The sequence below is a fragment of the Cucurbita pepo genome, chromosome 16 (genome assembly GCF_057944985.1).
Source record: "Cucurbita pepo subsp. pepo isolate OVF chromosome 16, ASM5794498v1, whole genome shotgun sequence".
Classification (NCBI taxonomy): Eukaryota; Viridiplantae; Streptophyta; class Magnoliopsida; order Cucurbitales; family Cucurbitaceae; genus Cucurbita; species Cucurbita pepo.
Window position 1 is genome coordinate 5,675,322 of NC_141813.1, and position 72,089 is coordinate 5,747,410.

At 36.1% G+C, this 72,089-nt stretch overlaps 3 non-coding genes across 3 annotated transcripts; all 3 read left to right on the forward strand.

Annotated features, from left to right (window-relative positions):
• The first annotated feature begins 25,122 nt into the window (after positions 1 to 25,122).
• Positions 25,123 to 25,194, forward strand: TRNAP-AGG (transfer RNA proline (anticodon AGG)). The gene has a single exon. It is a non-coding gene; the product is annotated as a tRNA-Pro (tRNA).
• A 100-nt stretch (positions 25,195 to 25,294) lies between these two features.
• TRNAP-UGG (transfer RNA proline (anticodon UGG)) lies at positions 25,295 to 25,366 on the forward strand. Its single transcript has one exon. It is a non-coding gene; the product is annotated as a tRNA-Pro (tRNA).
• Positions 25,367 to 33,551: 8,185 nt separating this feature from the next.
• Positions 33,552 to 33,624, forward strand: TRNAA-AGC (transfer RNA alanine (anticodon AGC)). Its single transcript has one exon. It is a non-coding gene; the product is annotated as a tRNA-Ala (tRNA).
• The last annotated feature ends 38,465 nt before the right edge of the window (positions 33,625 to 72,089 follow it).

Below are 72,089 nucleotides of genomic sequence, written 5' to 3' on the forward strand. Positions count from 1 at the left end.
CAATCCTATTGAGATTAATGTGGCCTAGTCTTAAGTGCCAAAGATAGGTATTAGGAGAAATCTTTTGTCGTTTATTTTGAGTTTCAGCTGTTTTAAACATCTCGATATTTAAAATAGCTTTTGTTTCGCTCGGTTTTAACATATATAAGTTGTTTTCTAGTTTTGCAGAACAAATATGAATACCTCTTTTGCAAATGAACACTTCATTGATTTCAAAAGATACTTTATACAATTGTTCTAATAAACAAGAGATAGATATTAGATTTCTTTTCAGTTCAGGAACAAAAAGTACATTATCTAATATAATGAATCTATCTCCAAAAAACAACTTTAAATTTCCTACTGATCTTGCTGAGACAACCTCTCCTGTTCCAACCCGGAGTGTTATCTCGTCGTCCGCAAGCATTCTCCAGGAGCTAGTTTCCTGGTAAAAAGAACAAATATGATTACTCGCCCCTGAATCTAGTATCCAAGTTGAGTTGTCATACTCTACTAAACATATGTCTAGAACGAGTAAATCATATTTACCTTGTTGTGTCTTTTCGGCTTTCTTCTCTGTAAGGTATTTTGGGCAGTTTCTTTTCCAGTGCCCGTTTTCGTTGCAATATGATTACTCGCCCCTGAATCTAGTATCCAAGTTGAGTTGTCATACTCTACTAAACATATGTCTAGAACGAGTAAATCATATTTACCTTGTTGTGTCTTTTCGGCTTTCTTCTCTGTAAGGTATTTTGGGCAGTTTCTTTTCCAGTGCCCATTTTCGTTGCAATGGAAACATTTTCCTTTATCTGCTTTTTGAACCTTGTGTTTGCGGTCAGTAGGAATCTTATTTTTCCCTTTACCCTTCTTCTTCATCAAAACACTTTTAGAAGTTGAAGGTCCAGACTTATTTTTGGAGGACGATCCTCGTAGTAATTTCTTGGAGATAGCAACATTTGCTTCTCCTGTTTGTCCCTTGTTCGTGAAGAGGGACTGATAAGTCTGTACCTCATTGAGAAGAGCAGTCAAGTTATATTCTATTTTATTCATTACCACATTGGTGTGGAACTGGAAGAAGCTCTTCGGAAGAGACATCATGATAAAACTGACTTGACTCTTCTCATCAATGACAGCTTCATTTTCTTCTGCCACATTGAAATGGACCATCATGTCCAGGACATGTTCTCTAATTGAGGTCCCTTCTTTCGTACGGCAGTTGTAAATGTATTTTATGGCTTCATGTCTAAGGGAGAAGGACGGTTGTCCAAACATCCCTTTTAGAGATTCCATAATCTCTTTAGCAGTACCCATAACATCGTGTTTCTTAGCCAAAACATCAGATATGCTGGCTAGAATGTACACTCGGGCTTTTGTCATTTGCCTATATCCATCTGCCATATGCATCCCGAACTGTTCGGTTTGCATTTGAGCTGGGGTTTGGAGGACACTCCTCAGTTAAAACAAACTTTAAATCATCAATGACCACTATTGTGTTTAGGTTTGATTTCCAAGTTGTGTAATTGTCGCCGTTTAATTTCTCAGAAGCGAGTAATCATACTATTGAGTTTGTCATGCTGTGATATAAAGAAAATTCTATTAGTGATTTGACTTAATCCTATTTAATCCAATTAGTTTTAGCAAATGTAATAATGTACCATTAATTTGCAACGATACTTTAGTGAGTTAGAGCAACTGCTACCGAGGGGCAGTCAATCACTCATTCATTAAACCAAGACATTCTTGACTTAAACACTAATCCCAGAATAACTCTTGTTCCTATAGTGTTCTTAGTTATCGCTGTTTTGGTCAAGAATATACCAACTCTTAGTATTTCTTCGTAAGTGTGACCCGCCATTTTCAGACCTCATAGATCGGTCCCAACAATGCTATCGAATGAAAAAGCCAAAGTTGGGAACGGACCTAAGAAATGCTATCCATTTCTGGAGTTTGCATTGTTTCGACTCCCATGTTACGACCCTCCGAATGGGTAGTTGCTCTAGGGCAACATGCAGGTGGAACATGGGAATCTCACGGTGCAACCTAGTGGTGGAGACCATAGGACGTATTTGATATACTTCCTTCTCCCACTTACTATAAATACTTTCTCTATTCACCTTGTTATTGACTCATGCAAATACCTTCCGAATGGAGGACGCTCCCGGGGGGACACGAGGCCGAGCATGAATCTCACTGTGTGAATTTTACAGAGAGCGTAAAAAGAAAACGATGTATCTTATACACCTTTTTCCTCCCACTAAGTATTTTAGATGGTTGGGTATACTCATTACTTAAGTATATTCTGGCTAATTAAATATAACTTAAGTCTAGGTGATTTTTCTAAATTTTACATCACTTAAGCATGCTCTTAAAACTGGGCTAACTAAGCTCAAGTACTGGTCCGATCTCCAGGTAGTAGGTGTTCCGTAAACCGTCAACTTAAGTACATCCAGCCTTAGACAAGATCGTGCCAAGTGAGCTTTCTCGTAACCGCAATTTTGTAAGAAATCGGCCTATTTTAACTATTAAAATTGATCGTGCTCGGTTATTGACCCTAAGTGAGCATGCACTTATCTTTATTATAGATTTTAATGTCTATCTCGTTTTATGACGTTGAAAATAACCTATAACATGCATCCAACATGCTTTATAAAACAATTATATAATCATCCATTCCATGCAATAATATAACAATTTATATCTATCACACATGGAACCCTAAACATGCATACTATACATTATAACACTTATAACATACTTGGAATGCATGAAACATGCTTAGCCTATGGTGGGATTTTAAATCTATATGACATACTTTATGCATATAAATTTTCTATTTAATTAAAACATACATTCATAATGCATAATTAATTAAACACACTCAAGTGGGTTGGTTTTGGCATTTTAAAGCAAGCAATTAACTAAATTATTTCATTAATAATTAAAAATAACTTGAGCCACTCCCGAGGATACCGAACTGGGCGAACCAACCCTTAAAAACGTTGAATCGGACCCCAACGGTAGAAAAAACACCCGAACCGCCTCTTCCATCTTCTTCGGTTCAGCTTGCTATCTCTTCCATTTTTGATCAATTACAACCTAAAATGGACTCTAATGACTCCATAGAAATTACAGACCTTTCTTCATTCATTAAAGCCCATACACATTAGGCTTATTACAATAATTGTATCAAATGGAAGCATAAAAAAAATGCCAAAACCAAAACCAAAACCATCCACTTTAGCAACCACAAATTTCATTCATGAAATGGTACCCACCATGATCAAATTAATGTAAATAAAGTGCCTAAAACTTGCTCTGATACCAATTGATGGTGTTAATATAACACATGCGGAAGCAATTTGGATCTTAGGCACTTTTAGAACATCAATTATAGTAAATAACTAGCATGTTCATAAGTATTAAAACTTAATGAGTTTAGATCCTAACCTTTTGTAGTTCAAACTCCTTTTTCCTCACGAACCGGTTTCGAACCACCACTAGTGTCTTCTCCACTATCCTCCGGCCTTAGAACGGGATTGTGGAATCCGGTGAGTGACTAAACTTGGAAGGGATTTTGTATATATGAAGAGAGTGTTTGTGAGAGGTTTTTTCTCAAGGTTTTTCACCAAGAAGAAGAAGATCTTCCATGTACCATGATCACTCTATTTAAAGAGTCATGTTTGCATGTTAATGCAAATTTGAGTTCACCAAATTTTGACACTCATAATTCCACTCAAATGTTTGGGATTATGTGGCAAGCATGCATGTCTAAGTGGTATGATTATCGTTTTGGGTGTGAGACGTCTCAAGTTCGATTCTCAAAATGCCCCCAACAATATTATATCAAAATGAATTATGCCAGATAATATGATTTAAAATGTGGTTTTTAAACATTGAACCAAGAATATGAGAATAGAGAATGAAACATATTCTAGGAAGAATAAAGATCGTCTCGAGCCGTTCTTCAAAAAGAGCATTACACAAATTGTTCTATTGTATTCTTTCTAGGAACTTTTCAGTCAAATAGGTCATTTGTTTTCACAATCCTTTTAAGGAAGATGCGTCGAAATAACCGATGAAGAAGTTTCAGAGAGCCATAGGTTCGAATCCTGTCACCTTGATGTATTATTCTCAGGGGCCCAAGTGCAAAGCCCCGTAGTCTATCCGTGGTTAGGAAGGCTGATGGTGTTAATATAACACATGCGGAAGCAATTTGGACCTTAGGCACTTTAAGAACATCAATTATAGTAAATAACTAGCATGTTCATAAGTATTAATACTTAATGAGTTTAGATACTAACTTTTTGTAGTTCAAACTTCTTTTTCCTCACGAACCGGTTTCAAACCACCACTAGTGTTTTCTCCACTAACCTCCGGCCTTAGAACGGGATTGTGGAATCCGGTGAGTGACTAAACTTGAGAAGGATTTTGTATATGTGAAGAGAGTGTTTGTGAAGAAAAAGCTCTTCCATGTACCATGATCACTCTATTTGAAGAGTTATGTTTGCATGTTCATGCAAATTTGAGATCACCAAATTTTGACATTTAAAATTCCACTCAAATGTTTGGGATTATGTGGCAAGCATCCATGTTTGAGTTAACAAAATTCTACGCAAACTTGTGGGGTTTATTTGGAAAGCATGCAAGTTTGGTTAAACCAAATTTTGACACCTCAAAATTCCACTAACATGGATTTTTCCATTAAATGAAGTCAACATTTTGACTTTCTTCATTTTAATTCAACAATTCATTTGAATAATTAATTTAAATTAAAGTAACATTAAATGATTAATTAAACTATTTAATTAATATTTAATATTAATTCAAATGTCAATCCCAATCAATTCCGACACATAATTGATTAAGATATTGAAATCTTATTTAAATATCTCAGATTCTCTTTTTTTGTTTAATTCGTAAATAAAACAAAAATGCGGTTAAATATATCATATATATGTAGCGCAATTCCCTAATTTGAATTCGAACACTTCGAACTCACTCGTCACACTGTTCTATGGTTTAGTCCGATATGAGCTAGCATAGGGACCTAATGGACCTATAGATCATGGGCTCCAATGATCTAAGATTAACCGGTTAAACTCATTAACCTTGTTAACCAATATTCGTTAACTACTAGAACACTCCACTATAGCCTAGTAGTTGCACTCCTCTCACTATAGATATATTTCTGTCCATTTGATATAACCATGATTAGTAAGTCGATCCTTCACAGGTTGTTCGTAACTAGAGCTGGGTCAATTTACCGTTCTACCCCTAAAGTTACTTCTTGTTCCTTATGTCTTACTGATTCTCTAATGAACAATTGGTTTGTGGTCCAACCAATAAATCGAATCCCTCTCAGGCCAATGAGAGGGTGGGGCCCCTTGTTCAAGACCTGGAGTCAGTGCTTAAGGGAACTACCTCTCTTCTATCCCTAAAAGTGGGTAGGAGTGAATTCCATCTTGCACCCCATGTCCCAAGCCATTCACCCAGTCTTACCCCTGAAATGGGAGGCCTATTGAGTCGGCGAACTAGAGCCACTCTCACCCATGCAAATCTAAGGATAATTCTGAATAAATAGGAGTTCATGGTTAGCTTAGGATTAAAACCGAGTTACCTAGGTTATCGAATGAAAAGAAAATCAGTCTCAACAGTAAATGACATTATAAAGTGAGAGTGGTTTTCTTCATGGTCTGATCTTATGCAATACTCATTGCATAGGACGCCCCCACTCACATGTCTCCACATGTACAATTTAGTGATCACATTGTTTATATCATATACAAAAGTGGGACGCATCCATAGTGTCCCCAGAATAAGGTATTCAGCCTTATTCTTATACTATAGATCATTTTGACTATATATGCTTGAACTTGATCCACTCTTATGTCTCTACATATAGTTTAAGTAATCATACTATAGCCAGAGTGTTCTTATTTTATTGGATTTAGATTAATGATCGTAAAGTTCACTTTATTCAATAACAATCTTTACTGAATAAACAACAATAATAACTTCATTGAAAATAGAACATGTTTTTATTTACAAACTATGAGTTTTAGGACATATAACCCAACAAAGGCAGGCATGTTGTCCACTGTCGTCAAATAGGTCATCTGTCGTCACAATTCTTTTAAGAAAGATGCGCCCAAATAACCGATGAAGAAGTTTCAGAGAGCCATAGGTTCGAATCCTGTCACTTTGACGTGGTATTCTCAGGGGCCGAAGTGCAAAGCCCCATAGCCTATCCTTGGTCAGGAAGGCAAGAAGTTTCAGAGAGCCATAGGTTCGAATCCTGTCACCTTGATGTGGTATTCTCAGTGGCCGAAGTGCAAAGCCCCATAGCCTATCCGTGGTCAGGAAGGAAGGCAAACTGCGCACACTGAAAAAAAAAAAAAGATCTCCTTTTCTATCACACGTAGAATTGTCATTCTTTTGTCTTTTGAAACCCCTTACCTTATCAGTCATCAGACAGGTTTTTGGTATCATATATCAAGATAATTATTATGAAAAAGCTATTCCACTAGTGTGACTTAGATACCCTTTCTTTGTGGTATCGGTCATGCTATTTGAATAGCCTGAAGTCATCATAGCCTCTCCACCGGTTCCAAAGACTTCTTCGGCATCAATGTGCTCCAATGAAAGAGATCAGACCCTTTCCTGAGCTAGAACCGGGCACAAAACGCCGAGGAGAAAGTCGAAAGCGAGCTCTTTTCACGTATACGCAATCTCGAAACCCAATTAGCTCAGGGACTGTCTCCTCAACCCTTGCGAGTATGAGTGCTTGGTAAGAGAGAATGTCGAATGAGAGAGACATTCGATTACGGCAACATTCGCAACTACCAAAGTGCACTAAACCTAGTAGAGATCTTCGACCTAACGATAATGGAACTTCAAGCCCATTTAATCAATCCGCTTTGTACCTTATTGTTGACCGAATCGGATGCACGCCAAGCCTAAATTCTCTCTCAGTCACCCGGAGACGAAAGGAAGATCAAATCCGAAGTTTACGAATCGAAGAGAAAGTGGATCTGAGTTCTACATGCTTTCATTTTAAAAAGCTTCGCTTGCCTACGGTACTTTATTCAGGATGTGCAACAATACGGTCATCTCTCAGCCGTGTGTAGAGAATTCCTTGATCATTTCCTTGGCGGATAGCACAAATGAAATCGCTTCCCTGACCGCCATTCTTATGAGTCCATTCTTGTCTTGTTGGTTTGTTGTACTATTCTATACCTCTCTCAATTGATAGAAATACGTTCGGGAGCTGGGAGGGCCTATCGTGAGGGAACTTTCCTTTTTACGGTAGGCAAAGGAAAAGCGACTCCTTCTTTAAAAGATGTTGGTTTTATCGAAATGTTAGATCAGCTTTCGTTAAAAAAAAAATAGGAGCTCTTGGTTTGACCGATGTCGATTCGTATGGCAATGTGGACTCGACTCAGGATGAGGATTCGCTTTTCATACTGCTACTATGAGCCGAAAGAGATGGTAATCTATCTCGCTAAACAAAAGGAAAAAGCACGTACGCGTTGACCTTGTTACAAGGGGCGGGGGCCAGCCAAAGAAGGTCAGTCGGACTAGGTTAGGACCCTTGATCCGGTTCAGCTAGGTTCTTCCATGCAAGAATGTATGCGTATCGGTATCCTCTTTAGGACTGGTTGCTTCCTCTTTTTTGTTTATACGTTTGGAGAAACTTGCTAAGCCCGCCTTTCTTATCAGGTGTGATTCAATCTTTCAGCTCAAACTTTCCTATCGTTCGACGGAAAAGGTAGGAGTACGACTACCTTTTCCTTTTCTTTCCCGAGCCAAGGGATCATTCAGTTTCTACCAAAAAGTTCACTATCTATTAGTTGCCGTAATCGAATGTATTTCTCATTTCACGTTAGCTCCTCCAAGAGTTTCCTGGTCCGTAGTAGACGAAACCTTGGACTTCTATCGGACTTATAGCATTGCCTGGTGAGCTCGCCGTTGAGGGTTGGCCTTACAGGAGATCGAGCAGCCTTTCTTTCCCTACCTGGTATACTTTCCCACTTATTGTGCAACTAGCCAACTAGCCAAAGAGAGAGGGAGAGAGATCATGTCAATCAATTTGTATGTGCATTTTGTCCGTACTGTACTTGCCTGCTTAGCTTTCTTAGCCAACATCTTTAGTTTCTCCCGAACCAAGAGGTCCTTCTTATCCATACCCAAAAGTCACACTTTCAGCAGAAAGACTGATTTTTTTCATAAAGTCGGTTCATAGATCAAGAAAGAATGAAGCTGCTTACAGGGACGGTTACGCGATACGTATTTTCATACTCGCCTTTTCTTTAACCCTACTACAACCTAGCCATTCTCGCTTGTTGCTTTAAGGGGTCTCCCCACTGTAGATTACTCGGATGGGCAAGTTTGGATTGAGTGTTCATTGATTGGGTGGATCCATATGCTCTGGGGGGGGGGGGGGGTCAGACGAGGTGTAGCGCAGTCTAGTCAGCGCATCTGTTTTGGGTATGTTGTCCGCTAAAGATTTTAGGAAAGGGGGTACAAATTTTCTACATAGGTCATCTGTGGTCACAATCCTTTTAAGGAAGATGCTCCCAAATAATCGGTGAATAATAGCCTTTAAAGAAGTTTCAGAGAGCAAGAAGAGGCAGAAAAGAGAATAGGAGTGAGTCGTGCAAGGAAGAAGGAACTAGTAGGTTAAATTTGGGTTTGTTTGAACTAAAAAACGAACAAAAGTTTTTCAAACGAACTCAAATTTAAGACTCACTAGCCCAAAGTCCATATGTGGTAAAAAAAAAAACCTTCTGTTGCCCAACCCTTATTCGCAGTCTGCATCCAACTATTTCTTTTTCAACCTACACGTATGCTCCAGGCCAAACTCACATAACTAGTCAGAAGATGCGGCCCACGACTAAACGGAAGACAAGTGTCACAATCGCACTCTTGCAGTAGTGAGACAATGATTATGTGACATTTGTTCTAATCCAATGAACAAGTCAACCATGCAAAATTTAGACTAAACGAACAATAGCAGTGTATGCTCGAATCACGTTTAGAAGAAATATTTTAGAAAACTTGAGCGAGGAAATACATTAAAAACAATTTCAAATAAAGCAATGTTATAAACTAAAAGTGAAGAAACAACAACTGGTCACGTTCTCCTATAGTACATTTTGGGACATTTAGTTCTGATGGGTGTAGATATGATTTTGAGGACTAATCATACACCCCGTATTGGCACAACAATAATAGTAAAGGCCTATCTAAGATGAAAGCAAGTAAAACGTGTTTGGAATGAGAATGCCACCATGAACCACAAATCGTTTACAGGAATAGCTGAGACATCTAACATGCAGCCACAGGCAACATGCCTTGGCCAATCATGGCTGCGACATCTGCCCTTACACAATTTGTCAATATCTCTATCAACCGGCTCTTCATAAACTCGACGTTGTAGGATGAGGCTGACTTTAGGTCTCGCGACGCGCTTCTAGTTGATCTCAGTATTGAGGAGTCTTTTCCAACCTACTAGGAGCTATTGAAAATCACTTCTCGGTTTGTTAACTCTTCAAGTCTTCTCTGTTGGTGTCTTTCCTACTTTTTTCGCTTGAAACAATTTCTTCTTTGCATGACGTCATACCACCTGCTTTTACTTGATGTTTTCTTGGTCGGAATAATAACATTTCAAGTTACTGACGTGGACAACAGGGTTAGTCTGTATCCATAGGAGCAATTGGATCCTATATGATGTCTTCCTAATCTTGTGGATAACTTCGACTAGTCCATAGAATTTTCGCACCAGTCTTTGGTTCTTGTTGCTTTGAACTCAAAGTTGATCTAACCTTAACTTATCATAATTCTCCATTTCTTTGAAATTATCGTGGTCGACCCTTCTCTTCATCCGTCTGGATGGTATTTTGCGTGAACATGTGTTGCTTTAGTGGTTTGTTTTTGTCTCCCTTCTTCAGTAGAGGTGTTGGCTTGGTGTCTTTCCCAAGCATTTGAGTGATCAGTGACAAGAGCCTTTGGAGGTCAAATAAACCCGACTGTGAACATGCCTTTCTATTTGTAGAATTCAACTAGCTCAGGCTGAGCCGCATGACATCTATTTGTGGTATGCTTCATAAAACTAATCTTGTGATTTATCTCTCTTGGTGGGGTTAAGCCCAATATCTGACCTTCTTGTTTTTGGTCGTGGTATTCATGTAGTGGCAAAAAAGTTTTTGTTGAGGTTGGCACACTTGAGCTCCCTACAACAATGGCAGCAAGTGTAGATTCATCATGCCTAAGATTCTTTCTCAATTGTACTATCGTCATCATTTTCACCCCTCTTGGTTGATGGATGTTTGTCTGAATGATCGTTGGGTTAGACTCCGTTACTACTATGCATTTTGCTAGGGGCATGTAAATGACTTTGTGTTCTAGCAGGATGTCAATCCCTGACTATTTGGGCTCTAGAATGTTGGATATGAAGGCTGACTATTTATAGTAAAAATCTGATAGAGATATATATACTAAATAATTATATATAGTAGGTGGTTACATATAGTGGAGTTATATATAATAAACTGAAATCATATGTATACCCATTGTCAGTGCTTCCTAAATGTACATTTCTCATTCTCCATATCCTCTCTTTGCATATCTGAAGTCATTAATACAAAACCATTAGTCAATATTTCTTCTTACATATTCTCTATCATGTTTTTTGTGTTCATTTAGATCAAGTGTGTGCGTTGTTGTGTTATTCTAATAACTGGTATCAGAGCGAGGAGAGATTCACCATGATCTGTGAAGATGGAAAGTTCAAAGACTGGAATTGAAAAGTTTGATGGATTCGATATCTTTTTCTAGAAGATGCAGATTGAAGATTATCTATACGAGAAAGATATTCAGGAACCCATTTTGGGGTGAAGCTGGATACCATGACCACGGAGGAGTGGAAGCTCAAGGATTGTCACGCCGTAGGGTTAATCTGGTTGACGCTGCCAGGGAACCAAAGAAAGTGCGATTGGAAATGGTCCATACAGACGTTTAGGGACCATCTCCAGTTTCTTCATTTCTGGTACCAAAATTTCATGGATTAGAGGTCTCACACTGTGCAACGACAACTCTCTATTTTCCTAAGGCTAGTCAGATATCTCATGACCACTCTTTTCCTCCTCACCATATCTAGACACTATAACGTTGATCCAGTATTGTCTTATATAGTTAACGTTCACTCTTTAACGTCCAAGGACATTTTATAACTACCACGAAAATCAAAACATACAATAAATTCATACAAGTTTTACAATATATCATATACTACAAAATAGGGTTAGACTGCTTACTTGGTCACGGAGAGACGTGTCATCGAGCTGAGTCATAGAGATATACGACTCTTTATCCTAAGAAAAAATCTATATAATTTAAAATCTAGCTGCTTTGATACGAATCTGTCACAACCCAAATTTCAAGGGTTCAAAACTCAAATAGAAACTAAAATTGAGAGTGAAAACAAATAAAAATAAAAGTAAATTTAATATAAAATAAGAAAATGTTGTAAAATTAAAATGAGATTAAAAAAAAAACACAACATTAAATATAAAATTAAATTAAATTATAAGACGGTGTTGTTCAAATTTATCCAAACAAAAAAAAAAAAGTGTTTCGAATACAATTACAAAAAAAAAAAAAAAAATACAAAAAAACTCAAACGCAAAGATAGACTAACGCTACATAACAACCCCATTTGTGAGTGCACAACCTTTGAAGGCTCCCTCATCTCAACGGTAAGTTCTATTACGAACCCATCCAAAATAATCACACCTGTGACCGCATCTCCCCATCCAAAATAATCACACCTGTGACCGCATCTCCTGACTTTAAACTGCTAGTCTAAACATGGTTTCGTCACGAATGCATTAGAGATAAATCTATCTTTACAAAAATATTTTTCTCTTAATTTATAATTAGTCATAAAAAGAAATAATTAGGTATAAATTTTGTCTAGAATTCAACACTTTCAAATCCTACGGTTCCTTAACCAGATTCAAATCCAGATTCTAGAACTCCTAGTACCATATATAAAGTTGGTATCCTCTAATAAAACAGGAATTTCTCTTAAGATCATTAAATTCTTATTGACTCCAGGCTCAATATCATTAATACAATTATGTTTTATCTTGAACACGACAAACATGAAACTAAAGTGCGTTCAATTTAACTCCATTTTATTGCCATCTTGAATGATGTGTAGGGTATATTCTTGATTTACCTTAAAGTTCTTGTTACATGACAGTTCATATTAGTTAAGCTTTTTGCAAAATCACAAGTTAAAAGACAACAACGATGAACCTAGGTCTATTAGTCAATTCAAAGACAATTTCTTTCTCCATCTTATCGATAATAATAGTTCAACTAAATTCATATTATGCAAAGAAACAAGTTTACGACTAATAAAAACAACTACCTAAATATGTCCTAAAAATTTGAAAACATAAGTTGTGGTTGATAATTACACAAAAATTTCCGTAAATCCATGAATTCGTGTCCAATTAGTCAATCCTAAAGATTGTAACTAGCATATAGTAAATGAAGCTCCACATGAAGTAATTTAAAGTTCCCCTTACCTAACTAAAGTTTATCTCATCTTTAATGAAGCATGAATTGCACTGAAGTTCATGAAATGCTTATAGACTCCAACTCTGAGTACTATTAATGCAATTATGTTTCATATGAGTTTGTCATAAATGAAACTAAGGTGCATTCAATACAACTTTATTTTCTTGTCATACGAGGCAAAATAGAAAAATTAAATCAAACAAACTGATGAACTGAACCGAATTCAATCCAACCAAAATTGATTAGTTTGTTTCTTTTGTTGGGTTGTTGGTTTATTTGATAACCCTTGTATATTATAACAATTCAACTTTTCGTTTTATAGCCCTCCAACTACTAAGAGGAAAATATATTTGAGTAGAAGCTAAAAATATTGGGTGTTCACGAAAAGTCATTTGGTTTAGTGGTATGATTCTCACTTGGGGTGCAAGAGGTTTTGAGTTCAATTCTTGAAATGCCCCTATGTCTAAGTCTTTTCTTATTTAAGGACTTCATATTCGAATTTTATACTTACCATCATGCTCTTAATACTCATAGTCTTTCTTAACATCCCATCCCAAGGCTTTATTCTCCAAGACAAATTCTACATCCGAGGACTTCACGTGTTTCCTGCAATACGACAAAATACGACCTGAATAAGGCTTCACGTGGTATGAAAGTTCGATCCTCAAAATGCCCCTTCAAGATTGTAGTGTGAAAGACATTTACCAAGTAAATAAATACATTAAAATAACACATATGTAAACTATGTTATTAATATTTTATTTCTATTACATCTTTCCTTATTTATGAAATAATGAGCGGAGATATTTTTCATTATTACTGATGACGGGAGGTTTAGGATTTTTTAATGTAAGAATCGTGGGGATGTAGCTCAGATGGTAGAGCGCTCGCTTCCGATGTGGAAAGTACGGAGATCGATACCTTGCATCTCCAAATGAATCGATCACTAAAGTTATGAAATAATGAGCGGAGATATTTTTTCATTATCACTAAATATATTATTCCATCTTTCCTTATTTACGAAATAATGAGCGTAGATATTTTTTCATTTTTACAATTATTGTGACGAGAGGTTTAGGGTTTTCTGATGTAAGAATCGTGGGGATGTAGTTCAGACAGTAGAGCGCTCACTTCTGATGTGGAAAGTACAGGGTTGATACCTTGCATCTCCAAATGAATCGATCACTAAATATATTATTTCTTTTCAATTTTTTCTTATTTATGACATAATGAGCATGGATAGTTTTTCATGTCACTATTATTGATGACGAGACGTTTATGATTTTGTGGCATAAGAATCGTGGGGATGTAGCTCAAATGGTAGACCGCTTGCTTTGCATGCGAGAGTTACGGGGATAGATACCATGCATCTCCAAAATAAAACTATCTATTGTTAAATATATTATTGAAAATTATTTCTTTTCAATTTTTCCTTATTCGTGACAGGTTGAGTAGTGATATTTCTTCATTTTCACTATTATTGATGATGGAAAATTTAGGGTTTTGTGATGCAACAATTGCGGGGATGTAGCTTCGCTTAGCATGCGAGAGGTACGACTTAGCATACGAGAGGTACAAGGATCGATACCTTGCATCTCCAAAAGAAACTATTTATTATTAATATTTTATTTCTATTCAATATTTCCTTATTTATGACATAATATGCAGAGATACTTTTTTATTTTCACAATTATTGATGAAGGGACGTTTAGGGTTTTCTGATGTAAGAATCGTAGGGATGTAGTTCAAATGGTAGAGCGTTCATTTCCCATGTGAAAAGTACGGGGATCAATACCTTGCATCTCCAATTGAATCGATTATAAAATACATTATTTCTTTTCAATTTTTTCTTATTTAGGACATAATGAGGCGGGATAGTTTTTCATTTTCACTATTACTAATGACGAGATGTTTAGGACTTTGTGACATAAGAATTGTGGGGATATAGCTTAGATGGTAGAGCACTCGCTTTGCATGTGAGAGGTATGGGGATCGATACCATGCATCTCTAGATTTTCTTCATTTTCACTATTATTGATGATGGGAATTTGAGGGTTTTATGATGCAACAATTGTGGGGATGTAGCTTAGATGGTAGAGCTCATTTAGCATGAGAGGCAAAGGGATATCCCCATCTCCAAAAGAAATTATTTGTTATTAATATTTTACTTTTATTCAACCTTTCCTTATTTATGACATAATGAGCGGAGATATGTTTTCATTTTCACTAGAATTGATGACGGGACATTTGGGGTTTCTCATATAAGTATTGTGGGAATGTAGCTTAGATGGTAGATTGCTTACATAGCATGCGAGAGGTACGGGGATCGGATCGATACCCCATATCTCCAAAAGAAACTATTCGTTATTACTATTTTATTTCTATTCAATTTTTCCTTATTTATGACATAATGAATAGCTTTATTTTTTTCTTTCACTATTATTGATGACGAGATGTTTAGGATTTTGTGACATAAGAATCTTGAGGATGTAGTTTATAATTTACATGTTTTCATTTTTCTACTTTGTCTGCCTGCATTTAGAAATGAAGCAAAATTAGTCCGAGGGTTTTAGGCAGATTGTTATAATTCAAATTTTTAACTAAAAAACAAAATTAGTCTCGTTGTCACGCTTAAAACTACCCTATAGGTATAATCGACCTATTATTCTTCCACCAATAGGAGCAAAAAGCAACGTTACTATGTAAAACTAGTTTCATGGACGATGCATCTCATGGATGATGCAAAACTATGGTGGCGCTTGAAGGTGAATTGTATAAAAAACTGGTCATGCACCAAAAGATTATGGGAAGACCATTGATGGAATTGAAGCACTCGACGCTCCCCTATATGGGTTTCCAATCAAAGACCTAATGTTTGATGTTGACTCTTTTGAAGAAAGAGCCACTTATCGAACAACAAGAAACGTGGAGGTATCTCTGAGAACTCTATCACACACATAAAAAAAAAACGTGTCCAAGAGTTAGACATTACACAGAAGATCTGGCTTTCATCGAGGAGACCCGAGTTTGATTCTCGACAATGAAATTTTATTTTCTTATTTCTTTTATTTTATAGTTTCATCTTTTGTCACCAATTATATTTAAACTTTACCTAGAGAAGCACTATAATGGATGAGTTCAATAATATCTTAAATTCAAAAGACTTTTATGAAGTTGGTTTGAGAGGCAGTATAATGGTCAAATTCAATAGTATCTTAGATTAAAACGACTTTTATGAACTTTGAACCTTTAATAGTATTATGCCATAGATATTTGGTTCGATTTCAACAAGTGAGGTTGAAGTCATTCAAATGGTTAATGTGACAAGGTCATTTTCAAGGTCTCTTTTGTTGAACGCCATCATGGCTGAGATGACTGAGATGAGCACCAGAGTGAGTTTGACAAGGAGAGTCGTAGAGAACCACACCCCAAGCCAAGCTCATGTTGGGCTTAACAAATTGAAAATCCAAAAACACAAACCCTTAAATGGGAACTAGGATGGTAAGGAATTAAAAAAACTTTATTTTTGACGTTGAACAATACTTGAAGGTTACAGGAACTTGCTCATAGGACCTAAGAGTTACGTTGGCCACAATGCATCTCATGGACGGTGGCGATCGAAGGTGGATGATATAAAAAATGGGTCATGCACCATAAACTCATGGGAAGACCGTTGATGGAATCGATGCAATCGACTCTCACCTTGATGGGTTGCCAATTAAAGACTTGACGTTTGATGTTGACTCTTTTGAAGAAAAAGCCACACGATCGAACACCTCGAAATGTCGTGGCAGCTCTAAGAACTCTATCATACGACCTAAGAGTTGAGTGCTACAGGAACTTTCTCATACGACCTGAGAGTTACGTTAGCCGCAATGCATCTCATGGACGATGCAAAACTATGGTAGTGCTCGAAGGTGAATGGTATAAAAAATGGGTCATGCACCATAAACTCATGGGAAGATCGTTGATGGAATTGATGCAATCAACGCTCCCCTGGATGGGTTGCCAATCAAAGACCTAACATTTGATATTGACTCTTTTGAAGAAAGAGCCACACAATCGAACAGCTCGAAACGTCGCGGTAGCCCTGAGAACTCTAACACACACAGGGAAGGACGTGTCGAAGAGTTACTCAATAAGCAAAAGATCGTGCTAGAACTCTTCAGCGATCTGACAAAAGACTTCAGGACATCTACACCAAAAATCCATTGTCGTCTAGCTGTCAGGATATCTGGCTTTCACCCAGGAGACTCAAGTTCGATTCTGGGCAATGGAATAGAGTTATATTATAGATATTTTGTTCAATTCAAATGGTTAATGCGATAATCTAGTCGTTTTCGAGGTCTCTCTTGTTGAACGACGTCATGGTTGAGATGAGCACTCGAGTGAGTTTGACAAGTTGGGCTGTAGAGAACCACACCTCAAGCCAAGTTCATGTGGGCTTAACAAACTTAAAATCCAAGAACACAACCGCTTAAATGGAATTCGGGATGCTAAGGAATTAAAAAGCTTTATCTTAAATGGAATTCGGGATGCTAAGGAATTAAAAAGCTTTATTTTTGATGTAGAACAATGCTTGAAGGTTACAGGAACTTGCTCAAAGGACCTAAGACTTACGTTGGTCGCAATGCATCTCATGGACGATGCAAAACTATGGTGGCGCTCGAAGGTGAATGGTATAAAAAATAGGTCATCCACCATAAACTCATGGCGCTTGAAGGTGAATGGAATCGATGCAATCGACGCTCCTCAGGATGGGTTGCCAATCAAAGACCTGATGTTTGATGTTGACCCTTTTGAAGAAAGAGCCACACGATCGAAGTTTGATGTTGACCCTTTTGAAGAAAGAGCCACACGATCGAACAACTCAAAACGTCGCGGTAATTCTGAGAACTCTATCACACACATGAAAGGACGTGTCGAAGAGTTAGACATTACCCAAAACATCATAGTAAAACTCTTGAGCGATTAGACAAAAGATTTAGGACAACTACACAAAAAATTCATTGTTGTCCAACAGTTTGGATATTTGGCTTTCACCTAGGAGATTCTGGTTTCATTCTTTGAAATTGAATATTATTTTCTTATTTCTTTTTATTTTATAGTTTCATCTTTTGTCACCAATTATATTTAAACTTTACCTCATTTTGAGAGGCACTTTAATGGTCAAGTTCAATAGTATCGTAGATTAAAAACTTTTATGAACATCGTACCTATGTTAGTGTTATGTTATAGATATTTGTTTCAATTTCAACAAGTGGGGTTGAGGTGATTCAAATGGTTAATGCGATAATCCGGCTATTTTCGAGGTCTCTCTTGTTGAACGCCATCATGGTTGAGATGAGCACCCGAGTGAGTTTGACAAGTCGACTCGAATTTAAACTTTACCTACATTTGAGAGGCACTATAATGGTCAAGTTCAATGGTATTTTAGATTAAAAAGACTTTTATGAACTTTGTACCTTTGTTAGTGTTACTTTGTACCTTTGTTTGTGTTACTTTGTACCTTTGTTAGTGTTATGTTATAGACATTTGGTCAAGTTCAACAAGTGGGGTTGAGGTGATTCAAATGGTTAATGTCACTTTATTTGATTCAAATTGTTAATGTGATAATCTAGTTGAATAGTTACAGGTTATTTCTAAGGTCTCTCTTATTTAACGCCAACAGGGTTGAAATGATTGAGATGAGCACCTGAATGAGTTTGACAAAATTGAAATAAAATCACTAAAAAAAATCGATAAAATTGAAAAAAATTGAAAAAAAACTAGCCTTATGACACTTCCTTCAACTAGAAGGGCGGTAAATCAAGGATTCCTTCGCCCAAGACCCATGATCCAACTCCCAACATGGAAATGATAAGCTATAGAATCATTCCAAGAACCTCAATGGATGGGTTACAAACTCACATTACCAATCTCGACAACTTGATGTGTCATCGGCGTTAGAAGAACGACCGCATCAGAGCAAGTCATGGGGATAGAAGATCCCGTTGAAGGATGATAGACCAATCGAAATCTTCAGCCCAACGAGCCAAGCTTTTGTAGAAGCAAGAATCCTTGTTCTAAATTGAGTCAAAGCTAAAATTAGATAATGAGATAGAAGATTGAGAAACAAGATTTGGAACCTTATTCTAAATTGAGTCATTTCACAATCGAACTTGATCAAGGCTTGATTGAATGACTAAGATGCAATCTACCACAAGAATTGCATGAAACTTAGAAATGACAAACATATGCTCAGATTTCTATGAGGGGGATCGTCTCAACTTGAGAGATTAATTTCATTGATCACAAATATGCTTTTACATAATAATTTTTGGGTATTTATAGTCTCCCAACAAAGAAGTTAGTGTTCGTGATTTAATCTCGATCCCTTTAAATCTCCACAGAAAACGAAGTCAATTTGAGCATTACAAACTTTATGAAATTAAAATAATAAATAAAGTTTTCTAACCACTCATGAAATGATGCTTGCAACTTCATCCACTACTTCAACCGTGCAAATATTTACTTTTGAATCTCCAAATGGTCTTGACTCAAACGAATCAGCTTGTAACACATGAAATGATGGTTGAACCTAGCCTATCCAATTTTGTAAATGAAGTATGAATGCTTGTTGAATCTTCTTGGCCTTGGGTTGTGTAATAGGTCCAGTTGGAACACCGTGATTCTTATCATCATCCCCTTCTTCAAAAGGATTCGTCCTCGAATCAGAAAAATCATCACCTACATCAAAAGGACTCAACTAAGCAACATTGAAAGTAGAATGTACACCGTGATTCTTATCATCATCCCTCTCTTCAGGATTCGTCCTCGAATAAGAAAAATCATCACCTACGGGAACATCAATTTTATTGTTCCATGCAATAAGATGAGACATTTTACTAAATATCTTGCAGAGCATTTATAGTCAAATAAAGAATTCTTATAGAGAATTTATAGTGAAATAAAGAATTAGGAATCCACGCTATCTTTAGATCTACAGACCCACTCCCACTTCACCTATCCAGGCTAACATTAAAATAAAAATTCATGAGTAAAATTATTTACGCTAATTCATTGAAATTTTAAACTACAGACCCACTCCCACTCCCAATTCAGCTATTCACGCTAACATTAAAATGAAAATTAGAAATAATCACTAAATTTAGTGAGATTTCACTATTTATTGTGATTTTAAAAAGAAATAGTCACTAATTTTAGATTGAATAGTCAGGAGTCAAGTTATGTGACGTGAATCAGGTGTGGTGAACGTGGATTCGAACACGTGACCTTCAGATTTTCAATCTGAAGCTCTCAAAACTGTGTTATCTTCGCTAATATTTGAAAAAAAAACAATCATAAGTAAAGGTATTTCTGCTAATTCATTATATTTTAAAAATAAATAATAACTAATTCTTTATTGAATAGTCAGCTTATGCAAATGGAAACAAGTGCAGTGAACGTGGAGATTAAACACGTGACCTTCAAATCTTTAGTTTGACACTACTCCCTTCTCTAAGAATCAACATAGCATAATCATTCCATGAAGGCCGAGGTAGTCTTATAAAAGAAGATGAGGCTACCACTTTCAAATCATTCCATGAGGACTTGAGAAAGTTTTGTAAAAGAAGATGAGGGTACCACTTTCTATTGCAGAATTTCGATGTGAATAGAGAATGAACCATATTCTTGGGAGACAAGATAGAGCCTCGAGCCTAACTTCAAAGGCATTACACAAATTGTTCTATAATATTTTTTCTAGGAACTCTTTGTTATGTTGTCCGCTGAAGGTTTCAGGAAAGGGACACAGATTCTCTATTGCACTGATCTCCCAATAGAAGTTTTACCTAGGTCATCTATCGTCACAACCCTTTTAAGGAAGATGCGCCCAAATAACCAGTGAACAATAACATTTAAAGAAGTTTCAGAGAGCGAGAAGAGGATTGTGATAAAAGTTGCCCTAGGTAAAACTTCTTTAAATGTCTTAGCCAACCATGACCTCATAATGAGGAGTCTCTTGGACAACAATAACATATGGACAACAAATGTCTTAGCCAATTGTGACGGTCATGATTGCTCAAGGCGTGTCGCCCAAATAATCGGTAAACAATAACATTGCACAAATAACCGCCTTGGACAACAAATCGTTTACTAGAATGGCTGAGACATGCACATGCAACCACAGGCAACACGCCTTGGGCAATCATGACTATGACATCTGACCCCACACAATTTATTGGATGAGGCTGACTTTAGGTCTCTCGATGCGCTTCCAGCTGATCTCATAATGAGGAGTCTCTTCCAACCTACTAGGTGCTGTTGAAATCACTTCTCGGTTTGTTGAGTCTTCATGTCTTCTCTGTTCGTGTCTTTCCTACTTTCTTCGCTTGAAACTTTTTTCTTATTTGTATGACGTCATACCACCTGCTTCTGCTTGATGTCTTTTGGGTCGAAATAATAACGTTTCAAGTTACTAACGTGGACAACAAGGTTAGTCCGCATCCATAAGAGCAATTGGATTCTATATGATGTCTTCATAATCTTATGGATAACTTTAACTAGTCCATAGTATTTTCACACCAGTTTTTGGTTCTTGTTGCTTTGAACTTGAAGTTTATCTGAACTTAACTTATATGAACTCTTTATTTTTCTTGAAATTATTGTGGTTGACGCTTCCGACTGACCCTTCTCTTCATCCGTCTAGATGATATTTCTGTGTGAACAGGTGTTGCTTCAGTGGTTTGTTTCTGTCTCCCTTCTTCAGTATCTAACCTTGTTTTTGTCTCTTCTGGTGGGGATAAATCCATTATCTGACCTTGTTTTGCGTCGTGGTGTTCATGTAGTGGCAACAAGGTTTCTATTGAGGTTGGCTCACTCGAGCTCCCCTTTTTAATTACAACAGTAGCAGCAAGCGTAGATTCATCATGGCTATGATTCTTTCTCAACTGTAGTATCGACATCATTTTCAACCCTCTTGGTTGATGGATGTTTTTCTAATGATCATCGGGTTAGACTCCATTACTACTAGACATTTTGCTAGGGGCATGTAAATGACTTTGTGTTTCAGCAGGACGTTCATTCCTGACACGACGTCGAAGTCATCCATTTCAACTATCACTAAACAATTTGCCTAGTCCAAGGCTCCAGCTTGATTAGAGTTCTCATTGTGACTCCTAAGACAGGTAAAGCTTCCAATTTGACGGCGTTCATCTTTCCTGTATCTTGATGCCAAAGGATGTTAAAATATTTTTCATCAGTCTCCATCATGAGTTGTGGGTGGCTCCAGAGTTGACAATGGTGTTCCTTACTGTTGGGTTTTATGTCCTAAAACTCATAGTTTGTAAACAAAGATATATTCTATTTTCAATAAAGTTATTATTGATGTTTATTCAGTAAAAATTGTTATTGAATAAAGTGAACTTTACGATCATTAATCTAAATCCAATAAACTAAGAACACTCTGGCTATAGTATGATTACTTGAACTATATGTAGAGACATAAGAGTGGATCAAGTTCAAGTATATAGTCAAAATGATCTATAGTATAAGGATAAGGCTGAGTACCTTATTATGGGGACACTATGGATGCGGCCCACTTTTGTATATGATATAAACAATGTGATCACTAAATTGTGCATGTGGAGACATGTGAGTGGGGGCGTCCTATGCAATGAGTATTGCATAAGATCGGACCATGAAGAAAACCACTCTCACTTTATAAAGTCGTTTACTGTTGAGACTGATTTTCTTTTCATTCGATAACCTAGGTAACTCGGTTTTAATCCTGAGCTAACCATGAACTCCTATTTATTCGGAATTATCCTTAGATTTGCATGGGTGAGAGTTGCTCTAGTTCGCCGACTCAACAGGCCTCCCATTTTAGGGGTAAGACTGGGTGAATGGCTGGGGACGTGGGGTGCAAGACGGAATTCACTCCTACCCACTTTTAGGGATAGAAGAAAGGTAGTTCCCTTAAGCACTGACTCCAGGTCTTGAACAAGGGGCCCCACCCTCTCATTGGCCTGAGAGGGATTCGGTTTACTGGTTGGACCACAAACCAATTGTTCATTAGAGGATCAGTGAGACATAAGGAACAAGAAGTAACTTCAGGGGTAAAACGGTAAATTGACCCAGCTCTAGTTACGAACAACCTGTGAAGGATCGACTTACTAATCATGGTTATATCAGATGGACAGAAATATATCTATAGTGAGGGGAGTGCAACTACTAGGCTATAGTGGAGTGTCCTAGTAGTTAACGAATGTTGGTTAACCAGGTTAATGAGTTTAATCGGTTAATCTTGGATCGTTGGAGCCCATGATCTATAGGTCCATTAGGTCCCTCTGCTAGCTCATATCGGACTAAACCATAGAACAGTGTGACGAGTGAGTTCGAAGTGTTCGAATTCAAATTTGGGAATATGCGTTACATATATACGATATATTTAACCGCAATTTTGTTTTATTTACGAATTAAACGAAAAGAGAGAATCTGAGATATTTAAATAAGATTTAAATATCTTAATCAATTATGTGTCGGAATTGATTGGGATTGGCATTTGAATTAATATTAAATATTAATTAAATAGTTTAATTAATCATTTAATGTTACTTTAATTTGAAATTCATTATTCAAATTAATTGTTGAATTAAAATGAAGAAAGTCAAAATGTTGACTTTCATCAAATGGAAAAATCCATGTTAGTGAATTTTGAGGTGTCAAAATTTGGTTTAACCAAACTTGCATGTTTGCCAAATAAACCCCACAAGTTTGAGTGGAATTTTGAGTGTCAAAATTTGGTTAACTCAAACATGCATGCTTGCCACATAATCACAAACATTTGAGTGGAATTTGAAGTGTCAAAATTTGGTGATCTCAAGTTTGCATGAACATGCAAACTTGACTCTTTAAATAGAGTGATCATGATACTTGGAAGGGATTCTTCATCTTGATGAAAAACCTTGAGAAAAACCTCTCACAAACACTCTCTTTCACATATACAAAATCCCTCCCAAGTTTAGTCACTCACCGGATTCCACAATCCCGTTCTAAGGCCGGAGGATAGTGGAGAAGACACTAGTGGTGGTTCGAAACCGGTTCGTGAGGCAAAAGGAGTTTGAACTACAAAAGGTTAGTATTTAAACTCATTAAGTTTTAATACTTATGAACATGCTAGTTGATAACAATAATTGATGTTCTAAAAGTGCCTAAGATCCAAATTGCTTCCGCATGTGTTATATTAACACCAACACTTACTACTCTGTGCTTTACCCAAACCTCGACATACATAATATATATATATATATATTCATTTAACTATAACACATATGGTCCATGAAAGAATTGTAACTCTTATGCTCATTAGTATTATAATGGCTACTACCTAAATTATAACCTAAAGTTGATAATTGATGTCCAATTAGCCAACCCTAAATTTGTAATCATTGTGGAGTGATTGAAATTACAATGGAAGTAGTTTAAACTCCTAGTACCTTAAAGGAAGTTGGTCTCTTCTAATAAAACACGAAGTTCTCTTTAATATCATTAATACAATTATGCTAGACATGAAAGCGTTCAATTTAACTCCATTTTATTGTCATCTTGAATGACGTGTAGGATATATTCTTGATTTACCTTGTATTTCATATTAGTTAAGCTTTTTGCAAAATCACAATTAGACAACAACAAAGATGAACTTTGGTCTGTTTATTATTTTAAAGAAAATTTCTTTCTCCATCTTATTCCTAATAACTCTGCAACTAAATTCATATTATGCTAAGAAACAAATTTTTTACTCGCAAGAAGTAAAATATGCAACTTTAACTAAAATTTCATCTAAACAAATTTTATTGCCATACAACATAGATGACAATTATAGCCTTCAAACAAAAACTAGAGTAGTTGTGGTGAACGGGATAGAAACTCTAGTGTTCATCCATAATATACAACTACTACCTAAATTATGACCTAAAAATTTGAAAACATAACTTGTAGTTGAAAATTACATAAAACAATCCCCTAAATCAAAGAACTCGTGTCTAATTAGTAAACCCTAAAGATAGTAGCTAACATAGAGTAATTGAAGCTCCACATGAAGTAATTTAAATTTAAAGTTCTAGTTACTTAACTAAAGTTTATCTCGTCTTTAATGAAGCATGAGTTGCACTTAAGTTCATGAAATATTTATAGACTCCAACTCTTAGTACTATTAATGCAATTATATTTCATATGAGTTTGTCATAAATCAAACAATGGTACATTCAATACAACTTCATTTTCTTGTCATAAGAAGCAAAATAGAAGAATTAAATCAAACAAACTGACGAACTGAGCCGAATAAATCCAACCCAACCCAAACTGATTAGTTTGATTCATTTGTTGGGTTGTAGTTTATTCGATAACACTTTCATATTAGAACAATTCAACATTACATGTCTTACTTACAAGTAAAATACTAGACCATCAACTTTTTGTTTTATAGTCCAACAACCGCTCAAGAAAATAGATTTCAAACTTGAGAGAAAAAAATATATTGAGTAGGAGTTAAAAATGTTGCATTTTTTTTAGAAAGGGCATTTGGTCTAGTGGTATGATTCTCGCTTAGGGTGCGAGAGGTCCCGAGTTCAATTCTCGGAATGCCCCTATGTTCATTTCTCAAAAGATGAGCCTTAGAGAAAGATAATGCTCTTATTAATATCATTTACTTGTGTACTCCACGATATATGTCTATTGTCCATAGTAAGGGCATTTGGTCTAGTGGTATGATTCTTGCTTTGGGTGCAAGAGGTCTCGAGTTCGATTCTCGGAATGCCCCTTCAAAAGATAAAAATGAAAATTTTGTAAGAAAAAAAAAAAACAAAATGAAATAAAAATAGTTTAGAATGAAATAAAAATAGTTTAGAATGAAATAAAAATAGTTTAGTCATCAATAGGGCCTAACCCAAAGGAATGCGTGGCAATGCACAACTTATATAAATTTTATATATTGAGGCACGAAAAATATATAGACTAGCAACTAAGAATTATAGATCTGCTATAAAGGCATGTGGTCTAAGTGGTATGATTATCCTTTTGGGTGTGAGAGGTCTCAAGTTCGATTCTCAAAATACCCCCAACATATTATATCAAAATGAATTATGATTTAAAATGTAGAACTTTAAGTTCGATTCTCAAAATAAGTCATCTGTTGTAGAACAACTTTTCAGTCAAATAAGTCATCTGTTGTAGAACAACTTTTCAGTCAAATAGGTCATAGGTCATCTGTTGTAGAACTTTTCAGTCAAATAGGTCATCTGTTGTATAACTTTTCAGTCAAATAGGTCATCAAATAAGTCATCTGTTGTAGAACTTTTCAGTCAAATAGGTCATCTGTTGTATAACTTTTCAGTCAAATAGGTCATCAAATAAGTCATCTGTTGTAGAACTTTTCAGTCAAATAGGTCATCTGTAGTAGAACTTAATAGGTCATCTGTTGTAGAACTTTTCAGTCAAATAGGTCATCTATTGTAGAACTTTTCAGTTAAATAGGTCATCTGTTGTAGAACTTTTCAGTCAAATAGGTCATCTGTTGTAGAACTTTTCAGTCAAATAGGTCATAGAACTTTTCAGTCAAATAGGTCATCTGTAGTAGAACTTAATAGGTCATCTGTTGTAGAACTTTTCAGTCAAATAGGTCATCTGTTGTAGAACTTTTCAGTCAAATAGGTCATAGAACTTTTCAGTCAAATAGGTCATCTGTTGTAGAACCAAATAGGTCATTTGTTGTAGAACTTTTCAGTCAAATAGGTCATAGAACTTTTCAGTCAAATAGGTCATCTGTTGTAGAACTTTTTAGTCAAATAGGTCATCTGTTGTAGAACTTTTCAGTCAAATAGGTCATAGAACTTTTCAGTCAAATAGGTCATCTGTTGTAGAACCAAATAGGTCATCTGTTGTAGAACTTTTCAGTCAAATAGGTCATAGAACTTTTCAGTCAAATAGGTCATCTGTTGTAGAACTTTTCAGTCAAATAGGTCATCTGTTGTAGAACTTTTCAGTCAAATAGGTCATCTGTTGTAGAACTTTTCAGTCAAATAAGTCATCTGTTGTAGAACTTTTCAGTCAAATAGGTCATCTGTTGTAAATAGGTCATCTGTTGTAGAACTTTTCAGTCAAATAGGTCATCTGTTGTAGAATGTTGTAGAACTTTTCAGTCAAATAGGTCATCTGTTGTAGAACTTTTCAGTCAAATAGGTAGTCAAATAGGTCATCCGTTGTAGAACTTTTCAGTCAAATAGGTCATCTGTTGTAGAACTTTTCAGTCAAATAGGTCATCTGTAGTAGAACTTAATAGGTCATCTGTTGTAGAACTTTTCAGTCAAATAGGTCATCTGTTGTAGAACTTTTCAGTCAAATAGGTTTCAGTCAAATAGGTCATCTGTTGTAGAACTTTTCAGTCAAATAGGTCATCTGTTGTAGAACTTTTGAGTCAAATAGGTTTCAGTCAAATAGGTCATCTGTTGTAGAACTTTTCAGTCAAATAGGTCATCTGTTGTAGAACTTTTCAGTCAAATAGGTCATAGAACTTTTCAGTCAAATAGGTCATCTGTAGTAGAACTTAATAGGTCATCTGTTGTAGAACTTTTCAGTCAAATAGGTCATAGAACTTTTCAGTCAAATAGGTCATCTGTTGTAGAACCAAATAGGTCATTTGTTGTAGAACTTTTCAGTCAAATAGGTCATAGAACTTTTCAGTCAAATAGGTCATCTGTTGTAGAACTTTTCAGTCAAATAGGTCATCTGTTGTAGAACTTTTCAGTCAAATAGGTCATAGAACTTTTCAGTCAAATAGGTCACCTGTTGTAGAACCAAATAGGTCATCTGTTGTAGAACTTTTCAGTCAAATAGGTCATAGAACTTTTCAGTCAAATAGGTCATCTGTTGTAGAACTTTTCAGTCAAATAGGGTCATCTGTTGTAAATAGGTCATCTGTTGTAGAACTTTTCAGTCAAATAGGTCATCTGTTGTAGAATGTTGTAGAACTTTTCAGTCAAATAGGTCATCTGTTGTAGAACTTTTCAGTCAAATAGGTAGTCAAATAGGTCATCTGTTGTAGAACTTTTCAGTCAAATAGGTAGTCAAATAGGTAGTCAAATAGGTCATCTGTTGTCACAATCCTTTCTTTCTAGGAACTTTTCAGTCAAATAGGTCATCTGTTGTCACAATCCTTTCTTTCTAGGAACTTTTCAGTCAAATAGGTCATCTGTTGTCACAATCCTTTCTTTCTAGGAACTTTTTCAGTCAAATAGGTCATCTGTTTTCACAATCCTTTCTTTCTAGGAACTTTTCAGTCAAATAGGTCATCTGTTGTCACAATCCTTTGTTCTATTGTATTCTTTCTAGGAACTTTTCAGTCAAATAGGTCGTCTGTTGTCACAATCCTTTGTTCTATTGTATTCTTTCTAGGAACTTTTCAGTCAAATAGGTCATCTGTTATCACAATCCTTTGTTCTATTGTATTCTTTCTAGGAACTTTTCAATCAAATAGGTCATCTTTTGTCACAATTCTTATAAGGAAGATGCGCCGAAATAATCAATGAAGAAGTTTCAGAGAGCCATAGGTTTGAATCCTGTCACCTTAATGTGTTATTCTAAGGGGCCGAAGTGCAAAGCCCCGTAGTCTATCCGTGGTCAGGAAGGCAGGCATGTTGTCCACTGTCGTCACATAGGTCATCTGTCGTCACAATCCTTTTAAGAAAGATGCACCCAAATAACCGATGAAGAAGTTTCAGAGAGCCATAGGTTCGAATCCTGTCACCTTGATGTGGTATTCTCAGGGGCCGAAGTGTAAAGCCCCATAGCCTATCCGTGGTCAGGAAGGCAGGCGAACCGCACACACTGAAAATAAAAAAAGATCTCCTTTTCTATCACACGTAGAATTGTCATTCTTTTGTCTTTTGAAACCCCTTACCTTATCAATCATCAGGCAGGTTTTTGCTATCATATATCGAGATAATTATTATGAAAAAGCTATTCCACTAGTGTGACTTACATACCCTTTCTTTGTGGTATCGGTCATGCTATTTGAATAGCCTGAAGTCATCATAGCCTCTCCACCGGTTCCGAAGACTCCTTCGGCATCAATTTGCTCCAATGAAAGAGATCAGACCCTTTCCTGAACTAGAACCAGGCACAAAATGCCGAGGAGAAAGTCGAAAGCGAGCTCTTTTCGCGTATACGCAATCTCGAAACCCAATTAGCTCAAGGACTGTCTCCTCAACCCTGGCAAGTATGAGTGCTTGGTAAGAGAGAATGTCGAATGAAAAAGACATTCGATTACGACAACATTCACAATTACCAAAGTGCACTAAACCTAGTAGAGATCTTCGACCTAACAATAATGGAACTTCAAGCCCATTTAATCAATCCGCTTTGTACCTTATTGTTGACCGAATCGGATGCACGCCAGGCCTAAATTCTCTCTCAGTCACCCAGAGACGAAAGGAAGATCAGATCTGAAGTTTATGAATTGAAGAAAAAGTGGATCTGAGTTCTACACGCTTTCATTTTCAAAAGCTTCGCTTGCCTACGGTACTTTATTCAGGATGTGCAACAATACGGTCATCTCTCAGCCGTGTATAGAGAATTCCTTGATCATTTCCTTGGTGGATAACACAAATGAAATTGCTTCCCTGACTGCCATCTTATGAATCCATTCTTGTCTTGTTGGTTTGTTGTACTATTCTATATCTCTCTCGATTGATAGAAGGACGTTCGGGAGCTGGGAGGGCCTATCGTGAGGGAACTTTCCTTTTCACGGTAGACAAAGGTAAAGCGGGAGCTGCATATGTCCATTGTGATCAAGGTAGAGCGACTCCATCTTTAAAAGATGTTGGTTTTATCGAAACTGTTAGATCCGCTTTCGTTAAAAAAAAAAATAGGAGCTCTTGGTTTGGCCGATGTCGATTCGTATGGCAATGCGGACTCGAAGCAGGATCAGGATTCCACTTTTCATACTGCTGCTATAAGCCGAAAGAGCTGGTAAGCTATCTCGCTAAATGAAAGGAAAAAGCACGTATGCATTGACCTTGTTACAAGGGGCGGGGGCCAGCCAAAGAAGGTCAGTCGGACTAGGTTAGGACCCTTGATCCGGTTCAGCTATGTTCATCAATGCGAGAATGTATGCGTATTGGTATCCTCTTTAGGACCGGTTGCTTCCTCTTTTTGTTTATACATTTGGAGAAACCTGCTAAGCCCGCCTTTCTTATCAGGTGTGATTCAATCTTTCAGCTCAAACTTTCATATCGTCCGACGGAAAAGGTAGGAGTACGACTACCTTTTCCTTTTCTTTCTCGAGCCAAGGGATCATTCAGTTTCTACCAAAAAGTTCACTATCTATTAGTTGCCGTAATCGAATGTATTTCTCATTTCACGTTAGCTCCTCCAAGAGTTTCCTGGTCCATAGTAGACGAAACCTTGGACTTCTATCAGACTTATAGCATTGCCTGGTGAGCTCGCCGTTGAGGGTTGGCCTTACAGGAGATCGAGCACCTTTCTTTCCCTACCTGGTATGCTTTCCCGCTTATTGTGCAACTAGCCAAAGAGAGAGGGAGAGGGATCATGTCAATCAATTTGTATGTGCATTTTGTTCGTCCTGTACTTGCCTGCTTAGCTTTCTTAGCCAACATCTCCGGTTTCTCCCGAACCAAGAGGTCCTACTTATCCATACCCAAAAGTCACACTTTCAGCCGAAAGATTGATTTTTTCATAAAGTCGGTTCAGAGATCAAGAAAGAATGAAGCTGCTTACAGGGACGGTTACGCGATACGTCTTTTCATACTCGCCTTTTCTTTAACCCTACTATCAACCTAGCCATTATCGCTTGTTGCTTTAAGGGGTCTCCCCACTGTAGATTACTCGAATTGGTTCTCACGTCCCTGTGCCAAAAAGGATGGGCGAGTTTGGTTTGAATGTTCATCGATTGGGTGGATCCATATGCTCCGGGGGGGGGGGGGGGGGGGGGTGAGACGCGGTGTAGCGTAGTCTAGTCAGCGCATCTATTTTGGGTATGTTGTCCGCTAAAGGTTTTAGGAAAGGGGGTACAAATTTTCTACATAGGTCATCTGTGGTCACAATCCTTTTAAGGAAGATGCTCCCAAATAATCGGTGAAAATTAGCCTTTAAAGTAGTTTCACAAAGCAAGAAGAGGCAGAACAAAGAATAGGAGTGAGTCATGAAAGGAAGAAAGAACTAGTAGGTTTAATTTGGGTTCGTTTGAACTAAAAAATGAACCAAAATTTTTCAAACGAACCCAAATTTAAGACTCACTAGCCCAAAGTCCATATGTGGTAAAAAAAAAACCTTCCGTGGCCCAACCCTTATTCGCAGTCCGCATCCAACAATTTCTTTTTCAACCTACACGTATGCTCCAGGCCAAACTCACGTAACTAGTCAGAAGATGCGGCCCACAACTAAACGGAAGACAAGTGTCACAATCGCACTCTTGCAGTAGTGAGACAATGATTATGTGACATTTGTTCTAATCCAATGAACAAGTCAACCATGCAAAATTTATACTGAACGAACAGTAGCAGTGTATGCTCGAATCACGTTTATAAGAAATATTTTAGAAAACGTGAGCGAGGAAATACATTTAAAACAATTTCAAATAAAGCAATGTTATAAGCTAAAAGTGAAGAAACAACAATTGGTCATGTTCTCCTATAGTACATGTTGGGACATTTTAGTCCTGATGGGTGTAGATATGATTTTGAGGACTAATCATACACCCCGTATTGGCACAACAATAATAGTAAAGGCCTATCTAAGATGAAAGCAAGTAAAACGTGTTTGGAATGAGCATGCCACCATGAACCACAAATCGTTTACAGGAATAGCTGAGACATCTAACATGCAGCCACAGGCAACATGCCTTGGCCAATCATGACCGCGACATCTGCCCTTACACAATTTGTCAATATCTCTATCAACCGGCTCTTCAAAAACTCAACGTTGTAGGATGAGGCTGACTTTAGATCTCGCGACGCGCTTCTAGCTGATCTCAGTATTGAGAAGTCTTTTCCAACCTACTAGGAGCTATTGAAAATCACTTCACGGTTTGTTAACTCTTCAAGTCTTCTCTGTTGGTGTCTTTCCTACTTTCTTCGCTTGAAACAATTTCTTCTTTGCATGACGTCATACCACCTGCTTTTACTTGATGTTTTCTTGGTCGGAATAATAACATTTCAAGTTACTTACGTGGACAATAGGGTTAGTCTGTATCCATAGGAGCAATTGGATCCTATATGATGTCTTCCTTATCTTGTGGATAACTTCGACTAGTCCATAGAATTTTCACACCAGTCTTTGATTCTTGTTGCTTTGAACTCAAAGTTGATCTAACCTTAACTTATCATAACTCTCTATTTGCTTTGAAATTATCGTGGAAAGTACGGGGATCAATACCTTGCATCTCCAATTGAATCGATTACTAAATATATTATTTCTTTTCAATTCTTTTTTATTTAGGACATAATGAGCCGGGATAGTTTTTCATTTTCAGATGACGAGATGTTTAGGACTTTGTGACATAAGAATTGTGGGGATATAGTTTAGATGGTAGAGCACTCGCTTTGCATGTGAGAGTTATGGGGATTGATACCCTGCATCTCTAGATTTTCTATATTTTCACTATTATTAATGATGGGAAATTTAGGGTTTTACGATGCAAGAATTGTGGGGATGTAGCTTATGATGGGAAATTTAGGGTTTTATGATGCAAGAATTGTGGGGATGTAGCTTAGATGGTAGACCTCATTTAGCATGCGAGAGGCAAAGGGATATCCCCATCTCCAAAAGAAACTATTTGTTATTAATATTTTACTTCTATTCAACCTTTCCTTATTTCTGACATAATTAGCGGAGATATTTTTTCATTTTCACTAGAATTGATGACGGGACATTTAGGATTTTCTAATATAAGTATTGTGGGAATGTAGCTTAGATGGTAGATTGCTTGCTTAGCATGCGAGAGGTATGGGGATCGGATCGATACCCCATATCTCCAAAAGAAACTATTCGTTATTACTATTTTATTTCTATTCAATTTTTCCTTATTTATGACATAATGAATAGCGTTATTTTTATTTATTTTCCTTATTACTGATGACGAGATGTTTAGGATTTTGTGACAAAAGAATCTTGAGGATATAGCTTAGATAGTAGAGTGTTTGCATCAAATGTGAGAAGTACTGGTATCGATACCATGCATCAACAAAGGAAACGATTACTAAATAAATTAGTTCTTTTAAATTTTTCCTTACTTACGACATAATGAGCGGGGATAGTTTTTCATTTTCAATATCATTGATGACGGGAAGTTTAGAGTTTTTTTTATGTAAAATCATGGGAATGTAGCATGTGAGAGATACGGGGATCGATACCTCGCATCTCCAAAAGAAACTATTCGTTTTTACTATTTTATTTCTATTCAATATTTCCTTATTTATGACATAATGAGTAGCGATATTTTTTCATTTTCACTATTATTCATGATGAGAAGTTTAGGGTTTTGTGACGTAAAAATTGTGGAGATGTAGCTTAGATGGTAGAGCGCTCGCTTTGCATGCGAGTTGTACGGGGATTGATAACCCGCATCTCCAAAAGAAAGTATTTAATTTGTTATTATATTTTTTCATTTTCACAATTATCGATGCCCCGCATCACCAAACCAAACTATTTGTTAATATTTTGATATTTTTTTATTTTTACTATTATTGATGATGGGACATTTAAGGTTTTATGATGTAAAAATCAAGGGGATGTAGCTCAGATGGTAGAGCGCTTGCTTTGCATGCGAGAGGTATGGGGATCGATACCCCGCATCTCCAAAAATAAGACTATTTATTATTAAAAATATATTATTTCTCTTTCCTTATTCATGACACGTTGGGTAGCAATATTTCTTCATTTTCACTATTATTGATGACGGGAAATTTAGGGTTTTGTGATGCAATGATTGTGGGGATGTAGCTCAGATGGTAGAGCGCTCGCTTAGCATGTGAGAGGTACGGGGATCGATACCCTGCATCTCCAAAAGAGAGAAATTAATTTTGAAGTATGAGTTAATTTAACATGTTATGTATAAGGTGGGTACGAGAGAAAAAGAAAAGATACTTATATAAGGATTATTATATCATTCTGACTATGCAAAAGCAATCTAGTAGTTATATCTCACAATTGCAATATCTCACCAATGAATGTTATTGTCATTTATAGCTTCTATCACAATAATATAAAATGCCTATATGGGACTGAAAAGACCATTCACCACACGCTTGACGCTTGTAAATTAAATTATATCTACCACCTCTGAAATTCTCCACGGCAAACCTTCCAACAGCTTGGAACTAGATTTTAAGGCAAATGTTCTACACGACTTACTTTGGAACACTTTTATAGATAATTTCAACAAACTTACTTTGCTCGTGAATACTTTGGAGTTCAATATTTATAGTTGGAGAACGCTATTCAAATTGATATGGTCGAATCTTACAACAAAGTCTAATTGAGCCTCCCTCTATTAGGAGATAGCTTCGAATCAAATTCTTTAGTTTGGACAATGGTTGCATTGTTTTAGTCAAACAACCAAGACTAATGTATTACCAATAGTATAAACATTTTGTACAGTGTATTTTCTTACATATGAACAATTGTATACAAATAATAATTAAATTTATGAGTAGAAGTTTGGATGGAGTTTTATTAAATAGGTAATCTTAAATTATATCTAAAAATATATAAGATTTTTTTTTTCTTTTTATATACATTTAAGAGAACAAAACAAAGATTCAAAAAGATGTCATTCATGCCATGTTTTAATTTTTATTCTTTCTTATTTCTCAAAGATTAAAAAAAAAAAAAAAAAAAAAATTATCCTCTCTCAAATATGGTTCGTTATTTGATTATTTTCTCTTGAGTGAATTTTAAGTGAAACACATTCTCTACCCAAGTAATTGCAAGATGCAAGCTTCACACTAAGAGGAATCAAAGTCCCAAGTATCAACGTCAACATAAATTAAACTTATTTTCGTGAAGATATCTATTTATAAAAGAAAAATATTTCAGAGTCACAAAAAAAAAAAAAAAAGAGATATAGATACTAGACATAAATATGATACCAAATAGATATGGTAACATGTCATTCTTAAAAAACTAGGACACCGATATGACAATGATACATTAATTAAAAAGAATACGAAATTAATATTAACTTAATCAACAAAAATTTGTATTTTTTTTTAAATTTTAATCCAAATTAATAAAAAATACCATTGAACTTTGCAACTTCTCTATAAAAAATATAATCATAATTATTTTTAAAAAAAATACAGTTGAATTTTCAAAAAAAAAAAAAAAAAAAAAAAAAAAAAAAAAAAAAAAAAAAAAAAAAAACTTAACTTTCAGTTATCTTAGTCGGACGTGTACAACATTGGCACTCAGTGGATGGAGCCTTATAGATAAGATTGTATATTAGATGATACATGTTAACCACTACGTCAAAAACTACTCTTTAACTTTCAAAAGTGTTTAAAAAAAGATAGATGGGGAGAAAATTGAAGGTTATTTTAGGGGAAGGTTTTCAAAATCAGTATAAGATCCTGAAAACATAACAAGAAGTAATATCCTAGCTTAAGGTCGTGATTAAGAACCTACTAGTAGGCTACTTACTAAGTTTTACTCACTCCATGTTTATCATTTTTTTTCAAGTAACTAAGAGTTGGTCGTGGATGAGAGCGGACTTTGGAGTGTGGGCCATGAACTAAGCTATGTTTTTAATCTAGTATTTTTTGTTCTTCTTTTGAGTCTGCTTCTTATTTTGTGTTTGTAACGAGTATGTATATGTAACACCCCAAAAATGAAGGAAATTATCTCCCATAAGAATAAGCCACTCATGAAAGACCCAAATGATAGAAAGGAAAAAAATTAAAGGATTAAGCAAGAACAAAGGACTTAGTCAAGTCACTCGTGTACCCTAACAAGTGATTTCAAGGAGTTAAAAGGCCTTTTGAAAAGGATAGGAAAGGAAAAAGTAAATCAAAAGGGCAAAAAAGTCATTTTATCAATCATCAAGAATCTTTCCGGATTTGTAATTCCTTATCTAGAAGGAATCTCAAGATTCAAAAAAAAGGGGAAAAATGATAAAAAAGCGATGAGAAATTTGCAGAAAAATTATGGATTTTTCGAGAAAAATAATAATAAAATATTTGGAAAGTGGCAAATTACCAAAATACTCCTCGAAGAATGGATAATTACAGAAATGCCACTCTAATTAGAATAAGAGCATCTACCGTGACCATCCGAGCAAAATCTTTCGAACTCAAATCTCAATCGTCGGATCTCCTAAAAAATTTGATATGATCTAGAACGATCACGCACGGATCATCACATCCAACGATTAGTGTTCAAAGCCAAGGTCGGTAAGGCTATGATCGGAGTTGATATCTCCAAAAAATTATCCAGAAAGTTCGATCTCTAAATAACGAAGATTCTGGAGCTGTCAATGTCGGCTTAAACTCCTCCTAGAAAGTCTTAAGTAGGAGCAACAATACAAAATAAGAATCGAGAAAGGTCGATCCCCCAATCGAAAACAATAAACGTTTAGATTATGGGTCTCCTACTCTCAGATTTCTTCCAAATTCGAGAGTAATCCTCCACCATTTCTCTTCAAACTTATTCCTACCGTTTCTCAACAAGATTACCCACAAGTTCTATGAAGGAATAGAGTGCTGAAAGTGCCTAGAAACCATTCCCCCAATTCAATCAGCCATTGAAGAACTTCAAGAAAAACTTAAAAATCCAATCTGAGGATACATGATGATTCGTCGAGCAAGAATGATTCCAATCAGTTTCTGCACCTCCAAGGAATGCTTCCATAGAAGACCAAGAAGAAAAATAACCTCGAGAGCGTGCCAAATTGAAGGAAATATGTTTCGAAATTAAATTGGGGATACGAGTCAAAATTTCTATCTACGATCTCTTTTCCTTCCATTAAGGATTCCTCTAGCTTCCGAGGAAGAAGTTGAGTAAACTTGATGAAGGAATCGAGAGCTGAACGTCGTAGAATAAGCTACCCACGTGATCGAAAATCTGGCGTTTCGAGTGAGTTGCATACCGAGAACGATTTCTGGAAATTAAGGTCCTACACTCAAAGACGTTCCTCCAAACCAATTCCTTTAGCCTGAAGATAGGATATGGAAGAGGTTCAATGAAGAAATAAGGCCTTGAATCCCCTAGAATCGACTACCCAATAAGAAATTCTTTGTTTTATCTCAAGCGATAAATCAGATTTTGGATGAACTTTGGTAGCAAATATCTTAGGCTACGATCCACGAGAAGTTATCAAATAAATCCCTCGCCCTTTCTTGTAACATCCATCTTTAAGTTTCACGAAGAAATCGAGGAGAGAAACGTTGTAATGTGGCTGTACAGGCCGAGTTTCAGATGGCGGCGACGCGAAAAATGCGCATCTTCTTCCTGTTCAAAGGAAGAAAACGATGATACGGCCAGTTCAACTGAACTGTCCAAGTCAACTCAAAATTTGACCTTTTCTCGGGTTTTCTCAGTAGATCTTATTTTATGAAATGTTGTATGAATTCTTATCCCGAAAGGTTATATAAGGTAATGAAGTTTGGGAGTTATTAGAAAACTGTAGTTAGCGAAACCAAGATATGAGAGAAAATGCTCATCACGATCCATATAACTTTACCTCCTAGGATAACTAAAGTGGTATCCCTGAAATAATAGATTCCCCAGATGTACCCTTGGTCTCTAATAGATACTACGTGCACAATATCATGCTGGGCTATTCCTAAGAACTTATAAGTTCCAAGCTTGACCCAAGACGTTATGCATAAACCTAAGATCACCAAGAATCCAATAAAACACCTAGGTTAATGCAAACATCATGCTTAACAAGTTGCTAGGATCCATGCCTGAAGTAACCATTATCTCACTTCACGAAGTGTACCGCAAGGCCCCTATTTCTCTTTAGGTGGGATGCTATGGTATATATACCATGAGCAGGATTCCATGATGAACTTATTATCTCCCTCACCTAAATGAGATTCCCTGCACCACGATTTGCTAGCAAGATGCCACGATTATGACAACGCCACCTATGCACTCATGGGGAGAAAATTAAGAGTTACTTCGGAAGAGTTTTCATGGTTAAAATACGATGCATGACATGACAACCTCTAAGGTTTAGTTCCTAAAAACGAAACAAGAAGTCATATCCTAGCTCAAGGCTTAGACATGCTCGAAATTACCAACTATTTTCTGTAAGGTCTATTTTATATGACATGAGAATAAATTCAATTCAAGTTGGTTGGAGCAAGTTCGGAACCTAAAACTCATGCTAGTTATTATGGGTTCAAATGATTACGGAGGTCATGTTCATGAAGCCTTGGAAGGCATTGGAAGGCATGAAGCGGAGCAAGTTCGAAATAACTCAAGAAAGTTACACCTTATGCCTCAAGAAAATTTGTGTTTTCGCATCGAATGCTAGGTAACACCCTTTTGTTTTAAAATGTCTTGTGTTGTCGTTCCTTATTTTGTGTTTTCGCATCAAGGTCATTTCATAAAGGTCCTACTAGGAGTTGAATCTAGGTCGTTGGATTCAAAGTCCAAAGTGCTAACCACTACACCATAGAATCCCTTATAAAAATTTATTTTGGAATGGTTTTCCTATTTTATGCAGATTCCACAAGAAGAGAGATCCTATCACGAGTCAAACTCAAGTTATTGGATTCAAAGTTCTAGAGCTGTTTTATCTAACTCGTTGTGATCTTGAGCACCTTTAGAGTGGTTGCAGAAGTATCCCTCCAATGTTGATTGAAGCTCTTGGAGAACATGTAATTTTATATATTTCTTATAGTTAATTTATATATTGTTGTATATTACAAACAAATTGAAATAATACTTTACATCCCAGTCTTTCTTTCTTCTGTGCAAAACTTAACATGAAAACTATATTATTTCAATATTCACTCGAGAAACAAGGGGTGAAAACTATATTATTTCAAACCCTCCATTATTGCTTCTACTTTGCGTGAAAATGCTTCCACTAAATCATGTTGCTAACTAGGTTGTTTGATTTGGTTCAATTCTTGGGTCCACTAGGTTGAATCGACCTAGCTCAATTAAACTCTTGATAATATAAAAATCATAAGTTTCTTAAATTACATTAACTTAAAAGTTTAACCCCTAATTTTTTTTAGAATGTTTAGCTTTGTTTCTAGTTGATCTCTAAATGCTTAGAAGTATCTAATAAGACTTCTATTCAAGGAACTTTTCTCTATAAAAGATGTAAGACTTCAGGTTTATTATTAAGGAATTTCAAATGCGTGATTTGATATATCATAGAGGACAAAAATATTTATTTGTTTCAAATATCTTATGTTGACCATTCTTTTTTGTCAAGTATTTTGAATATTATCATTGTGAATTACTAATGGCATTAGATTGAATCTCATTAATAACAATATCCCAAAACTCAGGTTAAGATGACATCAAAATTAATACTTTAATTTCATCTTCAAAATTTATTTCCACTTGACTAGATTGACATGTAATCATAATAGTCACCCGTGCACAAATATTTACAACCTTAAAAGGTAGAAATTATAAGGAGTACAAGAGAAGAGTGCTTAAAATAGTTTCAAAATATAGAAAAAAAATAGTAGGAATTGGTCAAAGTCAACATCCATTGATCACTTATGGCACAGCACAACACAGATGAGGGTAACATTTTTTTATTTCTCTACTATATTAGGCCCTTTGGTTTATTGGCCTTACAAGATGGAGACATGAAGTTTTCTATGTTTGAAATAAATTTGGTTTGATTGTTTTCGGGTTAGCATTGGTACCATCAAAACTTATTTATTTCTTTGAAATGTTCGAGTTTACAATTTACATGTTTTCATTTTTCTACTTTGTCTGCCTGCATTTAGAAATGAAGCAAAATTAGTCTGAGGGTTCTAGGCAGATTGTTATAATTCTAATTTTTAACTAAAAGAAAATTAGTCTCGTTGTCACCCTTAAAACTACCCTATAGGTATAATCGACCTATTATCTGTTGGCTTTTTTTCCTTAATCTTTTGATGATAACAAACCTACCTTCAATTGTTAACAATTCTCAGTATTTTTGATCACAGTGTAAGGTTGGGAACAACCATTTCAACGTCTTTTTTGGTTCACTCAAATTAGAGATAAAACGAAGTTCCAGTCAAAACAAATACCCGACGTGATGATGTGGTGGCAAAATTGACACTATGGACCAATCAAATTCAAAACAAGATACCTGACGTGATGATATGGTGAAAAAATTGATGATGTGGTGACAAAATTGACATCATAGACTACCGGCAAAATTGACATCATAGACCAATCAAAGTATGACATTTATAAATTTGGTAGAGTAATAAGGTGGAGTTTTCAATTACATTTATAAAAGTTTTCCATTACTTTTAAATTATAAAATCATTTCAATTACATTTATAAAAGTTTTCGGTTACCTTTTAAATGGCAAGAAATTATAAAGATTTCATTTACATTTATGAAAAGTATTTGTTACTTTTAAATGAAAAAAAAATTATAATGATTTTATTTATGAAAACGAGTTATTACTTTTAAATGGAACGAAATTATAATGATTTCATTTAGTTTTCATAAAGATAATTACAAAATCATTTCAATTTCATTTAGATTTATAAAACTTTTAATTATTTTTAAAATGTTATTCACAGTTTTCATTAACATTTTTTTTATAGTATTACATTTAAATATGTTATATATATATATATATATATATATATAATAAAATGAATTTAAAATATTTTTAATATTTATTTAAAATAATATATATATATATATAAATGAAACATGTGGTCTATAATTTTTTTATGATAAATTTAAAAATAAATAAATATTATTTTTCGTGTTGCACTGTTTCGGTTCACGTTTTAGTGGTCCGTATCAATTCCTATTTTTACAACTTGATCGCTATTTAAACTCATCACCTCTTAGTATTTTTCACAGCACAACAGACAGAACATTTGTTTCCTCCATCTAAATTTTTTTTAAAAAGCCTCCATTGTTGCTCCCTACAAAACTTCCAATTCTATTTTTTTTATCTTATTCATGAGAGAGATGTCTATTATTTAAGAGTGTTGTGGTGTGTTTCTATAAGATTTCAGACAATTGTACTGGTTTGATCCTAAGCCGTTGAAAGGATTGAGTTTGCTCTTGAACTCGTAAAAAGAGCGGTATACCGGTTTGATCCTGAGCCGTGGAAATGATTGAGTTTGCTCTTGAACTCGTAAAAAGAGCGGTGTACCAGTTTGATCCTGAGCCGTGGAAAGGATTGAGTGTGCTCTTGCAGTCGTAAAAAGAGCGGTGTAGCGGTTGGGCTCTGATCCGAGGAAATAGTCAAAAAGTTTTATTCAAAGTTTTATTCAAATTCCCACTATAAAACTATGGTGTTATATTTTCTAACCCTTTTCCTATTTAAGTTATAAATTATTGTTAAGTTTTATTGCATGGTATCAAGTTTGATTGTTATTAAAAAAAAATTTAATAATTAGATTGTTGAAACCCTATTCACCCCTCTAGGGTTGTCATATCGATCCAACATTATCCTTCCACCATAGGAGCAAAGGCAACGTTACTATGTGAAAGTTTCATGTCATTTATTCAACAATAAGGGTGTTAGCATGCATTTGGAAATGAACCCATATTTAAAAAATTTAGATAAAATAGAAAAGAATTGTTATCTCAAAGACAATGATACTATGTGAAACTAGCCTCAAGATGCTTCCTTAACTCTTAGAGGCGGTAAACCAACGGTTCCTTCACCCAAGACCCATGGCCCAACTCCCAACATGGAAGGGATAATCTAGAGAATCATTCCAAGAACCCTAACGGATGGGTTACAAACTCACATTATCAAGCTCGACAACAAACAATGTCGCCGACAAACTTAGGAAGACTACATGAAATTACGAATATATCAATGTAGGATTTTTTAATTTACCGATTTTTAAAATGTTAAATTATGAGAAATTACTGGCAAAGAAGAATATTTTGGAGAGCTTTTCCTTTTTATCCATTTTCGGTGGGTTCTCGAGGCACGGATTGCAAGTTAAAACAGGTTGAAAACAAAGTAAAATGTTTTCTCGAAATAAAAAAAGAATTAAAATATAATGAACATATATGTTTACATTATATTCGAAATAGAGTTTATAGGTTCATAGTACAAAATAAGGGAAATGTTGAAAAAAATAATTTTGGTGTTGTTTAATTGTAAGTTGGGCAACTACTCTTAGTTAAATGAAAGATATGGAAAACATGGAGGGAGTACAAAGTTGACTAATTGTAAGTTTTTAACCATGTTCATAGTGGGTGCTTGGATACCACACTCTTTTCTTAATGTACATGGAATCGGTAATTATTCTTATTTCTTTTCCCTTTAAACACTGATGGTCGGGAGTAAATCGAACAAAGTGTCTGTCCAAAATAAAAGGGCCCAACCAAATTTCAACTCGTGACCTCTTGATCTCTTGAACTGCAGTCAAATGCTGTACCACTGAGCTATGGACCCATTTTGCATGATTTCAACTTTAGTGACTCCTTCTACAGAGTGTCAATCCAAAAGTGTAAAAAGTGTCTGTCCAAAATAAAAGGGCCCAACCAAGTTCAAATGGGTGACCGGTCAAATTCTCTACCACTGAGCCATGGATCCATTTTGTAGGATTTTAACCTTAGTGACCCCGTAGACGTAGTGTCGGTCCAAAAAGTGTAACAAATTTCTATCCTAGATAGAAGGGCCCAACTAGGTTCGAATTGGTGACCTCTTGATCTCCAATTAAATGCTCTAACATTGAGCTATGGTCCCATTTTGTATGATCTCAATCTTAGTGACCCCTTCTACAGATTATCGGTCCAAAAGTGACCCTACCGAATCGACTATGGACCAATTTTGTATAAATTGGTGGATTACCTATCGGGAATTAAACACAGGTCGTTAGATTCAAAGTCGAAAGTGCTAACCACTACACCATAGAACCACTCGTTAAACTTTATTTTGGCAGCGATTTTGATAAGCGTCAACAACGCTGGATTTTGCAAAGCTAGAGGTCGTAGTATGCTTACAGACTTTCACAAGGTGTTTTCAACTTCTATTATAGGTAATTGAACTTTTGAGTCCATGCAAATGATTGGTTGGATTAGTATGAGTTTAAGAAGACAGAGGAGAGAAGAGAGACTTTGTTAGAAACTCACCCATAGGTAATCTCCCAAGATGTTTTCAACTTCTTTTATAGGTAGAATTTTAAAATCAAACCACAACAAAATTTACTTCTATCTAGCAAAATTATTTTTTGTTTGAAACAAGATTATAGATAAATTTAAAATCCAAGAAAACGGATCTGAGTTTGATATTATTTGATTTTGGGTATGGACACAACTAGCTGATTTCTTTTGATTACATTAATGAATGTATGTAGATGTTTAAAGTGTTGATCTTAATGGTTTTAGAAAATATCAACAGTTCATCAATATAAACTATCAAAATTTTTTGAAAGGATTGAAAATATCATTCATAATCTTCTGAAATTCGGATGGAGCGTTTTTTAGCCTAAATGACATGACGTTCCCCTCATATTTTCTAATTGGACATTAAATACTATTTTATATTTGTCGTTTTAAGAAATTAGAATTTTCCGAAATCCCAATTTCATGTCGAATTTTATAAAAACATTTGACTCTAAATTCTTTTTATCAAATCATTTTTGTTTTGGATTGAATATCTTATTTATTCTAAAACCTTATTCAAAGGTTTGTAGTTAATTACTGATATCAGAATTTCTTGTTACTTTTCACCATGTTGTTAACCTAAAAGGTCAGAAATGACCACCTGCTCTTTGGAGACCTTATCAGCTTCCTCTGCAAAATATCACCTAAAATGTCACAGTATTTAGTGTTTGATACTTTTTGACTTTAACCCTAGGATTCTATTTACAGTGAACTTGTGATTATTTTTGTCAAATTATATATTTGAATACCTAATACATTAAGATATAATATCTTATTTAAATAATATTAAAATGTGGTAGAATATCATAATATATGTTTAATTAATATGAATATCATTCAAATTTCAAATATATATTTTTATTTAATGTTTATGATACACATCAATTATTTTAATATTTAACATATCAAATACGTTAATATGTTTTGATATTATACTTCAAGACTATAGGAACTTTCTCAGAGAACCTGAGAGTTACATCGGCCCACAATGCATCTCATGGATGATGCAAAACTATGGTGGCGCTTGAAGGTGAATTGTATAAAAAACTGGTCATGCACCAAAAAATTGTGGGAAGACCATTGATGGAATTGAAGTAATCGACGCTCCCCTGTATGGGTTTCCAATCAAAGACCTAATGTTTGATGTTGACTCTTTTGAAGAAAGAGTCACGTGATCGAACAACAAGAAACGTGGCGGTATCTCTGAGAACTCTATCACACACATAAAAAAAACATGTCGAAGACATTACACAGAAAATCTGGCTTTCATCGAGGAGACCCGAGTTTGATTCTCGACAATGAAATTTTATTTTCTTATTTCTTTTATTTTATAGTTTCATCTTTTGTCACCAATTATATTTAAACTTTACCTAGGTTTGAGAAGCACAATAATGGGTGAGTTCAATAGTATATTAAATTCAAAAGACTTTTATGAACTTGATTTGAGAGGCACTATAATGGTCAAGTTCAATAGTACCTTAGATTAAAAAGACTTTTATGAACTTTGAACCTTTAATAGTATTATGTCATAGATATTTGGTTCAATTTCAACAAGTGAGGTTGAGGTCATTCAAATTGTTAATGTGATAATTCGGTCATTTTCAAGGTCTCTTTTGTTGAACGCCATCATGGCTGAGATGACTGAAATGAGCACCAGAGTGAGTTTGACAAGGAGGGTCGTAGAGAACCACACCCCAAGCCAAGCTCATGTTGGGCTTAACAAACAGAAAATCCAAAAACACAAACCCTTAAATGGGAACCAGGATGCTAAGGAATTAAAAAAACTTTATTTTTGACGTTGAACACTACTTGAAGGTTACAGGAACTTGCTCATAGGACCTAAGAGTTACGTTGGCCACAATGCATCTCAAGGACGGTAGCGCTCGAAGGTGGATGATATAAAAAATGGGTCATGCACCATAAACTCATGGGAAGACCGTTGATGGAATCGATGCAATCGACGCTCCCCTTGATGGGTTGCCAATTAAAGACCTGACGTTTGATGTTGACTCTTTTGAAGAAAAAGCCACACGACCGAACACCTCGAAATGTCGTGGTAGCTCTAAGAACTCTATTATACGACCTGAGAGTTGAGGGCTATAGGAACTTTCTCATACGACCTGAGAGTTACATTAGCCATAATGCATCTCATGGACGATGCAAACTAAGGTAGTGCTCGAAGGTGAATGGTATAAAAAATGGGTCATGCACCATAAACTCATGGGAAGATCGTTGATGGAATCGATGCAATCGACGCTCCCCTGGATGGGTTGCCAATCAAAGACCTAACATTTGATATTGACTCTTTTGAAGAAAGAGCCACACAATCGAACAGCTCGAAACGTCGCGGTAGCCCTGAGAACTCTAACACACATAGGAAGGACGTGTCGAAGAGTTAGACATTAAGCAAAAGATCATGCAAAAACTCTTCAGCGATCTGACAAAATACTTCAGGACATCTACACAAAAAATCCATTGTTGTCCAGCGGTCAGGATATCTGACTTTCACCCAGGAGACTCGGGTTCGATTCCTGGCAATGGAATGTTATTTTCTTATTTCATTTTATTTTACAGTTTCTATCTTAGACTAAAAAGACTTTTTATGAACTTCGTACCTTTGTCAGAGTTATGTATAGATATTTTGTTCAATTTCAAATGGTTAATGCGATAATCCAGTCGTTTTCGAGGTCTCTCTTGTTGAACGACATCATGGTTGAGATGAGCAGGTGATTCAAATGGTTAATGCGATAATCCAGTCGTTTTCGAAGTCTCTCTCGTTGAACGACGTCATGGTTGAGATGAGAAGGTGATTCAAATGGTTAATGCGATAATCCACTCGTTTTCGAGGTCTCTCTTGTTGAACGACGTCATGGTTGAGATGAGCACTCGAGTGAGTTTGACAAGTTGGGCTGTAGAGAACCACACCTCAAGCCAAATTCATGTGGGCTTAACAAACTTAAAATCTAAGAACACAACCCCTTAAATGTAAACGAGGATGCTAAGGAATTAAAAAGCTTTATTTTTTACGTAGAACAATACTTGAAGGTTACTGTTACTTGCTCATAGGACCTAAGAGTTACGATGGTCGCAATGCATCTCATGGACGATGCAAAACTATGGTGGCGCTCGAAGGTGAATGCTATAAAAAATGGGTCATGCACCATAAACTCATGGGAAGACTATTGATCCAATCGATGCAATCAACAATCCTTTGGATGGGTTGCCAATCAAAGACCTGATGTTTGATGTTTGATGTTTACCATTTTGAAGAATGAGCCACACGATCGAACAGCTCGAAACGTCGCGGTAATTCTGAGAACTCTATCACACACATGAAAGGACGTGTCGAAGAGTTAGACATTACCCAAAACATCGTAGTAAAACTCTTGAGCGATTAGACAAAAGATTTTAGGACAACTACACCAAAAATTCATTGTTGTCCAACGGTTTGGATATTTTGCTTTCACCTAGGAGATTCTGGTTTGATTCTCTGAAATTGAATATTATTTTCTTATTTCTTTTTATTTTATAGTTTCATCTTTTGTCACCAATTATATTTAAACTTTACCTCTTTTTGAGAGGCATTTTAATGGTCAAGTTCAATAGTATCTAAGATTAAGACTTTTATGAACATCGTATCTATGTTAGTGTTATGTTCTAGATATTTGTTTCAATTTCAATCTGTGGGGTTGAGGTGATTCAAATGGTTAATGTCACTTTATTTGATTCAAATTGTTAATGTGATAATCCAGTTGAATAGTTACAGGTGCGGTGAACGTGGAGATTAAACACATGACCTTCTGAGCTATCCCTGCTAACATTAAAAATAAAAATTCATAAGTAAAGCTATTTCCAATAATTCATTATATTTTAAAAAGAAATAATAATAAACTAAACTATAAGGTGCAATGAATAATGCAGATCAAACACAAGACCTTCCAACATTCAATCTAATGCTCTCCCAACTAAGCCATCCCAGATAACATAAAAAATTAATAATCACAAGTTTTAGATTGAATAGGCAAGTTATGCAACTTATTCAACCTATGCCAGTTGGATAAAAAACGGTATTTCCACTAATTCATTATATTTTAAACATAAATAATCACTAATTTTGGAAAGAATAGTCAAATTATGCAATGTGAACCAAGTGCGGTGAACGTGGATCGACTGACCTTAGGATCTTCAGTCTACGCTCTCCCAACTGAGCTATCCCCGCAATCATTAGATATGAAAATTCATCAATAAAGATATTTTCGCTGATTCATTGAGATTTCAAAAGAAATAATGACTAATTTATTTATTGAATAGTTAGGTTATGCCAATAGAAACAGGTTCGGTGAACGTGGAGATCGAACACGTGACCTTCAAATCTTAAATATGACGCTCTCTAAACTGAGCTATCCGTGCTAACATTAAAAATGAAAGTTTTTAAGTAAAGATATTTTTGCTAATTAATTTAAATTTTAGAAAGAAATTATCACTAATTTTAGATTGAATAGTCAAATTGTGCAACGTGAACCATGTGTGGTGAACGTGGATCGAACACGAGACCTTCAAATCTTCAATCTAACGCTCTCTCAACTGAACTATCCACACTACTGTTAGAAATGAAAATTCATCAGTAAAGGTATTTTCGCTACTTCATTGAAATTTTAAATAGAAATAATCACTAATTTTTAATAAGATATTCAAGTTATCCAACTTGTATAAGGTGCGGTGAACTAGAACACGTTAGGTATTTTCGATAATTCATTGAGATTTCAGAAAGGAACAATGACTAATTTTAGATTGAATAGTCGGGTTATGCAACTAGAATCAGTTGCGGTGAACGTGGAGATCAAACACGACCTTCAAATCTTCAGTCTGACGCTCTCCCAACAGAGCTATCCCCGCTAATATTAAAAATGAAAATTCATAAGTAAAGGTATTTCCGCTAATTCATTATGTTTAAAAAAGAAATAATCACTAATTTTAGTTTGAATAAGCAAGTTATGTTTTTAGATTGTATAGTCAGGTAATAAACTTGTATTAGGTGCGTTGAACGTGGATAAAACACGTGTGACCTTCAAATCTTCAGTCTAACAATCTCCCAACTAAGGTACTCTTGCTAACATTAAAAATGAATATTCATTAGTAAAGGTATTGGGTACACTTCTGGAAATTCAACAAAAGGCAATAGTATTAGACCGAGATGCCAGATTTAAATCTCGCTTCTGGAAAATTCAACAAAAGGCATTGGGTACGCAGTTATAGTATGACATTCCACCCATAAATAGATGGTCAAACAGAAATGCTCAAGTAAATATTGGAAGACATGTTGAGGGTATATGTGATGGATTTTGCAGGAAGCTAGGATAAGTACCTACCCCTTATGAAATTCGCTTATAATAATACTTGCCAAGCCACCATAAAAATGGCCACATACGAGGTTCTTTATGGACGAAGATTTCGATCCCCTATCTTTTCGGAAGAAGGGGGGCAAACGACAACTATTAGGCAAGAGCTGGTGCATATTACCAACGCCGCAGTCCAGAAGATTAAAGCTAGGATACAGACCGCACAAAGCCGAGAGAAAAGCTATGCAGACCTAAGGCGCAAGGACATGGAATTGTAGGTAGGGTGAAAAGGGGAAGCTAAGCCCTAGGTTTATCCGTCCCTTTGAGATATTAGAAAGGATTGGATCTGTGGCCCATAGAATCGGGCAATGCCCAAACTTGTCTGCAGTACATAATATCTTTCATGTATCCATACTACGGAAGTATACCCTAGATCGTTCGCACATACTGGCTCATGAAACTCTCTTCTTGAGAGATGACCTAACATATAAAGAAGACCCGATTCAAATAATAGACAAGAAAGTCAAATGATTGAGAAACAAGGAAATCTCTCTCGTTAAGGTCCTATGGAAGAATCATAGAGTAGAAGAATCCACTTGGGAAACAAAAGGCAAATAAGAACCTTGTACCCTGACCTATTTTAGAATAAGCACTTTCGATGACCGAAAGTTTTCAAAGGAGAGGAGAATTTGCAACACTCAAGGTCTCCAATAAGAGACAGTGTATAATCCCTACTAGGTTGTATCTAGAAGCAAAGAACAAGTAAAATTGAAAAAACATTAAGAAAATGGTACTTTTTCTAATTTTTATAAACTTCCCGAATCATTAAATTTTTTATAGAATAAGAATTACAAGGTGCTTAAAAAAGGAAGGCTCTGATCGGAGAAGACTTTTCTGGCAGAAGATTCAGAAAAATAAAGAATGAAATTATAGAAATTCTAGACGTTTCAATGGTAGTGGATAATCTGTTTATAAATTATGAATTAGGGTAGACTATTAGGGGCAAGAAGCAAGCTTAATCGAGTACCCAATCGAGAGATACAAGTTTTTTGTTTTGGGGTATCGTGTTCATGGGTTTACCTCAATTCGAGAACTATAGTCCACTATTCATTTCCAAACTTGTTCCTGCAACTTCTAAATAAGTTTACCCATAAGTTTGGTGAAGGAAAGAGGTCCTCAAAGTGCTAGTAGGTTTTCACACGAATTAGTCCACATTAGGTTACCCTCTAATGTTTTCCTAAGCAAAAACCTCAACTCATAAAGCCTAACCGATGACATTATGTATAAACCTAGGTTCATCAATAATCCATGTACCAAGTACCGAGAACTATGTGAATAGCATGCTAAATAAGTTGCTAGGATCCATACCCATAAGTAAGCATTATCTGCATTACGATGTGTACTAAAAGGCCCCTATTCCTCTTTAGGTAGGATGTCCGGCAATATGTATCATGAGCTGGATGTTATGATAGGCCTACCTTTCCCATCAGCTGAACGAGATGTCCTGCACAACGATTTACCAGTAGGATTACATGATTATGACGACACCACTCATGTGTTCATGGGGAGAAAATTGAAGGTTATTTTAGGGGAAGGTTTTCAGGATCAGTATATGATACATAACACGATGACCTCTAAGTTCTAAGATCCTGAAAACATAACAAGAAGTAATATCCTAGCTTAAGGTCGCGATTAAAAACCTTCTAGTACGCTACTTACTAAGTTTTACTCACTCCATGCTTATCATTTTTTTTTCAAGTAACTAAGAGTTGGTCGTGGATGAGTGGACTTTGGAGTGTGGGCTATGGACTAACTTCTATTTTTAATCTAGTATTTTTTGTTCTTCTTTTGAGTCTGCTTCTTATTTTTTGTTTGTAACGAATATGTATATGTAACACCCCAAAAATGAAGGAAATTAGCTCCCATAAGAATAAGTCACTCATGAAAGACCCAAAGGATAGAAAGGAAAAAAACTTAAAGGATTAAGTAAGAACAAAGGACTTAGTCAAGTCACTCGTGTACCCTAACAAGTGATTTCAAGGAGTTAAAGGCCTTTTGAAAAGGATTGGAGAGGAAAAAGTAAATGAAAAGGGCAAAAAAGTCATTTTATCAATTATCAAGAATCTTTCCAGATTTGTAATTCCTTATCTAGAAGGAATCTCAAGATTCAAATTAAGCGAAAAATGATCAAAAAGCGATGAGGAATTTGTAGAAAAATTATGGATTTTTCGAGAAAAATAATAATAAAATATTCGGAAAGTGGCAAATTACCAAAATACCCCTAGAAGAATGGATAACTACAGAAATGCCACTCTAATTAGAATCAGAGAATCTACCGTGACCATCCGAGCAAAATCCTTCGAACTCAAATTTCAACCGTCGGATCTCCTCCAAAATTTGATATGATCTAGAACGAACACGCACGGATCATCACATCCAACGACTAGTATTCAAAGCCAAGATCGGTAAGGATATGATTGGAGTTGATATCTCTGAAAAATTATCCAGAAAGTTTGATCTCTAAATAACAAAGATTCTGGAGCTCTCAATGTCGGTTTAAGCTCCTCCTATAAAATCTGAAGTAGGAGCAACAATACGGAATAAGAATCGAGAAAGGTTGATCCCCCAATCAAAGGCAATAAGCGTTTAGATTCTGGGTCTCCTACTCTCAGATTTCTTCCAAATTCGAGAGCAATCCTCCACTATTTCTCAAAATTTGACATTTTCTCGAGTTTTCTCAATTTTAACCCCATTCCAGACCGATTCTCATAGAAAATCTTGTGAGAGGTTTTTTCTCAAGGTTTTTCACCAAGAAGAAGACCTTCAATGTACCATGATCACTCTATTTAAAGAGTCATGTTTGCATGTTAATTCAAATTTGAGTTCACTAAATTTTGACACTCAAAATTCCACTCAAATGTTTGGGATTATGTGGCAAGCATGCATGTTTGAGTTAACCAAATGTTTGGGATTATTTGGCACCTCAAAATTTTGACACTCAAAATTCCACTCAAATGAAAGTTTAGTTAAACCAAATTTTGACACCTCAAAATTCCACTAACATATATTTTTCCATTAAATAAAGTCAACATTTTGACTTTCTTCATTTTAATTCAACCATTAATTTGAATAATTAATTTCAAATTAAAGTAACATTAAATGATTAATTAAACTATTTAATTAATATTTAATATTAATTCAAATGCCAATCCCAATCAATTCCGACACATAATTGATTAAGATATTTAAATCTTATTTAAATATCTCATATTATCTCTTTTTGTTTAATTCGTAAATAAAACAAAAATGCAGTTAAATATATCGTATATATGTAGCGTATATTTCCTAATTTGAATTCGAACACTTCAAACTCACTCGTCACACCGTTCTATGGTTTAGTCCGATATGAGCTAGCATAGGGATCTAATGGACCTATAGATCATGGGCTTCAATGATCTAAGATTAACCGGTTAAACTCATTAACCTTGTTAACCAACATTCGTTAATTACTAGGACACTCCACTATAGCCTAGTAGTTGCACTCCCTTAACTATAGATATATTTATGTCCATTTGATATAACCATGATTAGTAAGTCGATCCTTCACAGGTTGTTCGTAACTAGACCTGGGTCAATTTACCGTTTTACCCCTAAGTTACTTCTTGTTCCTTATGTCTCACTGATCCTCTAATGAACAATTGGTTTGTGGTCCAACCAGTAAACCGAATCCCTCTTAGGCCAATGGGAGGGTGGGGCCCCTTGTTCAAGACCTGGAGTCAGTGCTTAAGGGAACTACCTCTCTTCTATCCCTAAAAGTGGGTAGGAGTGAATTCCATCTTGCACCCCACGTCCCCAGCCATTCACCCAGTCTTACCCCTGAAATGAGAGGCCTATTGAGTCGGCGAACTAGAGTCACTCTCACCCATGCAAATCTAAGGATAATTCCGAATAAACAGGAGTTCATGGTTAGCTCAGGATTAAAATCGAGTTACCTAGGTTATCGAATGAAAAGAAAATCAGTCTCAACAGTAAACGACATTATAAAGTGAGAGTGGTTTTCTTCATGGTCCGATCTTATGCAATACTCATTGCATAGGACGCCCCCACTCACATGTCTCCACATGTACAATTTAGTGATCACATTGTTTATATCATATACAAAAGTGGGCCGCATCCATAGTGTCCCCAGAATAAGATACTCAGCCTTATCCTTATACTATAGATCATTTTGACTATATACTTGAACTTGATCCACTCTTATGTCTCTACATATAGTTCAAGTAATCATACTATAGCCAGAGTGTTCTTAGTTTATTTTATTTAGATTAATGATCGTAAAATTCACTTTATTCAATAACAATCTTTACTGAATAAACAACAATAAAAACTTTATTGAAAATAGAATATCTTTTTGTTTACAAACTATGAGTTTTAGGACATAAAACCCAACAAACTCCCACTTGGACTAAAACTCTAGTGGGGTTTTATAACGTTGAGTAGAGAGAAATACAATAAACTAGGGCATCACATACTCATGCCATTTCTCCCACTTGCCCTAGATTACATAACTCGTAGTCCTAGACTCACTAGGTGCCCTTCAAACACTTTAGCCGTGAGGGGCTTTGTAAATGGATTAGCAATGTTGTGCTCTGAAGCTATCTGTGTGACGATCACATCTCCTCGTTGCACAATCTCTCTTATGAGATGATATTTGTGCTCAATATGTTTTTCTCGCTTATGGCTTCTTGGTTCTTTTGAATTTGCAACTGCTCCACTGTTATCACAATAAAGAGTGACGAGAAGATGCATATTTGGAACGACTTCCAAATCAGTTAAGAACTTCCTAAGCCATACAGATTCTTTCGCTGCTTCACAAGCAGCAAGATACTTAGCCTCCATGGTGGAATCAGCAATGCAACCTTGCTTTATGCTTCTCCATATTATTGCTCCTCCGTTCAGAGTGAAGACAGATCATGATGTCGATTTTCTCGAATCTACATCGGTCTGAAAATCTGAGACAGTGTACCCTGTAAGGATCAGATCCTTAGCACCGTACATTAGCATATAGTCCCTCGTTCTCCTAAGATACTTGAGGATATTCTTAACGGCAGTCTAATGAGCACGTCTTGGATTGGACTGATATCTGCTGACAATTCCCACAGCATAGCATATGTCGGGTCGGGTACATAGCATGACATACATCAGACTGTCGACCGCTGATGCATAGGGAATGTGTCTCATATCCTCAACTTCTTGAGGTGTCTTAGGACTTTGTTCCTTCGACAAATGAACTCCATGCCTGAAAGGTAATAATCCTTTCTTGGAGTCCTGCATCTTATATTGAATCAACATTTTGTCGATGTACGATGCCTGAGACAATGCTAGTGTTTTGTTCTTGCGATTCCGAACAATTTGGATTCCAAGAACAAACTGAGCCTCTCCCAAATCTTTCATTTGGAATTGTGTCGCTAGCCAATGCTTAATGTCAGTCAGAAATCCCACATCATTTCCAATGAGTAGGATATCGTCAACGTACAACACCAGGAAAGCTACTGTAGAGTTGACTATCCTTTTATAAACACGAGGTTCGTCAACATTCTGTTTAAAGCCATAAGATTTGATCGCAGTATCAAACTTTATATTCAAGGATCGAGATGCTTGCTTCAACTCATAAATGGATCTTTTAAGCTTGCAAACTCTTTGCTTGTGATCCTATTCAATGAACCCCTCTGGTTGAGCCATATAGATACTCTCTTCAAGATTTCCGTTTAGAAAGGCTGTCTTAACATCCATTTGCCAAATTTCATAATCATAAAATGTGGCAATAGACAAGAGTATGCTAATCGATTTAAGCCTAGCAACAGGAGAGAAGGTTTCTTCATAGTCCACCCCCTCTCTTTGGGTATAACCCTTTGCTACTAGTCGAGCTTTAAAGGTCTGTACCTTACCAGTTTGGTCTCGTTTCCTCTTATAGATCCATTTGCAACCAATAGGTTTTACCCCATCTGGTTGATCTACAAGTTCCCAGACTGAATTGAAGTACATTGACTCCATTTCAAGATTCATGGCTTTAATCCACTGATCTCTATCTTCATCATTCATTGCCTGTTTATAGGTCTATGGATCCTCAACGCCATCATCAGGTATGATGACTTGAGTTTCTGCTAAACCCAAGTAACGATCGGGTTGAGTTATAACCCTCCCACTACGTCGAGGCATTCTCAACTCTTGAGAAGGATGTGATTGACCAGAAGTGTCAGCTCCATCAACAACTCTAGTTGAAGGACCAGCTTGATCAACAACTCTTGTTCTTTTATCAGTAGTTTCTTTAGAAATCTCACTTAATACTAGTTTGCTACGAGGTTGATGATTTCTTACGTGGTCTTCCTCTAAGAATGTAGCGTTTGTTGATACAAACACTCTATTTTCTTGAGGGTCATAAAACAAACCACTTTTCGTCTCTTTGGGGTATCCTACGAATAGACATAATTTTGAACGACGTTCTAATTTCTTGGGGTTTTGCAACAACACATGTGCTGGACATCCCCAAATTCTAAAGTGACGTAAACTACTTTTACGCCCTTTCCATAACTCATAAGGTGTTTCTGAAACACTCTTAGTAGGAACCATGTTCAAAATGTATGTAGCAGTCTCCACTGCATATCCCCAAAACGGATCGGGTAATTGAGCGAAACTCATCACAGACCGAACCATGTCTAATAGAGTTCTATTTCTCCTTTCTGATACACCATTTTGTTGAGGCATACCAAGGGCTGAGAGTTGAGATCTTATTCCATGTTCTATCATATAGTCCTGAAATCTTAAGTCCATGTACTCTCCTTCTCGATCTGATCGAAGTGTTTTAATAGTTTTACCTAATAGATTCTCAACCTCAGTCTTATACTCTCTAAATTTTTCAAGAGCTTCGAACTTGTGATGCATTAGGTAAAGATAGTCTCATACCTTGAATAATCATCAATAAAACTGATGAAATATTCATACCCTCCTCGTGCTTTGACATTCATTGGACCACAGAGATCTGTATGCACGAGTTCTAAGGTTTTTTTGGCTCTATAACCTTTTTCGGAAAATGATCGTTTAGTCATTTTACCCTCAAGACAAGACTCACATGGAGGTAAAGAGTTGTCTTCTAACTCATTTAGAAGTCCTCTTTTAACCAATCTCTCAATCCTATTGAGATTAATGTGGCCTAGTCTTAAGTGCCAAAGATAGGTATTAGGAGAAATCTTTTGTCGTTTATTTTGAGTTTCAGCTGTTTTAAACATCTCGGTATTTAAAATAGCTTTTGTTTCGCTCGGTTTTAACATATATAAGTTGTTTTCTAGTTTTGCAGAACAAATATGAATAACTCTTTTGCAAATGAACACTTCATTGATTTCAAAAGATACTTTATACAATTGTTCTAATAAACAAGAGATAGATATTAGATTTCTTTTCATTTCAGGAACAAAAAGTACATTATCTAATATAATGAATCTATCTCCAAAAAACAACTTTAAATTTCCTACTGATCTTGCTGAGACAACCTCTCCTGTTCCAACCCGGAGTGTTATCTCGTCGTCCGCAAGCATTCTTCAGGAGCTAGTTTCCTGGTAAAAAGAACAAATATGATTAGTCGCCCCTGAATCTAGTATCCAAGTTGAGTTGTCATACTCTACTAAACATATGTCTACAACGAGTAAATCATATTTACCTTGTTGTGTCTTTTCGGCTTTCTTCTCTGCAAGGTATTTTGGGCAGTTTCTTTTCCAGTGCCCGTTTTCGTTGCAATGGAAACATTTTCCTTTATCTGCTTTTTGAACCTTGTGTTTGTGGTCAGTAGGAATCTTATTTTTCCCTTTACCCTTCTTCTTCATCAAAACACTTTTAGAAGTTGAAGGTCCAGACTTATTTTTGGAGGACGATCCTCGTAGTAATTTCTTGGAGATAACAACATTTGCTTCTCCTGTTTGTCCCTTGTTCGTTAAGAGGGACTGGTAAGTCTGTAGCTCATTGAGAAGAGCAGTCAAGTTATATTCTATTTTATTCATTACCACATTGGTGCGGAACTGGAAGAAGCTCTTCGGAAGAGACATCATGAGAAAACTGACTTGACTCTTCTCATCAATGACAGCTTCATTTTCTTCTGCCACATTGAAATGGACCATCATGTCCAGTACATGTTCTCTAACTGAGGTCCCTTCTTTCGTACGGCAGTTGTAAATGTATTTTATGACTTCATGTCTAAGGGAGAAGGACGGTTGTCCAAACATCCCTTTTAGAGATTCCATAATCTCTTTAGCAGTACCCATAACATCGTGTTTCTTAGCCAAAACATCAGATATGCTGGCTAGAATGTACACTCGGGCTTTTGTCATTTGCCTATATCCATCTGCCATATGCATCCCGAACTGTTCGGTTTGCATTTGAGCTGGGGTTTGGAGAACACTCCTCAGTTAAAACAAACTTTAAATCATCAATGACCACTATTGTGTTTAGGTTTGATTTCCAAGTTGTGTAATTGTCACCGTTTAATTTCTCAGAAGCGAGTAATCATACTATTGAGTTTGTCATGCTGTGATATAAAGAAAATTCTATTAGTGATTTGACTTAATCCTATTTAATCCAATTAGTTTTAGCAAATGTAATAATGTACCCAAATAATTATTAATTTGCAACGATACTTTAGTGAGTTAGAGCAACTGCTACCGAGGGGCAGTCAATCACTCATTCATTAAACCAAGACATTCTTGACTTAAACACTAATCCCAGAATAACTCTTGTTCCTATAGCGTTCTTAGTTATCGCTGTTTTGGTCAAGAATATACCAACTCTTAGTATTTCTTCGTAAGTGTGACCCGCCATTTTCAGACCTTATAGATCGATCCCAACAATGCTATCGAATGAAAAAGCCAAAGTTGGGAACGGACCTAAGAAATCCTATCCATTTCTGGAGTTTGCGTTGTTTCGACTCCCATGTTACGACCCTCCGAATGGGTAGTTGCTCTAGGGCAACATGCAGGTGGAACATGGGAATCTCACGGTGCAACCTAGTGGTGGAGACCATAGGACGTATTTGATATACTTCCTTCTCCCACTTACTATAAATACTTTCTCTATTCACCTTGTTATTGACTCATGCAAATACCTTCCGAATGGAGGACGCTCCCAGGGCGACACAAGGCCGAGCATGAATCTCACTGTGTGAATTTTACAGAGAGCGTAAAAAGAAAACGATGTATCTTATACACCTTTTTCCTCCCACTAAGTATTTTAGATGGTTGGGTATACTCATTACTTAAGTATATTCTGGCTAATTAAATATAACTTAAGTCTAGGTGATTTTTCTAAATTTTACATCACTTAAGCATGCTCATAAAACTGGGCTAACTAAGCTCAAGTACTTGTCCGATCTCCAGGTAATAGGTGTTCCGTAAACCGTGAACTTAAGTACCTCCAGCCTTAGACAAGATCGTGCCAGGTGAGCTTTCTTGTAACCGCAATTTTGTAAGACATCGACCTATTTTAACTATTAAAATTGATCGTGCTCGGTTCTTAACCCTAAGTGAGCATGCACTTATCTTTATTATAGATTTTAATGTCTATCTCGTTTTATGACGTTGAAAATAACCTATAACATGCATCCAACATGCTTTATATAACAATTATATAATCATCCATTCCATGCAATAATATAACAATTTATATCTATCACTCATGGAACCCTAAACATGCATACTATACATTGTAACACTTATAACATACTTGGAATGCATGAAACATGCTTAGTCTATGGTGGGATTTTAAATCTATATGACATACTTTATGCATATAAATTTTCTATTTAATTAAAACATACATTCATAATGCATAATTAATTAAACACACTAAAGTGGGTTGGTTTTGGCATTTTAAAGCAAGCAATTAACTAAATTATGTCATTAATAATTAAAAATAACTTGAGCCATTCCCGAGGATCACGAACTGGGCGAACCAACCCTTAAAAACGTTGAATCGGACCCCAACGGCAGAAAAAACACCCGAACCGCCTCTTCCATCTTCTTCGGTTCAGCTTGATATCTCTTCCATTTTTTACCAATTACAACCTAAAATGGACTCTAATGACTCCATAAAAATTACAAACCTTTCTTCATTCATTAAAGCCCATACACATTAGGCTTATTACAATAATTGTATCAAATGGAAGCATAAAAAAATGCCAAAACCAAAACTAAAACCATCCACTTTAGCAACCACAAATTTCATTCATGAAATGGTACCCACCATGATCAAATTAATGTAAATAAAGTGCCTAAAACTTGCTCTAATACCAATTGATGGTGTTAATATAACACATGCGGAAGCAATTTGAATCTTAGGCACTTTTAGAACATCAATTATAGTAAATAACTAGCATGTTCATAAGTATTAAAACTTAATGAGTTTAGATACTAACCTTTTGTAGTTCAAACTCCTTTTTCCTCACGAACCGATTTCGAACCACCACTAGTGTCTTCTCCACTATCCTCCGGCCTTAGAACGGGATTGTGGAATCCGGTGAGTGACTAAACTTGGAAGGGATTTTGTATATATGAAGAGAGTGTTTGTGAGAGGTTTTTTCTCAAGTTTTTCACCAAGAAGAAGAAGACCTTCCATGTACCATGATCACTCGATTCTCAAAATGCCCCCAACAATATTATATCAAAATGAATTATGCCAGATAATATGATTTAAAATGTGGTTTTTAAACATTGAACCAAGAATATGAGAATAGAGAATGAAACATATTCTAGGAAGAATAAAGATCGTCTCGAGCCGCTCTTCAAAAAGAGCATTACACAAATTGTTCTATTGTATTCTTTCTAGGAACTTTTCAGTCAAATAGGTCATCTGTTGTCACAATCCTTTTAAGGAAGATGCGCCGAAATAACCGATGAAGAAGTTTCAGAGAGCCATAGGTTCGAATCCTGTCACCTTGATGTGTTATTCTCAGGGGCCCAAGTGCAAAGCCCCGTAGTCTATCCGTAGTTTCAGAGAGCCATAGGTTCGAATCTGTTGGTGTGTTATTAATATAACACATGCGGAAGCAATTTGGACTTTAGGCACTTTTAGAACATCAATTATAGTAAATAACTAGCATGTTCATAAGTATTAAAACTTAATGAGTTTAGATACTAACTTTTTGTAGTTCAAACTCCTTTTTCCTCACGAACCGGTTTCGAACCACCACTAGTGATTTCAACACTATCCTCCGGCCTTAGAACGGGATTGTGGAATCCGGTGAGTGACTAAACTTGGGAAGGATTTTGTATATGTGAAGAGAGTGTTTGTGAAGAAGAAGCCCTTCCATGTACCATGATCACTTTATTTAAAGAGTTATGTTTCCATGTTCATGCAAATTTGAGATCACCAAATTTTGACATTTAAAATTCCACTCAAATGTTTGGGATCATGTGGTGAGTTAACAAAATTTTAACACTCAAAATTCTACTCAAACTTGTGGGGTTTATTTGGAAAGCATGCAAGTTTGGTTAAACCAAATTTTGACACCTCAAAATTCCACTAACATGGATTTTTCCATTAAATGAAATCAACATTTTGACTTTGTTCATTTTAATTCAACAATTCATTTGAATAATGAATTTCAAATTAAAGTAACATTAAATGATTAATTAAACTATTTAATTAATATTTAATATTAATTCAAATGTCAATCCCAATCAATTCCGACACATAATTGATTAAGATATTTAAATCTTATTTAAATATCTCAGATTCTATTTTTTTGTTTAATTCGTAAATAAAACAAAAATGCGGTTAAATATATCATATATATGTAGCGCAATTTCCTAATTTGAATTCGAACACTTCGAACTCACTCGTCACACTGTTCTATGGTTTAGTCCGATATGAGCTAGCATAGGGATCTAATGGACCTATAGATCATGGGCTTCAATGATCTAAGATTAACCGGTTAAACTCATTAACCTTGTTAACCAACATTAGTTAACTACTAGGACACTCCACTATAGCCTAGTAGTTGCACTCCTCCACTATAGATATATTTCTGTCCATTTGATATAACCATGATTAGTAAGTCGATCCTTCACAGGTTGTTCGTAACTAGACCTGGGTCAATTTACCGTTCTACCCCTAAAGTTACTTCTTGTTCCTTATGTCTCACTGATTCTCTAATGAACAATTGGTTTGTGGTCCAACCAGTAAACCGAATCCCTCTCAGGCCAATGAGAGGGTGGGGCCCCTTGTTCAAGACCTGGAGTCCGTGCTTAAGGGAACTACCTCTCTTCTATCCCTAAAAGTGGGTAGGAGTGAATTCCATCTTGCACCCCACGTCCCCAGCCATTCACCCAGTCTTACCCCTGAAATGGGAGGCCTATTGAGTCGGCGAACTAGAGCCACTCTCGCCCATGCAAATCTAAGGATAATTCTGAATAAACAAGAGTTCATCGTTAGCTTAGGATTAAAACCGAGTTACCTAGGTTATCGAATGAAAAGAAAATCAGTCTCAACAGTAAACGGAAAATCAGTCTCAACAGTAAACGACATTATAAAGTGAGGGTGGTTTTCTTCATGGTCCGATCTTATGCAATACTCATTGCATAGGACGCCCCCACTCACATGTCTCCACATGTACAATTTAGTGATCACATTGTTTATATCATATACAAAAGTGGGCCGCATCCATAGTGTCCCCAGAATAAGGTACTCAGCCTTATCCTTATACTATAGATCATTTTGACTATATATACTTGAACTTGATCCACTCTTATGTCTCTACATATAGTTCAAGTAATCATACTATAGCCAGAGTGTTCTTATTTTATTGGATTTAGATTAATGATCGTAAAGTTCACTTTATTCAATAACAATCTTTAAGGAATAAACAATAATAATAACTTCATTGAAAATAGAACATGTTTTTGTTTACAAACTATGAGTTTTAGGACATATAACCCAACAAAGGCAGGAAAGTTGTCCACTATCGTCAAATAGGTCATCTGTCGTCACAATTCTTTTAAGAAAGATGCGCCCAAATAACCGATGAAGAAGTTTCAGAGAGCCATAGGTTCGAATCCTATCACTTTGACGTGGTATTCTCAGGGGCCGAAGTGCAAAGTCCCATAGCCTATCCTTGGTCAGGAAGGCAAGAAGATTCAGAGAGCCATAGGTTCGAATCCTGTCACCTTGATGTGGTATTCTCAGTGGCCGAAGTGCAAAGCCCCATAGCCTATCTGTGGTCAGGAAGGCAGGCAAACCGCGCACAATGAAAAAAAAAAAGAAGATCTCATTTTCTAACACACGTAGAATTGTCATTCTTTTGTCTTTTGAAACCCCTTACCTTATCAGTCATCAGGCAGGTTTTTGGTATCATGTATCAAGATAATTATTATGAAAAAGCTATTCCACTAGTGTGACTTAGATACCCTTTCTTTGTGGTATCGGTCATGCTATTTGAATAGCCTAAAGTCATCATAGCCTCTCCACCGGTTCCAAAGACTCCTTCGGCATCAATGTGCTCCAATGAAAGAGATTAGACCCTTTCCTGAACTAGAATCGGGCACAAAACGCTGAGGAGAAAGTCGAAAGAGAGCTCTTTTCACGTATACGCAATCTCGAAACCCAATTAGCTCAGGGACTTGTCTCCTCAACCCTGGCGAGTATGAGTTCTTGGTAAGAGAGAATGTCGAATGAGAGAGACATTCGATTACGGCAACATTCGCAACTACCAAAGTGCACTAAACCTAGTAGAGATCTTCGACCTAACGATAATGGAACTTCAAGCCCATTTCATCAATCCGCTTTGTACCTTATTGTTGACCGAATCGGATGCACGCCAGGCCTAAATTCTCTCTCAGTCACCCGGAGACGAAAGGAAGATCAAATCCGAAGTTTACGAATCGAAGAGAAAGTGGAGCTAAGTTCTACATGCTTTCATTTTAAAAAGCTTCGCTTGCCTACGGTACTTTATTCAGGATGTGCAACAATACGGTCATCTCTCAGCCGTGTGTAGAGAATTCCTTGACCGCCATTCTTATGAGTCCATTCTTGTCTTGTTGGTTTGTTGTACTATTCTATACCTCTCTCGATTGATAGAAATACGTTCGGGAGCTGGGAGGGCCTATCGTGAGGGAACTTTCCTTTTTACGGTAGGCAAAGGTAAAGCGGGAGCTGTATATGTCCACGGTGATCAAGGCAGAGCGACTCCTTCTTTAAAAGATGTTGGTTTTATCGAAACTGTTAGATCAGCTTTCGTTAAAGAAAAAATAGGAGCTCTTGGTTTGGCCAATGTCGATTTGTATGGCAATGTGGATTTCGCTTTTCATACTGCTACTATGAGCCGAAAGAGCTAGTAAGCTATCTCGCTAAAGAAAAGGAAAAAGCACGTACGCGTTGACCTTGTTACAAGGGGCGGGGGCCAGTCAAAGAAGGTCAGTCGGACTAGGTTAGGACCCTTGATCCGGTTCAGCTAGGTTCTTCCATGCAAGAATGTATGCGTATCGGTATCCTCTTTAGGACTGGTTGCTTCCTCTTTTTGTTTATACGTTTGGAGAAACCTGCTAAGCCCGCCTTTCTTATCAGGTGTGATTCAATCTTTCAGCTCAAACTTTCCTATCGTCCGACGGAAAAGGTAGGAGTACGACTACCTTTTCCTTTTCTTTCCCGAGCCAAGGGATCATTCAGTTTCTACCAAAAAGTTCACTATCTATTAGTTGCCGTAATCGAATGTATTTCTCATTTCACGTTAGCTCCTCCAAGAGTTTCCTGGTCCGTAGTAGACAAAACCTTGGACTTCTATCGGACTTATATCATTGCCTGGTGAGCTCGCCGTTGAGGGTTGGCCTTACAGAAGATCGAGCAGCCTTTCTTTCCCTACCTGGTATGCTTTCCCGCTTATTGTGCAACTAGCCAACTAGCCAAAGAGAGAGGGAGAGGGATCATGTCAATCAATTTGTATGTGCATTTTGTCCGTCCTGTACTTTCCTGCTTAGCTTTCTTAGCCAACATCTTCGGTTTCTCCCGAGCCAAGAGGTCCTGTTTATCCATACCCAAAAGTCACACTTTTAGCCGAAAGACTGATTTTTTTCATAAAGTCGGTTCATAGATCAAGAAAGAATGAAGCTACTTACAGGGACGGTTACGCGATATGTCTTTTCATACTCGCCTTTTCTTTAACCCTACTATCAACCTAGCCATTCTCGCTTGTTGCTTTAAGGGGTCTCCCCACAGTAGATTACTCGGATTGGTTCTCGCGCCCCTGTGCCAAAAAGGATGGGCAAGTTTGGATTGAGTGTTCATCGATTGGGTGGATCCATATGCTCCGGGGGGGGGGGGGGGGGGGTCAGACGAGGTGTAGCGCAGTCTAGTCAGCGCATCTGTTTTGGGTATGTTGTCCGCTAGCGGTTTTAGGAAAGGTGGTACAAATTTTCTACATAAGTCATCTGTGGTCACAATCCTTTTAAGGAAGATGGTCCCAAATAATCGATGAACAATAGCCTTTAAAAAAAGTTTCAGAGAGCAAGAAGAGGCAGAAAAGAGAATTGGAGTGAGTCGTGCAAGGAAGAAGGAACTAGTAGGTTAAATTTGGGTTCGTTTGAACTAAAAAACGAACAAAAGTTTTTCAAACGAACTCAAATTTAAGACTCACTAGCCTAAAGTCCATATGTGGTAAAAAAAAAAAAAAAAAAACCTTCCGTTGCCCAACCCTTATTCGCAGTCTGCATCCAACCATTTCTTTTTCAACCTACACGTATGCTCCAGGCCAAACTCACGTAACTAGTCAGAAGATGCGGCCCACAACTAAACGGAAGACAAGTGTCACAATCGCACTCTTGCAGTAGTGAGACAATGATTATGTGACATTTGTTCTAATCCAATGAACAAGTCAACCATGCAAAATTTAGACTAACCGAACAATAGCAGTGTATGCTCGAATCACGTTTAGAAGAAATATTTTAGAAAACTTGAGCGAGGAAATACATTAAAAACAATTTCAAATAAAGCAATGTTATAAACTAAAAGTGAAGAAACAACAACTAGTCACGTTCTCCTATAGTACATTTTGGGACATTTTAGTCCTCATGGGTGTAGATATGATTTTGAGGACTAATCATACACCCCGTATTGGCACAACAATAATAGTAAAGGCCTATCTAAGATGAAAGCAAGTAAAACGTGTTTGGAATGAGCATGCCACCATGAACCACAAATCGTTTACAGGAATAGCTGAGACATCTAACATGCAGCCACAGGCAACATGCCTCGGCCAATCATGACCGCGATATCTGCCCTTACACAATTTGTCAATATCTCTATCAACCGGCTCTTCATAAACTCAACGTTGTAGGATGAGGCTGACTTTAGGTCTCGCGACGCGCTTCTAGTTGATCTCAGTATTGAGGAGTCTTTTCCAACCTACTAGGAGCTATTGAAAATCACTTCTCGGTTTGTTAACTCTTCAAGTCTTCTCTGTTGGTGTCTTTCCTACTTTTTTCGCTTGAAACAATTTCTTCTTTGCATGATGTCATACCACCTGCTTTTACTTGATGTTTTCTTGGTCCAAATAATAACATTTCAAGTTACTGACGTGGACAACAGGGTTAGTCTGTATCCATAGGAGCAATTGGATCCTATATAATGTCTTCCTAATCTTGTGGATAACTTCAACTAGTTCATAGAATTTTCGCACCAGTCTTTGGTTCTTGTTGCTTTGAACTCAAAGTTGATCTAACCTAAACTTATCATAACTCTCTATTTGCTTTGAAATTATCGTGGTCGACCCTTCTCTTCATCCGTCTGGATGGTATTTTTGCGTGAACATGTGTTGCTTTAGTGGTTTATTTTTGTCTCCCTTCTTCAGTAGAGGTGTTGGCTTGGTGTCTTTGCGAAGCATTTGAGTGATCAGTGACAAGAGCCTTTGGAGGTCAAATAAACCCGACTGTGAACATGCCATTTTTCTATTTGTAGATTTCAACTAGCTCAGGCTGAGCCGCATGACATCTATTTGTGGTACGCGACATAAAACTAATCTTGTGATTTATCTCTCTTGGTGGGGTTAAACCCAATATCTGACCTTCTTGTTTTGGGTCGTGGTATTCATGTAGTGGCAAAAAAGTTTTTGTTGAGGTTGGCACATTTGAGCTCCCCCTTTTCAAATACAACAATGGCAGCAAGTGTAGAGTCATCATGCCTAAGATTCTTTCTCAATTGTACTATTGTCATCATTTTCACCCCTCTTGGTTGATGGATGTTTGTCTGAATGATCGTTGGGTTAGACTCCGTTACTACTATGCATTTTGCTAGGGGCATGTAAATGACTTTGTGTTCTAGCAGGATGTCAATCCCTGACTATTTGGGCTCTAGAATGTTGGATATGAAGGCCGACTATTTATAGTAAAAATCTGATAGAGATATATATACTAAATAATTATATATAGTAGGTGGTTACATATAGTGAAGTTATATATAATAAACTGAAATCATATGTATACCCATTGTCAGTGCTTCGTAAATGTACATTTCTCATTCTCCATATCCTCTCTTTGCATACCTGAAGTCATTAATACAAAACCATTAGTCAATATTTCTTCTTACATATTATCTATCATGTTTTTTGTGTTCATTTAGATCAAGTGTGTGCGTTGTTGTGTTATTCTAATAACTGGTATCAGAGCGAGGAGAGATTCACCATGATCTGTGAAGATGGAAAGTTCAAAGACTGGAATTGAAAAGTTTGATGGATTCGATATCAGTTTCTAGAAGATGCAGATTGAAGATTATCTATACGAGAAAGATATTCAGGAACCCATTTTGGGGTGAAGCTGGATACCATGACCACGGAGGAGTGGAAGCTCAAGGATTGTCACGCCGTAGGGTTAATCTGGTTGACGCTGCCAGGGAACCAAAGAAAGTGCGATTGGAAATGGTCCATACAGACGTTAAGGGACCATCTCCAGTTTCTTCATTTCTGGTACCAAAATTTCATGGATTAGAGGTCTCGCACTGTGCAATGACAACTCTCTGTTTTCCTAAGGCTAGTCAGATATCTCATGACCACTCTTTTCCTCTTCACCATATCTAGACACTATAACGTTGATCTAGTATTGTCTTATATAGTTAACGTTCACTCTTTAACGTCCAAGGACATTTTATAACTACCACGAAAATCAAAACATATAATAAATTCATACAAGTTTTACAATATATCATATACTACAAAATAGGGTTAGACTGCTTACTTGGTCACGGAGAGACGTGTCATCGAGCTGAGTCATAGAGATATACGACTCTTTATCCTAAGAAAAAATCTATATAATTTAAAATCTAGCTGCTCTGATACCAATCTGTCAGAACCCAAATTTCAAGGGTTCAAAACTCAAATAGAAACTAAAATTGAGAGTGAAAACAAATAAAAATAAAAGTAAATTAATATAAAATAAGAAAATGTTGTAAAATTAAAATGAGATTGAGAAAAAAACACAACATTAAATATAAAATTAAATTAAATTATAAGAAGGTGTTGTTCAAATTTATCCAAAAAAAAAAAAAAAAAAAAAGGGTTTCGAATATAATTACAAAAAAAAAAAAAATACAAAAAAACTCAAACGCAAAGACAGACTAATGCTACATAACAACCCCATCTGTGAGTGCACAACCTTTGAAGGCTCCCTCATCTCAACGGTAAGTTCTATTACGAACCCATCCAAAATAATCACACTTGTGACCGCATCTCCTGACTTTAAACTGCTAGTCTAAACATGGTTTCGTCACGAAAGCTTTAGAGATAAATCTATCTTTACAAAAATATTTTTCTCTTAATTTATAATTAGTCATAAAAAGAAATAATTAGGTATAAATTTTGTCTAGAATTCAAAACTTTCAAATCCTACCGTTCCTTAACCAGATTCAAATTCAGATTCTAGAACTCCTAGTACCATATATAAAGTTGGTATCCTCTAATAAAACAGGAAGTTCTCTTAAGATCATTAAATTCTTATAGACTCCAGGCTCAATATCATTAATACAATTAAGTTTTATCTTGAACACGCCAAACATGAAACTAAAGTGCGTTCAATTTAACTCCATTTTATTGCCATCTTGAATGATGTGTAGGGTATATTCTTGATTTACCTTAAAGATCTTGTTACATGACAGTTCATATTAGTTAAGCTTTTTGCAAAATCACAAGTTAAAAGACAACAACGATGAACCTAGGTCTATTAGTCAATTCAAAGACAATTTCTTTCTCCATCTTATCGATAATAATAGTTCAACTAAATCCATATTATGCAAAGAAACAAGTTTACGACTCATAAAAACAACTACCTAAATATGTCCTAAAAATTTGAAAACATGAGTTGTAGTTGATAATTACACAAAAATTTTCGTAAATCCATGAATTCGTGTCCAATTAGTCAATCCTGAAGATTGTAACTAGCATATAGTAAATGAAGCTCCACATGAAGTAATTTAAAGTTCCCCTTACCTAACTAAAGTTTATCTCATCTTTAATGAAGCATGAATTGCACCGAAGTTCATGAAATGCTTATAGACTCCAACTCTGAGTACTATTAATGCAATTATGTTTCATATGAGTTTGTCATAAATGAAACTAAGGTGCATTCAATACAACTTTATTTTCTTGTCATACGAGGCAAAATAGAAAAATTAAATCAAACAAACTGATGAACTGAACCGAATTCAATCCAACCAAAATTGATTAGTTTGTTTCTTTTGTTGGGTTGTTGGTTTATTTGATAACCCTTGTATATTATAACAATTCAACTTTTCGTTTTATAGCCCTCCAACTACTAAGAGGAAAATATATTTGAGTAGAAGCTAAAAATATTGGGTGTTCACGAAAAGTCATTTGGTTTAGTGGTATGATTCTCACTTGGGGTGCAAGAGGTTTTGAGTTCAATTCTTGAAATGCCCCTATGTCTAAGTCTTTTCTTATTTAAGGACTTCATATTCGAATTTTATACTTACCATCATGCTCTTAATACTCATAGTCTTTCTTAACATCCCATCCCAAGGCTTTATTCTCCACGTGTTTCCTGCAATACGACCTGAATACCTAGGCCTAAGGCTTCATACATACATTTCAAGTTTCAAGTGGTATAACTTTGGTCTAGTGGTATGAAAGTTCGATTCTCAAAATGCCCCTTCAAGATTGTAGTGTGAAAGACATTTACCAAGTAAATAAATACATTAAAATAACACAAGTGACACATATGTAAACTATGTTATTAATATTTTATTTCTATTACATCTTTCCTTATTTATGAAATAATGAGCCGAGATATTTTTCATTTTCACAATTACTGATGACGGGAGGTTTAGGATTTTTAAATGTAAGAATCGTGGGGATGTAGCTCAGATGGTAGAGCGCTCGCTTCCGATGTGGAAAGTACGGAGATCGATACCTTGCATCTCCAAATGAATCGATCACTAAAGTTATGAAATAATGAGCGGAGATATTTTTTCATATCACTAAATATATTATTCCATCTTTCCTTATTTACGAAATAATGAGCGTAGATATTTAGGGTTTTCTGATGTAAGAATCGTGGGGATGTAGTTCAGACAGTAGAGCGCTCACTTCTGATGTGGAAAGTACGGGGTTGATACCTTGCATCTATAAATGAATCGATCACTAAATATATTATTTCTTTTCAATTTTTTCTTATTTACGACATAATGAGCATGGATAGTTTTTCATGTCACTATTATTGATGACGAGACGTTTAGGATTTTCTGACATAAGAATCGTAGGGATGTAGCTCAAACGGTAGACTGCTTGCTTTGCATGCAAGAGTTACGGGGATAGATAGCACGCATCTCCAAAATAAAACTATCTATTATTAAATATATTATTGAAAATTATTTCTTTTCAATTTTTCCTTATTCGTGACAGGTTTAGTAGTGATATTTCTTCATTTTCACTATTATTGATGATGGAAAATTTAGGGTTTTGTGATGCAACAATTGTGGGGATGTAGCTTCGCTTAGCATGCGATAGGTATGACTTAGCATACGAGAGGTACGAGGATCGATACCTTGCATCTCCAAAAGAAACTATTTATTATTAATATTTTATTTCTATTCAATATTTCCTTATTTATGACATAATATGCAGAGATACTTTTTTATTTTCAACTATTTGTTATTAATATTTTACTTTTATTCAACCTTAACTTATTTATGACATAATTAGCGGAGATATTTTTTCATTTTCACTAGAATTGATGACAGGACATTTAGGGTTTCTCATATAAGTATTGTGGGAATGTAGCTTAGATGGTAGATTGCTTACTTAGCATGCGAGAGGTACGGGGATCGGATCGATACCCCATATCTCCAAAAGAAACTATTCGTTATTACTATTTTATTTCTATTCAATTTTTCCTTATTTATGACATAATGAATAGCTTTATTTTTTTCTTTCACTATTATTGATGATGAGATGTTTAGGATTTTGTGACATAAGAATCTTGAGGATGTAGTTTACAATTTACATGTTTTCATTTTTCTACTTTGTCCATTTAGAAATGAAGCAAAATTAGTCCGAGGGTTTTAGGCAGATTGTTATAATTCAAATTTTTAACTAAAAAACAAAATTAGTCTCGTTGTCACGCTTAAAACTACCCTATAGGTATAATCGACCTATTATTCTTCCACCAATAGGAGCAAAAAGCAACGTTACTATGTAAAACTAGTTTCATGGACGATGCATCTCATGGACGATGCAAAACTATGGTGGCACTTGAAGGTGAATTGTATAAAAAACTGGTCATGCAGCAAAAGATTATGGGAAGACCATTGATGGAATTGAAGCACTCGACGCTCCCCTGTATGGGTTTCCAATCAAAGACCTAATGTTTGATGTTGACTCTTTTGAAGAAAGAGCCACTTATCGAACAACAAGAATCGTGGCGGTATCTCTGAGAACTCTATCACACACATAAAACAAAACATGTCCAAGAGTTAGACATTACACAGAAGATCTGGCTTTCATCGAGGAGACCCGAGTTTGATTCTCGACAATGAAATTTTATTTTCTTATTTCTTTTATTTTATAGTTTCATCTTTTGTCACCAATTATATTTAAACTTTACCTAGAGAAGCACTATAATGGATGAGTTCAATAATATCTTAAATTCAAAAGACTTTTATGAAGTTGGTTTGAGAGGCAGTATAATGGTCAAATTCAATAGTATCTTAGATTAAAAAGACTTTTATGAACTTTGAACATTTAATAGTATTATGTCATAGATATTTGGTTCGATTTCAACAAGTGAGGTTGAGGTCATTCAAATGGTTAATGTGACAAGGTCATTTTCAAGGTCTCTTTTGTTGAACGCCATCATGGCTGAAATGAGCACCAGAGTGAGTTTGACAAGGAGAGTCGTAGAGAACCACACCCCAAGCCAAGCTCATGTTGGGCTTAACAAACTTAAAATCCAAAAACACAAAACCTTAAATGGGAACCAGGATGGTAAGAAATTAAAAAAACTTTATTTTTGAGGTTGAACAATACTTGAAGGTGACAGGAACTTGCTCATAGGACCTAAGAGTTACGTTGGCCACAATGCATCTCATGGACGGTGGCGCTCGAAGGTGGATGATATAAAAAATGGGTCATGCACCATAAACTCATGGGAAGACCGTTGATGGAATCGATGCAATCAACTCTCCCCTTGATGGGTTGCCAATTAAAGACTTGACGTTTGATGTTGACTCTTTTGAAGAAAAAGCCACACGATCGAACAGCTCGAAATGTCGTGGCAGCTCTAAGAACTCTATCATACGACTGAGAGTTGAGTGCTATAGGAACTTTCTCATACGACCTGAGAGTTACGTTAGCCGCAATGCATCTCATGGACGATGCAAAACTATGGTAGTGCTCGAAGGTGAATGGTATAAAAAATGGGTCATGCACCATAAACTCATGGGAAGATCGTTGATGGAATTGATGCAATCAACGCTCCCCTAGATGGGTTGCCAATCAAAGACCTAACATTTGATATTGACTCTTTTGAAGAAAGAGCCACACAATCGAACAGCTCGAAACATCGCGGTAGCCCTGAGAACTCTAACACACACAGGGAAGGACGAGTCGAAGAGTTACTCAATAAGCAAAAGATCGTGCTAAAACTCTTCAGCGATCTGACAAAAGACTTCAGGACATCTACACCAAAAATCCATTGTGGTCTAGCGGTCAGGATATCTAGCTTTCACCCAGGAGACTCAAGTTCCATTCTGGGCAATGGAATAGACCAGTTAGACATTACCCAAAACATCATAGTAAAACTCTTGAGCGATTAGACAAAAGACTTTAGGACAACTACACAAAAAATTCATTGTTGTCCAACGGTTTGGATATTTGGCTTTCACCTAGGAGATTCTGGTTTGATTCTCTGAAATTGAATATTATTTTCTTATTTCTTTTTATTTTATAGTTTCATCTTTTGTCACCAATTATATTTAAACTTTACCTCATTTTGAGAGGGACTTTAATGGTCAAGTTCAATAGTATCGTAGATTAAAGACTTTTATGAACATCGTACCTATGTTAGTGTTATGTTATAGATATTTGTTTCAATTTCAACAAGTGTGGTTGAGGTGATTCAAATGGTTAATGCAATAATCCGGCTATTTTCGAGGTCTCTCTTGTTGAACGCCTTCATGGTTGAGATGAGCACCTGAGTGAGTTTGACAAGGAGACTCGAATTTAAACTTTACCTACGTTTGAGAGGCACTATAATGGTCAAGTTCAATGGTATTTTAGATTAAAAAGACTTTTATGAACTTTGTACCTTTGTTAGT